Source organism: Salvelinus sp. IW2-2015, linkage group LG8 (assembly GCF_002910315.2).
Source record: "Salvelinus sp. IW2-2015 linkage group LG8, ASM291031v2, whole genome shotgun sequence".
NCBI classification, from domain to species: domain Eukaryota; kingdom Metazoa; phylum Chordata; class Actinopteri; order Salmoniformes; family Salmonidae; genus Salvelinus; species Salvelinus sp. IW2-2015.
Genome location: NC_036848.1, coordinates 53,489,085 through 53,559,368, shown reverse-complemented (window position 1 = coordinate 53,559,368; position 70,284 = coordinate 53,489,085). Strand labels below are relative to the sequence as shown.

The 70,284-nt window shown below is 44.1% G+C and overlaps 3 protein-coding genes, 1 non-coding gene and 1 pseudogene across 4 annotated transcripts; 3 read left to right on the top strand and 2 right to left on the bottom strand.

The window, feature by feature from the left end:
* Positions 1-2,271: 2,271 nt before the first annotated feature.
* On the top strand, positions 2,272-2,387 carry LOC111968290 (U5 spliceosomal RNA). Its single transcript, XR_002877852.1, has one exon. It is a non-coding gene; the product is annotated as a U5 spliceosomal RNA (small nuclear RNA).
* An 8,609-nt stretch (positions 2,388-10,996) lies between these two features.
* On the top strand, positions 10,997-31,138 carry LOC111968147 (E3 ubiquitin-protein ligase TRIM8). The gene is made up of 5 exons (XM_023993713.2): positions 10,997-13,805; positions 25,146-25,241; positions 28,090-28,355; positions 28,737-28,852; positions 28,974-31,138. Exons 1-5 carry the CDS (start codon positions 13,185-13,187, stop codon positions 29,645-29,647), a joined length of 1,773 nt encoding a protein of 590 aa, XP_023849481.1. The 5' UTR covers positions 10,997-13,184; the 3' UTR covers positions 29,648-31,138.
* Positions 31,139-35,310: 4,172 nt separating this feature from the next.
* Positions 35,311-41,869, bottom strand: LOC111968279 (ADP-ribosylation factor-like protein 3). The gene is given in 7 exon segments (XM_023993818.2): positions 35,311-36,063; positions 36,150-36,335; positions 36,438-36,488; positions 40,871-40,900; positions 40,902-40,991; positions 41,090-41,233; positions 41,767-41,869. Coding segments are annotated over 7 exon segments (552 nt in total). The 5' UTR covers positions 41,770-41,869; the 3' UTR covers positions 35,311-36,015.
* A 1,181-nt stretch (positions 41,870-43,050) lies between these two features.
* Positions 43,051-50,316, top strand: LOC111968160 (sideroflexin-2-like; annotated as a pseudogene).
* A 5,400-nt stretch (positions 50,317-55,716) lies between these two features.
* LOC111968154 (metalloproteinase inhibitor 2) lies at positions 55,717-59,670 on the bottom strand. The gene is made up of 5 exons (XM_023993726.2): positions 59,181-59,670; positions 57,098-57,198; positions 56,880-56,988; positions 56,173-56,297; positions 55,717-56,072 (listed from the first exon to the last, which is right to left on the bottom strand). The coding sequence occupies exons 1-5, from the start codon at positions 59,308-59,310 to the stop codon at positions 55,875-55,877; spliced, it is 663 nt and encodes a 220-aa protein (XP_023849494.1). The 5' UTR covers positions 59,311-59,670; the 3' UTR covers positions 55,717-55,874.
* Positions 59,671-70,284: the final 10,614 nt, after the last annotated feature.

The following is a 70,284-nucleotide window of genomic DNA, read 5'->3' as shown; positions in this document are numbered from 1 at the left end:
GTGCTACTATTGCACATGACGGCACAAACATGTCTGTAAAAAGTACATATGTTTTTGTTTGGTTAGCTTTTGGAAATTGTAGCAATAAAACAGTTCCAGCTAGGCAGGCTAACATTAGTTAGCTAATTCATTTGCTAGCTATCATACAGTAGGCGTATATTAATAATTATATATTTAATATAAGTAGACATGCACTCATAATTGACTGAAACGCATATAAAGCACCCACAAGCTACCGGTGGCTGAAAACACAATCATCGGGGGATGAATGAGTGATGAATTTCCGGCCAAGGGTTGTCCTTTTAAAAATCATTCCTTCCTCCCTCGCCCCTTGCCCTGCAAGTGTATACTCGTCAGACGTCATGATACGTCGTCAGAAGTGTCCACTTAATTTGAGGGCTGAGGGCATAGGGTGTGTCTTTTAAGCGTTTGGACCGAAAGTTAGATGACCGTTCAAAACAAATTTTCCAGTGAGATTTGTTCCGAGTTCCCAGTTGTCTTGAACACAGCATCAGTAATTGCCCGTGGACAGTTACACGCCCTGCGACAGCCTCGCTGTGCTAGCTTCTACTACCACTGTGTGTCGCAATGGTTATTTTTCTCCGTGAGCTATTGTTGGTAACTGTACTGTAGGATTTGGACAGGGCATGGATTAATGTCAAGCTTCTTTCTRCAGACTTTTCCAGTACACGAAAAACGGACTCTTGGCGGCAGTAAGAAATCCATCACCATCACCGCTCATTCAACATAGCCTCGATTTACGTTTTTTTTTTAATTACTTAAACAAAATCACTTTTTGGGGTTCTCATACACTTACACTGATGTTTTGATTCTTGCTTTTACAGTCGCTAAGAATATATTTGGTTGTGATCTTTGCAAAATAACTATTTTGGATGGATCAGTTGAACTAGAATGCTAATGCTCATTGCTATAGCTAATGCTAGCCACTGGTTTAAGTATACTTTTTTATACAGTTGAATTGCGATGATGATACGAACATTATATTAAGCAGGACATTCATATGTGCCTTAAAATTGAATTATATTCTAAAAGTAGTGTGAAATTAGGATTTGTTTTTGCTGGCGTTCTATAAGCACTCCCCCTGTTCTGTCACCAATTTGCGCGCATCACCCTCGTGCGGCAATGTTTMWGAAAGTCGATTTTTCTGCATGAGCGCTGTTTTCGCTTTCAGGTATTTTCATGCTTTTGCTTTAAAAATAGTATATCTTTATTATTATTTCTCTTTTCACAGGTTTTTTGGGGGGGTGGATAATAAAAAAATTGATTAATATCATGCATTGTACATTACATCACATTTACATTATTACTTTTTATTTTAGCCTACATGGTAAATATTTTCTTATTGAACTGCACTGTTGGTTAAGGGCTTGTATGTAAGCATTTCACAGTAAAGTCTACACTTGTATTCGGCGCATGTGGCAAAAAAAGTTGGATTTGAACCGCCCCCCCCCCCAAAAAAAAAAAAAATTGTTTGGAGAATCAAGTAAAGAACGTCCCATTGTTCACCCCTTCCACGTTTCGTTTATGCGGTTCTCCTTTTAAGTTCCGTTCTAATTTGTTTAATTTTTTTTCGCTGGGAACCAATATATTTTYAATTCCAGGTTTTCCATCATAGTACAAGCACATCCTGTACTGTCTTTGGTAGAAGTCTCTCGGAGCGACCAGGCTAAACTGCTGTTCTCATGCCCGTGTATGTTTCTTTCTACCTATTCCTAATAATAAGTAATACACCACCACCGTTTGAGCCATGATTGTGATATACCTGTCGGTATTGAAGTTGTCCATTCCTCTTTTGAAAAGTAATATTTAAAGTTTGGGAAGTGTTTTTGAGCTGTGGATGTATGTGGGTCTAAACTGCGCATGCCTATTTGCCAAATCGGTCTCTGTTTTTGTGAAATGCAGACTACTCTTATAAAGTAAAAAAAAATAAACATTTAATTTCGGTCAGCAGGTTTTTTTTATTTGTAAACTGTAAAGCGCCATTCCAGACGTCAATGCTGTAACAACCAGGAAGTAGTGTATGCTATATTACCCAGAGTCCCCTTCGCTTGTGTATATGGAAACGGTATTTGATTACTTGTCGTAATTCCACCCAAAACATTTACGTATAAAGTTACATGAACACGGTAGTGGACGCCTTATTTATGCGTCTATACCCACACGGTATTGTTGTGCGCAACAATATTAATCCGTTACCGGGACTGATAGTGCCGCGAATCTAGATGGTTTCACCCCCTTATTATCGGTAGTACACTCTGGTTTCTCTTCAGATCGCATAAATCTTTCGCCTTTTACTAAAGATTTCCGTGGAGAGGAACATTATGAGTATCAACTAATTTTTTGATGCCCGGCTTAACGGCTGGGCTTCCTACACTTGTTTAAATATAGTCGTGGTGCACCAGACTGTTAGGAAGTCCGTCATGCATGTAATTACAGGCTTTGGACACTACATGCAATACGTTGTGTTGGAGATGTGTTCAACGTGCAGTTTCATTCAGAGTTTATCTACCTAAAGAAATATGTGATTTGGAACACTTGATTAAGTAGCCAGAGCGCTAGAGACATATAGTTGTTGAAAGTTATGTCTTGCTACATTTATTGCTAAACCCACTATGAGCGTCTGTGTGCTGCCACTGTCTTGATTGGCACAGCGTTTTATTTGTTTTTATTATTATTGTTTTATTTATTTAATCTTTATTTAGCTAGGCAAGTGAGTTACGAACAAATTCTTATTTTACAATGACGGCCTATATCAACCATGTATATTGTTCTGTAACAGTAATACCAACGATGGTTTAGAAACTCTGTGGTAATACCACTGCATTGAGGAAAGCTGTCTTGCTGCTGTCCTCTGGATATCGTTTTTTACTAGTTACCATAGCCACAAAGGGAAATTGTCTGTATCATGAATGACAACCAAAATTATTTTGGGGGTCTTAATTTAAGGCTAGACCTCTGGGTCTATGGCTCGCATGTGTGTTTGCTTGCTCCTCCAGTTGTCCTTCCTCCCAGATCCCGACCCAGCACCTGCAGCAGCCCTAGTTCCCAGTTCTTGTTTTTTTCTCTGTTTTTTACTCTGGATACAGCACAGACCAACCACAACTGCCAATTCCTTTCAGCACTCGTTTCAGCACTAGTCCAGACCCCACCCATCCCCCAACACAAAGTCACAGACATTTTGTTGACTGAATGAATGGACTGACAGATTTATCTGATTATTTTTTGATCGATTGATTGCTTTTTTTGGGGGGGGGCTGGATGACCATTGGGTTTGCCTAATTTGAATTGATTACATACTGTTTGATTTGATTATTATTTGGAATTTTAAAATTAACGATGGGTTGAATTTTTTACTTGTTGAACGTTTTAAACTGGAATGAATTTGGATTTCTGTGGAGAGGAACATTATGAGTGTCAACAATTGTCTTTATGCCGGTCCGTTCGTCATTGTTTTTATGCACGGTCCCGTTCGTCTTTGTTTTTATGCCGGCCCCGTTCTGTCATTGGTTTTTATGCACGGTCCGCGTTCTGTCATTGTTTTATGCCGGTCCGTTGTCATTGTTTTTATGCACGGTCCCGTTCTGTCATTGTTTTTTATGCCGGTCCCGTTCTGTCATTGTTTTTATGCCGGTCCCGTTCTGTCATTGTTTTATGCGGTCCCGTTCTGTCATGTTTTTATGCACGGTCCTGTTCTGTCATTGTTTTTATGCCGGTGCCTTCTGTCATTGTGCCGGTGCCGTTCTGTCTCTGATGTCTTGAGATGTTGCTTCAATATATCACATAATTTCCTTTCCTCATGATGCCATCTATTTTGTGAAGTGCACCAGCCCCTCCTGCAGCTAAGCACCCCCACAACATGATGCTGCACCCGTTCTTCACGGTTGGGATGGTGTTCTTCAGCTTGCAAGCATCCTCCTTTTTCCTCCAAACATAATGATGGTCATTATGGCAAACAGTTCTATTTTTGTTTCATCAGACCAGCGGACGTTTCTCCAAAATGTACGATCTTTGTCCCCGTGTGCAGTTGCAAACCGTAGTCTGGCTTTTTTATGGTGGTTTTGGAGCAGTTGCTTCTTCCTTGCTGAGCGGCCTTTCAGGTTATGTCGATATAGGGCTCGTTTTACTGTGGATAAAGATACTTTTTGTACCTGTTTCCTCCAGCATCTTCACAAGGTCCTTTGCTGTTGTTCTGGGATTGACTTGCACTTTTCGCTCAAAGTACGTTCATCTCTAGGAGACAGAACGCGTTTCCTTCCTGAGCGGTATTTTATTACATTTTTAATTTACCTTTATTTATACAGGTTTTTTCTCATTGAGATAATATCTCTTTCCAAGAGAGACCTGGTTCAATAGCAGCAGTGGGAACAACGTTTCAGACAAACAACTTACACTAACACAACATTAAACAAAACTATAAACACACACATACAGTACAACAATTACATATTACATTAAAAACACAAACATCTTGACTAAAAACAATTACACTCTTCTATGATATATACACCGATCAAGTGTTTAAACTCACATTTTAAAATGTTCAGGAGAGAATTCCAAGTCCACGGTGCTAAGTAACTTAAACTATTTCTACCATGACCTGTTCTCATTTTTGGTACTGTTAGAATCAAATCAGAATGGGACCGTAATTGATATTTATTTACTGACCTGACTAAAAAAGAACAGAGATAAAATGTAATTTTACCCAATATGGTCTTATAAATCAGTGTATACCAGTGTTTAAGCCTATGCAAGGTCAATGACCACCAGCCAACAGCGCTGTAGAGATCACAATGATGTGTTAGACGTTTCTGATTTGTAATGAACCTGAGGTCTGCATGATACACTGAATCAAGTGCTCTCAGGGTAGTAGTGGCTGAGGCCTGCATATATATAACATCAATAAAATCTAAAACAGACAGTAATGTACATCGTACCAGCTCCTTCCTGGCCTCAAAAGAAAAACAAGCCTTATGCCGGTAATACAATCCTATTTGCAGCTTGAGCTTCCTTATCAAGTTCTCTACATGCACAGTGAAGCTCAGCTTATCATCAACCCACACACCCAAATATTTGTACACTAACTTTCTCTATAGTATGTCCAGCCAATGTAGCAATGACATGATTTGTAACATGCCTGGCATTTGAAAATACCATGCATTTTGTTTTACCCGAATTTAGAATCAGCTTTAAATCATACAGAGTCTGTTGTATGATGTTAAATGCTCTTTGGGCATTTTCAAAAGCTAAAGATAAACTACCACCACTTGAATAAAGAACCGTATCATCTGCATAAAAATGAACATCCGCTATTTCAATAAGATCCCCAATGTTGTTGATATACAAAATGAACAACAGTGGGCCCAAAATAGAACCTTGCGGAACACCTGAGCACACCTCTATGGACTCAGATTTACAACCATCCGCCATTACACATGGTGTATGATTTGATAGGTAATTTATAAACCAATCTAGAGCATGACCAGTAATTCCACAACATTTTAACCTTTGTACTAACACAGCATGGTCCACGGTGTCAAAAGCCTTCGACAAATCAATAAAAACACACACACAATGTAACTTCTTATCAAGAGCACACTGGATGTCATTTAAAACCTTCAATGTTGCTGAAACAGTGCTGTGGCCAGACCTAAAGCCTGCTTGCATTCCATTTAAGATGTTGTTTTCTTGGAAGTAGACCTTTAGCTGCCTACTAACTAAGGACTCCAGTACCTTTGACAGTACAGACAATTTTCATATGGGTCGATAGTTGTCAAATAGCGAGGGATCTCCACCTTTCAGGAGAGGCAGTACAAAAACAGATTTCCATAACTTGGGGATTTCCTTCACATCATGCGTAAGGTTAAAAATACATGTTAAGGAGGGAGAAATGATGTCTGCAGCTAGGTGTAGGAGGCGGGGGTCTAGTTCATCAGGGCCAGGTGATTTTTTTCCAACAATTATGATGGCTGCGTGGATCCATGGTGTTTATACTTGCGTACTATTGTTTGTACAGATGAACGTGGTACCTCCAGGCATTTGGAAATTTCTCACAAGGATAAACCAGACTGTCTACGATTTTTTTCTGGGGACTTGGCTGATTTCTTTTGATTTTCCCATGATGTCAAGCAAAGAGGCACTGAGTTTGAAGGTAGGCCTTGAAATACATCCACAGGTACACCTCCAATTGACTCAAATGATGTCAATTAGCCTATCAGAAGATTCTAAAGCCATGACATCATTTTCTGGAATTTTCCAAGCTGTTTAAAGGCACAGTCAATTTAGTGTATGTAAACTTCTGACCCACTGGAATTGTGATACAGTGAAATAATCTGTCTGTAAACAAGTGTTGGAAAAATTACTTGTGTCATGCACAAAGTAGATGTCCTAACCGACTTGCCAAAACTATAGTTTGTTCACAATAAATTTGTGGAGTGGTTGAAAAATGAGTTTTAATGACTCCAACCTAAGTGTATGTAAACTTCCGACTTCAACTGTATATTTTCTACATTGTTTGTAAACTCCTGAGTTGCACAGCGGTCTAAGGCACTGCATCTCAGCGCTGGAGGTGTCACTACAGACCCTGGTTCGATCACAGGCTGTATCAAACAGCCCCACCTGCCCTGAATGACAGGTCACCACTGGTTACTAAAGTGAGGATTCACCCTCTTCAGATAATTATTTTGTAACTTATCTGCAGAAAAACGTTTTGTGCCCATAAAGCCGTAGTTAGCCGTGTGCAAATTTGGGAGCCAAATAAACGKCACTTTCTCACGATGTGATTCGGTTCCTGATGTTAAATAAAAGATCTGTTCATTTGCAAACGACCCATCACTATTTATACATTGTAGCTGGTGTTGGAGGCAAGCAGCTGCATGAAGGCATTGGTAATTTCAAAGCAAACTGATCTTGATGTAATAAAAAAGTCATTGTAAAGTTGGAAATGTAGCTAACAACAAAATATTAAATTGKATTTAAACTTTTGATGCAAACCTTCTAGACTGTGGGACTCTTGTACCGGCTATAGTGTGACTGTGGACTGTGGCCGGGCCCGGTGGGTGGTTGTAGTGAGGTGTACCCCCATAGCCCTTCTCTGATTAGGCAGCAGAACATATTAACCTCTACTGAAACTCCTGGTTCTGCCAGTGCCAACAATCTGGTTTCTCTTCATATGGCATAAATCTTTCGCTTTTTACTTAAGATTTCCATGAACAGGAACCAGTGGGGGCTGGTGGAAGGCGCTATAGGAGGACGGAATTTCAAGGTTTTACTGCTAACCTACAAAGCATTACATGGGCTTGCTCCTACCTATCTTTCCGGTTTGGTCCTGCCGTACATACCTACACGTACGCTACGGTCACAAGACGCAGGCCTCCTTACTGTCCCGAGAATTTCTAAGCAAACAGCTGGAGGTAGGGCTTTCTCCTATAGAGCTCCATTTTTATGGCCTATCCATGTGAGAGACGCAGAGTCGGTCTCGACCTTTAAGTCTTTATTGAAGACTCGTCTCTTCAGTAGGTCCTATGATTGAGTGTAGTCTGGCCCAGGGGTGTGAAGGTGAACGGAAAGGCACTGGAGCGACGAACCGCCATTGCTGTCTCTGCCTGGCCGGTTCCCCTCTCTCCACTGGGATTCTCTGCCTCTATCCCTATTACAGGGGCTGAGTCATTGGCTTACTGGTGCTCTTCCATGCCGTCTCTAGGAGGGGTGCTTCACTTGAGTGGGTTGAGTCACTGACGTGATCTTCCTGTCTGAGTTGGTGCCCCACCTCAAGGTTCGTGCCTTGGGGGAGATCTTTGTGGGCTGTACTTGGCCTTGTCTCAGGGTAGTAAGTTGGTGGTTGAAGATATCCCTCTAGTGGTGTGTGGGCTGTGCTTTGGCAAAGTGGGTGGGGTTATATCCTGCCTGTTTGGCCCTGTCTGGGGGTATCGTAGGACAGGGCCACAATGTGTCCCGACCCCTCCTGTCTCAGCCTCCAGTATTTATGCTGCAATAGTTTGTGTCGGGCGGCTAGGGTCAGTCTGTTATATCTGCAGTATTTCTCATGTCTCATCCAGTGTCCTGTGTGAATTTAAGTATTGCTCCCTCTAATTCTCTTTTTCTCTCTTTCTCTCACGCTTTCTCTCTTTCCCTTTCTCTTTCTTTCTCTCTCTCTTTCCTTCGGAGGACCTGAGCCCTAGGACCATGCCTCAGGACTACCTGGCCTGATGACTCCTTGCTGTCCCCAGTCCACCTGGTCATGCTGCTGCTCCAGTTTCAACTGGTCCAGTGAACCCTGACCTGTTCACTGGATGTGCTACCTTGTGCCAGACCTGCTGTTTTGGACCCTCTCTCTACCGTACCTGCTGTCTCAAACTCTGAATGATCAGCTATGAAAAGCCAACTGATATTTACTCCTTAGGTGCTGACCTTTTGCACCCTCTACAACCACTGTGATTATCATTATCTGACCCTGCAGGTCATCTATGAACGTTTGAACATCTTGGCCATGTTCTGTTATAATCTCCACCCGGCACAGCCAGAAGACTGGCCACCCCTCAGAGCCTGGTTCCTCTCTAGGTTTCTTCCTAGGTTCCTGCCTTTCTAGGGAGTTTTTCCTAGCCACCGTGCTTCTACATTTGCATTGCTTGCTGTTTGGGGTTTTAGGCTGGGTTTCTGTACAGCACTTTGTGACATCGGCTGATGTAAAAAGGACTTTATAAATACATTTGATTGATTGATTGATTGATTGATGGGCTCAATGTAATGGCTGGAATGGAATCCATGAAACCGTATCAAACATATGGAAACCACGTTTGACCCCGTTCCACCTATTCCATTGCAGCCATTACAATGAGCCCGTCCTCCTATAGCTCATCCCACCAGCCTCCTCTGAGAGGAACATTATGAGTATCAGCCTCTTTTTCTTAATATTTATTTCAATATCAGTGGAAGCTCCTCAGAGGAGGAAGGCGAGGACCGTCCTCCTCAGTGAATTTCATAAAATAAAAAAACCTTTAACATTAAAAAAAAAGTTTTCCTTTTTAGATAAAACTATACTAAATACACTACATGACCAAAAGTATGTGGACAACTGCTCGTCGAACCTCTCATTCCAAAATCATGGGCATTAATATGGAGTTGGTCCCCCTTTGCTGCTATAACAGCCTCCACTCTTCTGGAAGGCTTTCCACTAGATGTTGGAACATTGCTGCAGGGACTTGCTTCCATTCAGTCACAAGAGCATTAGTGAGGTTGGGCACTGATGTTAGGCAATCAGGCCTGGCTCACAGTCGGCGTTCCAATTCATCCCAAAGGTGTTCGATGGGGTTGAAGTCAGGGCTCTGTGCAGACCAGTCAAGTTCTTTCGCACCAATTTCGACAAAGCATTTCTGCATGGACCTTGCTTTGTGCACGGGGGCATTGTCATGCTGAAACAGGAAAGGGCCTTCCCCAAACTGTTGCCACAAAGTTGAAGAACAAAATCGTCTAACATGTCATTGTTTGCTGTAGCGTTAAGATTTCCCTTCACTGGATCTATGGGGCCTAGCCCGAACCATGAAAAACAGCCCCAGACCATTATTCCTCCTCCACCGAACTTTACAGTTGGCACTATGCATTCGGGCAGGTAATGTTCTCTTGGCATCCGCCAAACCCAGATTCGTCCGTCGGACTTCCATATGGTGAAGTGTGATTTTTCACTCCAGAGAACGCGTTTCCAATGGTGGCGAGGTTTACACAAGTCCAGCCGATGCTTGGCATTGCGCACGGTAATCTTAGGCTTGTGACTGGCTGCTCGGCCATGGAAACCCATTACACGAAGCTCCCGTCGAACAGTTTTTATGCTGAAGTTGCTCACAGAGGCAGAAGTGAGTGTTGCAACCGAGGACAGACGATTATACGCGCTACGCGCTCCAGCACTCGGTGGCTCCTAGAAGTTTCCACTTCATAATAACAGCGCTTACAGTTGACAGGGGCAGCTCTAGCAGAGAAGAAATGTGAGGAACAGACTTGTTGGAAAGGTGGCATCCTATGACGGTGGTGTCACATTGAATGTCACTGATCTCGCCTGTAAGGCAACTCTACTGCTAATGTTTGTCTATGAAGATTGCATGGCTGTGTGCTCGATTTTATACACCTTTCAGCAACGGGTGTAGCTGAAATAGCCGAATCCACTAATTTGAAGGGTTGTCCATATACTTTTGTAAATATAGTGTATATTCCAAATAATTGATTAAAACACACTGTTTTGCAATGAAGGTCTACAGTAGTCTCAGGAGCACTAGGGTAGCTTCTATCCTCTTCAAGGTATATTGACTTCAATACAAAACCTAGGAGGCTCATGGTTCTCACCCCCTTCCATAGACTTATACAGTAATTATGACAACTTCCAGAGGTCATTCTCCAACCGATCAGAGCTCTTGCAGCATGAACTGACATGTTGTCCACCCAATCAAAGGATCAGAGAATGGATCTAGTACTGAAAGCATAAGCTACAGCTAGCACTGCAGTACATAAAATATGGTGAGTAGTTGACTCAAAGAGCAAGAAATACAATAGTTGAACAGTTTTGAACAAATTCAATTTCTTCATAAATTAAGGAGAAGCAAGTGAGAGAGAGCTTGCTATATTTTTTTACTTTCTCTTTCACTTAGCTAGCAAATACATGTACMTAGTTTAGCCTACTCAAACACCCGGCTCAAAAAAGTAGAGGGATGCTTGCTATGCCTATCCAACACTGGGACTTTTCCAAGTCAAGGTAAAGTTAAGCATTTGGTTTTATGAATTTATTGTAACTGCTAAACAGCTTTCTGACTGTACTGCATGATTGCGTGTCACACACACACAATGTATCAGGTTTGATGGACGTGAACAATGCACCAAATATTCAGCTTTTTAAAAGCCAGTCTCTCTCCCGCGCCCCTTTTCTSTTCTCCCCAACTCTTTCCGTTAACGTGACACACATCGGTTGTGTGACAGGTCACGTGATGGTGGAGGAGGAACGGGACCAGCCGGAAGGAGGGGGAGCCGATGTTTAGCCCGATTGAACGACTAGTCTAGCTAGCCAGCATTCCTCTTCTCCCCGACGCTCCCCTAGAAAGAAGGAGAGAGCGATTTAAAAACGAGGGTCACAAATTATAATTCAGATACAGATTGGATTTGTATGATCAAGACAATTTGCCGTGGACTCGGCTATAAACAACAACGCGACAGAAGGCCTCGAAAATGGCCACATATACACCGCTGGATCTGAAAGAACTGGCGAGGCGTGTTTGAACGCGACGGATTCTTTTTGTTTCGGTGTGATCAGCAAACCAAACGAGTTTTGTGAATAACCAAGGCCCTGTATGGATTCTTTCTTGCTTTTTTAAATGAGGAGTGCAAGATGGCTGATGACAGCTACATTTGAATAAGGCCAGAATAGCGACGTCCTCTTTAAGTTAAGATTAGAAGGGTGTTATATATATATTTTTTATATACATTAGATAGAATATTGGATGTAAATGTTAAATCTGTGGTAGTCGTAAATATTCTTGCGTAGCCTTATTTATGCGTTGTGCAGCGGCAGAACATAGTGATGTGACGTCTCAGACAATTGAAACGATTTAATTAAGCTTACGAAGTAAGCGGAGAGTTGTTTTTTTCGAAATGTGAGTTGATAATAGTCATGATCCGTCTCTGATTAAACCAAAGGAATGAAGCCAGGACATTTTGGGTCTGGAGACGTTTTGATGGTCTGTGTTAATGATCTGAATGCTCGCCACAGCAGCCAACATTCCAGTGTATTCTAAAAACCCTTTGTTTTGTGCGTATGAACTGGAGTCGGCTATTAAACCATAAACTATGCAGTACATAGCCATCTAACGAAGTATTTGTATGATATTTTTGATCAAGTCTTTAAAGGCCAACATAGCCGAGAGGAAAGAGTATTTGGTGAGAAACGTCGAGGCCTTGTGTGCAGATATGCGATCGTTGCCCGTGGAGGCTTCATAGCTGACGACATTACACATCAAACAAATAGGCTGTTATTTTGTCGCTATCTTGAGTATCAAAGTGCTACAATGTTTATTGAAGGACACTTGTCATATGTATCTGATTTGCAAATCCGAATAATATTTTTTTGTTAGATCCTACTTAGAAAAAGCTGTCACGAGCATAATCATATTAATTGTGAATGCACCTAAAATAGTCTGTGCATTTTTGGAGGAGGACAAAAGAACATAATTAATATTCTCTTTATTGGAACATCGGCGTTTTATTAACCTTGGGCAAGCTTGATCGATTTACAAATCGCTTTATTCAGGGTGTGGGTATAGGAATACATTCTGCAACGTAATATTTTCCTTATGTTCATTTCTGGACTTCAATCGATTGAGGAACAAACAAACATAAACCGACGAGGAAGTCGAGGCTAAGTCGTCAAGCTAAAGTAAGACCTACGCAGAAGGGGAGAGTAATGGGTGAGCGTTGAAGTCTTTCATCAGCTGTATAGAAATCAATTCAAGCTTGGCGGTGATGTAACCATCTAAACGGCCCTAATTTAGACCGATTCAGTGTAATGTCTGAACCGTATTGCTTGGTAGATCTCTGTGCCTTCATTGCTATCATACCGTAGCATATACGTGTAGCTAGCTGGAAATACGAACAATTGAGGTGCCAGAAATAGGCATATATTACGCACAAAGTCAGACGTTTCTTCCCTAACTCGTGTGATTTAAGATTAACGGGAAGGGCTTGCTACACCTTTACGGTAATATGCATAACGTCAGCCCGGACTGTGTGTTGTAATCACCGAGGTGTTGTCATCGCTGCCCGGAGGCCTTTTCTGACTGCGCCTGTCGCTGTGGAATCTGCCTACCTGCTCTGCCCTACAGGATGTGCACTGCTGCCTGGATTTAAAGCAATAGCAGAGAGCTGAGGACATTCACAAGACTCACTGACAGTGTCATCAGTCGGTTGGACTAAACTGGTTGACGGTGCTGGTGATTAAAAATAACCTTTCATTGCTACTTTTTTGGCGCTTGCACAATAGACAATTATCCCTCAAGGACTAACATATTGGACTAGAGCATTTCATTATACAGTCCTCAAGACATTTGCGCTATAGTCAAGGGGCTCAGTATATGGCTATAGAGCCATAGGATTGTTATTTTTTCATGTGAGAAGCTTGTCATTGTCGCGTGTCTATGTCCGCCACTCCCAACATGGCCTCCAACACGGCGACCTCCGACCTGTCCGAGACGTGGAGGAACTGTTTCGAAGAGGAGCTGATCTGCCCCATCTGCCTGCACGTCTTCTCCGAGCCCATCCAGCTTCCCTGCAAGCACAACTTCTGCCGGGGCTGCATCTCAGAGGCCTGGGCTAAAGACTCCTCACTGGTCCGCTGCCCCGAGTGCAACCAYGCCTACAGTCAGAAGCCYGCTCTGGAGAAGAACCACAAGCTGTCCAACATCGTGGACAAGTTCAACGCGCTGTCTGTAGAGAAGGCGGCCTCGCCGGTGCTGCAGTGTATTCTGTGCCGCCGTGGGCCACCGCTCCCGGCCGTCAAGGTGTGCCTACGATGTAGCGCCCCCTGTTGTCAGAGCCACGTCCAGACACACCTGCAGCAGCCCTGCTCCGCCCTGGGACACCTGCTGGTGGAGGCTGAGGCGGTCAAGGCCTGGACGTGTCCGCAGCACGACGAGTACAGACTTTACCACTGTGAGGCAGAACAGACTGCCGTGTGTCAGTACTGCTGCTTCACGCGATGTCATCCCAGTCACGGACACGGGGTCACCGACGTTGAACTACGACGCAACGATATACGGGTACGATTAAGATCTATTATGTCTCTTACACCCTTTCTTTTAGTTAAGGACAAAGCTGCTGAAATTGGGGAAAATATTGTGTGTGTGTGTCAGGGCTTCCGTTAGGAAAATGTGGCAGCTCACATTGGACCGGCAGCATTTCAATTTTCTGGACATTTTAAGAAATTTACCGGACCCATATGCATTGGCTAGGCTACTTTTGAAGCAAGGTAARACATGCCTCATAATATGTAGTAAAATGTTCAGGTTTCAGACAATTTAAATATTTGTTTTCAAAATGCATACTGCCCTGCAGCTCATTTCAAAGTGTTGTGTGACACGTTGAAGCTGCGTCGACTGGTATTTCAATCAATGAACAGGCTAAAATGCATTATTTCGCATTTTTCTCTTGTCCCGGACAATTGGCCGGCGGTAATTTATCGTTTTTTTTTTATTTTATCAGCCAAAAGCCGGCTATTACCGGCTAACGGGAAAACCTGGTCTGTTTGTGTGATGTGAGTCTATACTTGGGTGAATGCATTTTTCTATTTTGATCCATTCCAACCCCCACTCTCATCTGTTGAGAGTGACAAACAATGTGTTGGAGGGGTGGAACAATGAGGGGTTTCAGCCAGCCTTATCTCCTCAGCACAGGTGCATCCTCGCCTGGGTCCGCAGTCCGGGAGAAGGGGGTGGTATGGGGAGAGGTGGGGGGGGGGTGGTGAAGTGAGATTCTTCACTCCATTCTGTGGTAGAAAAGGATGACGAATGGTTGTTTATGGCTTCTTTTTTAGTTTTCTTGTGAATCTCTTTATTTCCTGGTTTCTAGTAAGGAAAGCTGTGGTTGGTTTAAAAACGACAAACTATCCCCAGATTTGGGATATCAGATAGGGGCTTGTCAGAGTCATACAGGCTTTTCTCCTGACTCATATTGGCGACTACTTCTGGTGTCTGACTCAATAGTATGTTAGTACTCTGTGTGTAGGTGGATGGGTGTGTGTTTGGGAACAGCCACATTGGAATGGTTAGGAGGACATTATGTTTTGCTTAACAACCTACAGTGTGAATTCCTATCCTCTGATTGTTGCTGTGACTACCATCTCCATATGTGATGAGTGACTTCGGGAACCCGGGGCGAATGCACTGATGCTTAAGTGTGTCTGGTGGAGGTGGTCGTGACGGGGGTAGAGATGCCCTGCAGCCTCCCCTACTGGGAGTCCTCGTGGAGAAGATGTTGAATGAGACGGAGACCTGTTCCAATTGGACGTGTGTATAGTCAGACCCATTCCGCAAAAAGGCCCATGGAAAAACAGACCTGGTTTTCCCTGGTCCCGAACCAAGAGGCCCGTTCAGATCCGGGAGTAGAAAGATCGAGCGAAGGAAACCAACTGGGCATTGCCAGCGCCATCAATAAACAAGCCATTATTGGCCAAATTATCCACAGTTAAGTGTCCTTAAACTGCCTAGAACAGATATATTTCTTTTAGATCTGTAGCATATTCAAAACTTTATAGCCTGTTTTATTCGTTTTTACTTTCCTAAACAATAATTGTCCACCTTTACGGTTCAGCTGTCAGAGATTTGAGCACAAAATGCATCAGGACATTTCATCGGCCTTTAGGCTTAGGGGTCCACTGTATGATATTAATATTACCTAAGTTATATAAAGAAAGAGAGGCTTAGGCTAGCCCTAAAGAGACAGAGAGAAAGATTTTCAATCAGAAAATTCATTATATTGTTAGATTATAGGAGTAACTCTGGTAGGCCTAAAACATTCTTCATGCCTTTATAGAGCTGCAGTAGCTAAACCTAATAATAGCCATACCAAACATTTTATTAGGGTAATATCAAAAGACATTGTTTATAGGGATAGTACGAACAGGTTATTATATTGTGGCATTAAGTTTAGCATCTCGCCCTCGTTGGTTTTTCCTTTTCATGGTTTGAGTGCGAGTAGCTATCGGTAATTCTATTATATTGCGGAAAACACAACATTACAGTTGGAACATAATCTGGTCAAAGAAAATTACTTAACAGAATTAAACAAAACACATGTTGCATATTTTTATGCACAGTCATTCTGAAAATTACTTTTTCCTCACATGGCTAACTTCCAGGAAGTTTGAGAAGACAGTCTTGTGGTCAGGGAGCTTATATCCATGAGCCTTGACTAACAGCTCGTTGAAACGCTTATGTCAAGCAACTTGGACGCGGTGTTGGAGTCAAATCATCTCAAGCAAATTTGGTGATCAACAAAGCAACTCAAAGAAGATTGAAATTGCATCAATTATATCTATATATTGTTATATACATCTCCCGTTTGTCATGTCTGTTGTGATGCGGTTCACAGCAGCACTGACGGATGTTTTGACTTGACAACTGCGTCAGTTTTGAACGATCCTTTTGTTCCATGCTCGCTGAAGACCTAGCTAGCCAGTAACTACCTAACACCAGACACAGATGAAAGGGGAAACGTATGTCTTTTCCATTGATAAATAGGGTAAACTTTTTATTATATTTGACACCCTACCGTCTAATTTAGGCACCAGTAGAGTAGCTATATAAACCACGCCCCTCTGCAAACACTCCTTCAATGTTGGTTATAAGCAGTGCACAAGCACTGAGCATATTTCAGGTCTGCTGAGCACAAATTTGAACGTTAAAGTGATGTGCAACTTCCAGTGGGCGTTTACTGTGAACACTGAGGCTGTACCCACTAAGTTAATTTTAACAGTGGGCATTTGATCATAATGTAGGTCTATCAGAGTGGCCTACCATCAAAAACAATGGAGAAAATACATCCCATAACATTTTAACATGGAAATAGCTGTTCTGTCATTCAGCATACAGTAGCAGCCAATGTGTGGTGTTCAATGTAGGTCTACATTCCATGAGACTTTTGGAAAAAATGTGCAGGGCTTTACATTAACCTGTTTAACCACTTGTCCTTCAGACAAGGAGGTGACTTTAATTGTTTCATGCAATAATAATTCAGAATAAATGCATTATTATTCCTGTACCATTTATTACAGAGAATCAAACAAATTATGTTACCCTCTGTCTATTGGCTACTTAGCTTATTCAAGCCTGTCTCAAAATATGATACTGCCCCTTTTAAGGCAAAATAAAGAAGCTCTTTACCTGACTCGCTTTTTCAAAAAGCTCTTGTAGGAAGAAATCACTCCCCTTGGGTAAGATGCGGAAGACACATTTAAGTTGAATGCGTTCAGTTGTACAACTGACTAGGTATTCCCATTTCCCTTTCCCTATTGCTGACTACAAAGTATCTATAACTGGGCTAATACCTCACTAACTAGCAAAGGATATGAACAAAATGTGGACACGTGGCTACATGCAGCTCTCGCTTTGATCTCAAAACAAGCTCATGCTGTAAGCACAGTCCAGTTCAAAGTACATGGCACAGAGCCATATATGACAATGGTCTATTTACATATAGGCCTCCTGCAGCTCTGCTTGTTTATGCCACGCAAGTCTTTGTAGAGTACGGGCTGAGTAGTGCGTGTCAATGCAATAGAATCCTACTCCAATGCATTCTGCCTAGGGTTGCAAAGGGTCTGTAACTTAACGGTAAATATCCGGAAATTTTCAGTGGGAAGTTAAGCCCGGGGATTTGGGGAATTTTGCTTAAATTCATTTTAAAAAGTTGGCTTATAACAGGGAACCTTTTTTTGTGGGATACACAACGCAATTCTAGGTCTTATGGCATATTTTGGTTAAACTACCCCCAATTCAATGGAATTGCAACCCTCTGCATGCACAGTGCACTCTTTCATCACATGTACATGATTCTCAACATCTTGCACACTGAGATGCTATTGAGCCCACACTACTACACTGTCTGAGCCAAGGACTACATGCTTTCTGGTAAATTTTGATTACAGTACTGGGTGGGGGAAATATATTTTATATGACATGCATGATTTTTTGTTAACAAGTAAATAGTAGTCTACTGCAATGTGTGTTTAAGTCATTTCTAACTTGTTAACAATTTCTGCTAGTTAGTTTTTGCAAATAGTTAATGCAAATAGTCCGGGTAACCATTTGGTTACCTGTTCAGGAGTCTTATGGCTTGGGGGTAAAAACTGTTGAGAAGCCTTTTTGTCCTAGACTTGGCACTCCGGCACCACTTGCCATGCGGTAGTAGAGAGAACAGTCTATGACCGGGGTGGCTGGGGTCTTTGACAATTCTTAGGTCCTTCCTCTGACAACGTCTGGTATAGAGGTCTTGGATGGCAGGCAGCTTGGCCCCAGTGATGTACTGGGCCGTACGCACTACCCTCTGTAGTGCCTTGCGGTCGGAGGCTGAGCAATTGCCGTACCAGGCAGTGATGCAACCGGTCAGGATGCTCTCGATGTTGCAGCTGTAGAACCTTTTGAGGATCTCAGGACCCATGCCAAATCTTTTCCGTTTCCTGAGGGGGAATAGGCTTTGTCGTGCCCTCTTCACGACTGTTTAGGTGTGTTTGGACCATTATAGTTTGTTGTTGATACAAAGTAACTTGAAGCTCTCAACCTGCTCCACTACAGCCCCATCGATGAGAATGGAGACGTGCTCCTTTTCCTGTAGTCCATAATCATCTTAGTCTTGGTTACGTTGAGGGATAGGTTGTTATTCTGGCACCACCCGGACAGGTCTCTGACCTCCCTATAGGCTGTCTCATCGTTGTCGGTGATCAGGCCTACTGTTGTGTCGTCTGCAAACTTAATGATGGCATTGGAGTCGTGCCTGGCCATGCAGTCGTGGGTGAACAATGTTGATGACAACGATGCAGTTGCCACTTTGCTTCTTAATATAAACCTACTAGCATTCTATATTTGCACTATTAGCTTGTGTTTCTTACATCTGCAAACAGCTAGTTTGTCTTTTCTTAGTAAGTTGTTCCTAAATCTTGTTAGCCGCTGATTGTTAGCCGCCAATCGCTAGCTAGCTAATAAATGTACTGAGTAAGAGCAAGCGTAATTAGCTACAAAGCCTGATAATACCAGTGATGGTGTTGACTTAAATCATCATGTTTGCGCAACAGTATCTTCTAAATTAGAGGTAAACGCAAAGTAAGAATGTTAGGAACATGAAGTAGCTAAGAGAACATACAATGTAGCCAAAGCTTATAGGGTCCCCTAGGAAACACCTATCAACACTTTAGTTCCTACCCTATCACAATAGCTCCTCGCTGGCATTTTCATCGTTGTCATGTCAAACAACACTGTATTCAAAGTGCCCACTATTATATTCTAACTAGAGGTCGACCGATTAATCGGAATGGCCGATTAATTAGGGCCGATTTCAAGTTTTCATAACAATCGGAAATCGGTATATATATATTTTTTTTACACCTTTATTTAACTAGGCAAGTCAGTTAAGAACACATTCTTATTTTCAATGACGGCCTAGGAACGGTGGGTTAACTGCCTTGTTCAGGGGCAGAACGACAGATTTTTACCTTGTCAGCTCGGGTATCAATCTTGCAACCTTACGGTTAACTAGTCCAACGCTCTAACCACCTGCCTTACATTGCACTCCACGAGGAGCCTGCCTGTTACGCGAATGCAGTAGGAAGCCAAGGTAAGTTGCTAGCTAGCATTAAACTTATCTTATAAAAAAAATCTATCAATCATAATCACTAGTTAACTACACATGGTTGATGATATTACTAGTTTATCTAGCGTGTCCTGCGTTGCATATAATCGATGCGGTGGCATTCGCGAAAAAGGACTGTCGTTGCTCCAACGTGTACCTAACCATAAACATCAATGCCTTTCTTAAAATAACAGTTTGGGCCGCCTGGCTCGTTGCGAACTAATTTGCCAGAATTTTACGTAATTATGACATAACATTGAAGGTTGTGTAATGTAACAGGAATATTTAGACTTATGGATGCCACCCGTTAGATAAAATACAGAACTGTTCCGTATTTCACTGAAAGAATAAACGTTTTGTTTTCGAGATGATAGTTTCCGGATTCGACCATATTAATGACCTAAGGCTCGTATTTCTGTGTGTTATTATGTTATAATTAAGTCTATGATTTGATAGAGCAGTCTGACTGAGCGATGGTAGGCACCAGCAGGCTCGTAAGCATTCATTCAAACAGGTTTTGCCAGCAGCTCGTCGCTGTGCTTCAAGCATTGAGCTGTTTTTGACTTCAAGCCTATCAACTCCCGAGATTAGGCTGTTGTAACCGATGTGAAATGGCTAGCTAGTTAGCGGGGTGTGCGCTAATAGCGTTTCAAACGTCACTCGCTCTGAGACTTGGAGTAGTTGTTCCCCTTGCTCTGCATTGGTATTGCTGCTTCGAGGGTGGCTGTTGTCGACGTGTTCCTGGTTCGAGCCCAGGTAGGAGCGAGGAGAGGGACGGAAGCTATACTGTTACACTGGCAATACTAAAGTGCCTATAAGAACATCCAATAGTCAAAGGTATATGAAATACAAATCGTATAGAGAGAAATAGTCCTATAATTCCAATAATAACTACAACCTAAAACTTCTTACCTGGGAATATTGAAGTCTCATGTTAAAAGGAACCACCAGCTTTCATATGTTCTCATGTTCTGAGCAAGGAACTTAAACATTAGCTTTCTTACATGGCACATATTGCACTTTTACCTTCTTCTCCAACACTTTGTTTTTGCATTATTTAAACCAAATTGAACATGTTTCATTATTTATTTGAGGCTAAATTGATTTTATTGATGTATTATATTAAGTTAAAATAAGAGTTCATTCAGTATTGTTGTAACTGTCATTATTACAAATACATTTTAAAAATCGTCCGATTAGTCGGTATCTGCTTTTTTTGGTCCTCCAATAATCGGTATCGGTATCGGCGTTAAAATCATAATCGGTCGACCTCTAATTCTAACTATATAATTAGAGTAGACTTTCTATTTCCATGATTCCAACAGTTAACACAAGTGTTTTGCTCTAAATCGCAAGTCAAATTGCAACATTTGGTTAAAAATAGGCCCAGATTGCTTGCCCATATTGTGCAGCCCTATGTGGCAGTGTAAAAATGATCTCAAATACAGAAATTGATGAAAATGATTTTTACATTGAACAGTATAAAACAATCAGAATGGAGAAAGACCCATTGAAATCACTTAGAATATGTGTTGCCACCCTAGGGTCACGCACTACACAAAGCAAATTTAGAACTTTTATTATTAAACATAAAATACCGTCATTTAAAAAAAATATATATATTTTTTTTCTTGTTTTTTTCTCTAATCTTTACAGGAAAATGCCACAGGCACTATCTGATGTGTGGAAACATTTCACTGCAGCTAATGTAGAAGGAAAATCTGTGTACATTTGCAAATACTGTGCCAAATCATTTGTGAAGAATCCAACAAAGATACAGAATTATCTGGCCAAGTGCATAAAGTTCCCTCAGAGCTCACAACAAGCAACCTCTGACAAAAGTCCCTTTACTTCTATTCAAGGTGAAAATGATGAATCAGACACCTTGAAAATTATGAATCAGGACCTGATTCCAGGTCCTCCTGGAATCAGAAGTGTTTGACTCAATGGAGGAACATAGTCAGAGAAATGCTGATGAATGTCTTGCTCGAGCGGTGTGTGCAACTGGTTCACCTCTGATGCTCACAGGCAATGTGTATTGGAAGAGATTTCTGAATGTTCTTCGCCCAGCATTCACCCCTCCAACCAGACATGCTTTATCTACTCATTTGCTGGATGCAGAGTTCAACAGAATTCAAGTGAAGGTCAAGCAAATCATAGAGAAAGCAGACTGTATTGCAATCATCTCTGATGGGTGGTCGAATTTTCTTGGGCAAGGAATAATTAACTACATCTCCACCCCTCAACCAGTATTCTACAAGAGCACAGACACAAGGGACAACAGACACACCGGTCTCTACACTGCAGATGAGCTGAAGGCAGTCATCAATGACCTTGGACCACAGAATGTATTTGAACTGGTGACAGACAATGCTGCGAACATGATGGCTGCTTGGTCGAAAGTGGAGGAGTCCTACCCTCACATCACACCCATTGGCTGTGCTGCTCATGCATTGAATCTGCTCCTCAAGGACGTCATGGCACTGAAAACAATGGATACACTCTACAAGAGAGCCAAGGAAATGGTTAGGTATGTGAAGGGTCATCAAGTTATAGCAGCCATCTACCTCACCAAGCAAAGTGAGAAGAATAAGAGCACCACATTGAAGCTGCCCAGCAACACCCGTTGGGGTGGTGTTGTCATCATGTTTGACAGTCTCCTGGAGAGGAAGGAGTCTCCAAGAAATGGTCATATCACAGTTTGCCAATATGGACAGCCCCATCAAGGGGATCCTCCTGGATGATGTATTTTGGGAGAGAGTAGTAAGCAGCCTTAAACTCCTGAAACCTATAGCAGTAGCCATTGCATGGATTGAGGGAGACAATGCCATCCTGTCTGATGTTCAGACTCTGCTTGCAGATGTAAAAGAGATCCGTACTGCCCTGCCCACTTCACTGTTGCTCCAAGCAGAGGAAACTGCAGTTCTGAAATATATCAAAAAGCATGAAGACTTCTGCCTAAAGCCCATACACGCCGCAGCATACATGTTGGACCCCAAGTATGCTGGCAAGAGCATCCTGTCTGTATGAGGGCAAGGTTCTTGGCAGTCTGGCGAAGTACACTTCCAAGCAAGGGCTTTGCGATGGAGATGCAATATGGCAGTCGTGCCAACATATCTCATCAGCCACCTGGTGGAAGGGACTTTGTGGATCTGAGGCTCTCTCCCCTGTTGCCTCCATCATCCTCCAAATCCCACCAACATCGGCCGCCTCAGAGCGCAACTGGTCCTTGTTTGGGAACACACACACCAAAGCACGCAACAGGCTAACCAATACAAGGGTTGAAAAATTGGTGGCCATCCGGGCAAATTTGAGGCTTTTTGAGCCTGACAAACAGCCATCTTCAACAAGGTTGGAAAGTGACCGTGAAGATGAGGCTTCAGAGTCTGATGTTCAAGAGGTGGACATTGAGGAGGTCCAGGGAGAAGACATGGAAGCCTGAGAGGAAGACAGTCTAGAAACTAAAGCTTTTGTCATTTTACAGATGTTTGTTGAAAATGTTTTTGGGAGATGTGATGGATCTTTGGGATCATTCAAAATTCCCTTTTGTTGTTCAGTGAAATCATCCCATGTGAAGAGTCAACTCATTTAGTTAAAGTTCAATTCGTAACTTTTTTTTTCATTTGGAAGGATTTAATCATTTGCAAATGTCTACTTAGAAACAAACCTTTTACCTTGTCATGTCTCCATATGATATGGTAAATATATCCAATTCAAAAAACATACATATTTAAATAGTATTCATATTAATTTGCATATATTCCCGTTAATTCCCACGGAACGTTTCCACCTCCTGAATATTCCCGATTAGTTTGTTTCGGTATGTTGCATTGAAAGTGGCAAATATTGCGTTGATTCGATCACAATTACCACAGTAAAGGGAAACAGTGATGGTGTTAACTAACCTTTTGAGTCAAAATGCAAGCTGAGATCTACCGCTCATATACCGACAACGGTATCATGAGTAGGCCTAATGTGTGTTTGTGGGGCTCAGAAAGAGTATTGAGGAAGAGGTGAGGAGCAGCAGGAGAAACGAAGAGTAGGAAAATCTCTCTCTGCCCCCCAGTTGCTCTCCACCCTAGGGATGGGCTCGGTTATTCAAATATCCAAGCTGACGTTAATATTCGAATACAACATTTTTAAAATAATTGGTCTATTTTAACAATGAAAAGGCTTTGTCTCAATTGAAATGATCTATGTGACATTGCCACACACGGATATACCATGACATTTGAAGTTCTTAATTCAATAAACCAACAAACTTTTGTATGTAGATTTATTGACGCGTTCCCCATATAAAGACTGTGTAGCCTACATAGGTTCATGCGTGTATCTTGTTGTTGGCACCAGTCGGAGGCTCCATGTGTAGCAACGTGACATGGGAGATCTCTAATCAGTGCAAAATATAATTAAAATTACGGAATTGAATTGGCTAAATGAGGATTAGGCTAAAACGAGTAACCGACAGGTAGTCTGTTTAATCCGAATGGAGTTGTATACAAGGACAGGGAGCGCAGCAAAATATCCTCAACTAGCCTAGCGAGCTAACGTCTGGCAATCTTAGCTTCTTTACATCAATTTGATACAGTAAAGACAGCCACTGCCATATTTTTTTAACCCTTATTTGAACAGGTAAGTTGACTGAACACGTTCTCTTTTACAACAACAAACTGGAGAATACTTACAGGGAAGCGGAGGGGGGAGGGTGAATGAGACAATTGGAAACTGGGGATGATTACATGGCTATGATGGTATGAGGGCCAGATTGGGAATTTAACCAGGACACCGGGGTCAACACCCCTACTCTTACAATAAGTGCCATGGGATCCACAGTCAGGACACCAATTTTAACGTTCCATCCGGAAGACAGCACCTTACACAGGGCAATGTCCCCAATCACTGCCTTGGGGCATTGACAGATTTTTTTTTAGACCAGAGAAATGTGCCTCCTACTGGCCCTCCAACACCACTTCTAGCAGCATCTGGTCTCCCATCCAGGGACCAACCCTACTTATCTTCAGAGGCAAGCCAGCAGTGGGATGCAGGGTGGTATACTGCTGGCAAATGGGATGATAGATAACCTATGGCATTTATAAGTTTGTTTAACTAGCGTGAGTCAGTGGCTACTTTTTCTCTCCCTCCCATGTCAACACACTCCCTGCCCATCCCCCGCCCTGCTGCAGTGCGCACCCTCTCTCCCGAGTCGTGCAGGCTGCGCAGCAAACAGGTGTCCAAGTTTAAACAAAGGGCTCCCGAGTGGCGCAGTGGTCTAAGACACTGCATCTCAGTGCAAGAGGCGTCACTGCAGTACCTGGTTCGAATCCAGGCTGCATCACATCCGGCTGTGATTGGGAGTCCCATAGGGCGGTGCACAATTGGCCCAGCGTCATCTGGGTTTGGCCGGGGTAGGCTGTCAATGTAAATAAGAATTTGTTCTTAACTGACTTTTTAAAATTTAATTTATCTGGCTATCCCCCCAGTTCATCCCTTCATACCTCACACACATGCAACCAGAAAATATCTATTGGTTGCCATGACAGCCCTTCTTCCCCTTAGATGGTGTGTTTGTTAGATGGAGCCTAAATTAGCTGGCTCAGCCTGCTGGAGGCTTGGTAGTGGGCTGGTTTTGTTTGTCTTCACTCATCATATTGATTTGTTCAGAGTTATGGAACCAAACTATGAACTTACCATTTCTCGTTCTCTCCCACTTTCGCTCTCTCTGTCTCGTCGCTCCCTCTCTCCCCCTTCTCCCCTTCCCACAGCAAAATCTATTGCGGCAGCAGGAGAGGGTGGAGGAGAGAGTTCAGGACATCGATGAGCAGCTCTGTAAACTGGACTCTGACAAGTGTGTGGTGGAGGTACGTCTGATTTCTCAAACTCTCTCTCTGTGTGTATGTATGTGTGTATATCTATGATATATCTGTCATCTATCCATACACATAGAGTACCAGTCAAAAGTTTTGGACACACCTACTCATTCCAGGGTTTTTCTTTATTTTTCCTATTTTCTACATTGTGGAATAATAGTGAAGACATCAAAACTATGAAATAACACGTATGGAATCTTGTAGTAACCAAAAAAGTATTCAACGAATCAAGATATATTTGAGATTCTTTAAAGTAGTCACCCTTTGCCTTGATAACAGCTTGGCATGATCTCAACCAGCTCCATGAGATAGTCACCTGGAATGCATTTCAATTAACAGGTGTGCCTTTGTTAAAAGTTAATTTGTGGAATTTCTTTCCTTAATGCATTTGAGCCAATCAGTTGTTGTGACACGGTAGGGGTGGTATACAGAAGATAGCCCTATTTGGTAAAAGACCAAGTACATATTATAACAAGAACAGCTCAAATAAGCAAAGAGAAATGACAGTCCATTTCTTTAAGACATGAATGTCAGTCAATCTGGAAAATTGCAAGAACTTTGAAAGTTTCTTCAAGTGCAGTCGCAAAAACCTTCAAGCGCTATGATGAAACTGGCTCTCATGAGGACCGCCACAGGAAAGGAAGATCCAGAGTTACCTCTGCTGCAGAGGATAAGTTCATTAGAGTTACCAGCCTCAGAAATTGCAGCCCAAATAAATGTTTCACAGAGATCAAGTAACAGACACATCTCAACATCAACTGTTCAGAGGAGACTGTGTGTATCAGGCCTTCATGGTCGAATTGCTGCAAGGAAACCATTATTAACGGCCACCAATAAGAGGAGACTTGCTTGGGCCAAGAAACACGAGCAATGGACATTAGACTGGTGGAAATCTGTCCTTTGGTCTGACTCCAAATTTGAGATTTTTGGTTCTAACTGCTGTCTTTGTGAGACGCAGAGTAGGTGAACGGATGATCTCCGCATGTGTGGTTCCCACCGTGAAGCATGGAGGAGGTTTGATGATGTGGGGGTGCTTTGCTGGTGACGCTGTGGTTTATTTAGAATTCAAGGCACATTTAACCAGCATGGCTACCACAGCATTCTGCAGCGATACGCCATCCCATCTGGTTTGCGCTTAGTGGGGCTATTTGTTTTTCAACAGGACAATGACCCAACACACCTCCAGGCTGTGTAAGGGCTATTTGACCAAGAAGGAGAGTGATGGAGTGCTGCATCAGATGACCTGGCCTCCACAATCACCCGACCTCAACCCAATTGAGATGGTTTGGGATGAGTTGGACCGCAGAGTGAAGAAAAAGTAGCCAACAAGTGCTCAGCGTATATGTGAGCACTCTTCAAGAAGACTGTTGGAAAAGCATTCATCATGAAGCTGGTTGAGAGAATGCCAGGAGTGTGCAAAGCTGACATTGAGGCAAAGGGTGGTTACTTTGAAGAATTTCAAATATAAAATATATTTTGATTTGTTTAACACTTTTTTGGTTACTACATGATTCCATATGTGTTATTTCCTAGTTTTGATGTCTTCACTATTATTCTACAATGTAGAAAATAGTAAAAATAAAAACTCTTGAATGAGTAGGTGTTCTGAAACTTTTGACTGGTAGTGTATGTATGTATGTACACTACCGTTCAAAAGTTTGGGGTCACTTAGAAATGTCCTTGTTGTTGAATGAAAATAACATTTTATTTTTTTGTCCATTTTTAAAATAACATCAAATTGATCATAAATACAGTGTAGACATTGATGTTGTACGTGACTATTGTAGCTGGAAACTGCAGATTTTTTAATGGAATATCAACATAGGCATACAGAGGCCCATTATCAGCAACCATCACTCCTGTTTTCCAATGGCACGTTGTTAGCTAATCCACGTTTATCATTTTAAAAGGCTAATTAGACAACCCTATTGCAATTATGTTAGCACAGCTGAAAACTGTTGGTCTGATTTAAAGAAGCAATAAAACGGGCCTTCTTTAGACTAGAATATCTGGAGCATCAGCATTTGAGGGATCGATTACAGGCTCAAAATGGCTAGAATCAAAGAACTTTCTTCTGAAACTTGTCGGTCTATTCTTATTCTGAGAAATAATGGCTATTCCATGCGAGAAATTGCCAAGAAACTGAAGATCTCGTACAACGCTGTGTACTACTCCCTTCACAGAAAACAGTGCAAACTGGCTCTAACCAGTATAAAAAGAGTGGGAGGCCCCGGTGCACAACTGAGCAAGAAGACAAGTACATTTAGTGTCTAGTTTGAGAAACAAGATGCCTCAAGTCCTCGACTGGCAGCTTCTTCACCTGCGGAGGTCCTGGGCTGGCGTAGTTTCACGTGGTTTGCGGTTGTGAGGCCGTTTGGACGTACTGCCAAACTCTGTCAAATGATTGAGGCGGCTTATGGTAGATAAATTAACATTCAATTCTCTGGCAACAGCTCTGGTGGATATTCCTGCAGTCAGCATGCCAATTGCACACTCCCTCAACTTGAGAAATATGTGGCCTTTTATTGTCCCCAGCACAAGGTGCACTTGTGTAATGATCATGCCGTTTAATCAGCTTCTTGGTATGCCACACCTGTCAGGTGGATGGATTATCTTGGCATGGGAGAAATGTTCACTAACAGGGATGTAAACAAATTTGTGCACATTTTTGAAAAATAAGCTTTAAGTGTGTATGGAAAATTTCTGCAATCTTTTATTTAAGCTCTTGAAACATGGGACCAACACTTGACATGTTGCATTTTATATTTTAGTTCAGTATATAACCATAGAGATCCTATTAAACTAAGATAATGATGTGTGTATGTGTTCACTCCTACAGGACCGAGTGTGTGAGCTGAAAGAGGAGGTGCGTGTGCAGTATCTGCGGATGCAGCACTTCTTGGAAGAAGACTTGTCCCGTACGCTGGAGGTTCTAGAGCGGGCCCGTTCTAGGTTCTGCCAGGAGAACGCGGGCCAGGTTCTAGCTTTGGGAGAACAGAGACACGAGGCCCAGAAGCTGCTCAGCTCAGTCCACACGGCCTTTGGCAAATCTGAGGAGCTGGGCTTCATGAAGAACACCAAGCCTGTCAAGATCCTCATGGAGCGGTGAGAGACAGGACCATTACAAACATGTTATTACAGATACAAAAAGGAGATTACACAAGGCTTATTATGCACATTACCACTGTAATCATGTTATAATGGTCATGCTTGTTACACGCATTGCAACTATAGGTACAGTATGTTTGTGGGAGGCGGGTGAAGTTCCAGACTCCTTGTATGTTTTTATTACAGGATATGAGCCGTAGCAGCAGAAATGCGTAGGGCTCATTCAGGGATTGAACTGGGATCCTCGCTACAGGGGGAATCGTATGGTTCCGGAGGCAAGAGTGTTAACCACTCATCTAGACTCCGGTCCCGCAACTATACTTTTAATAGAGCGCTAAGATACGAGGCTTGTTACATACATATTTGCGTGTGTTGCAGGTCTCAAGCGTGCGTGGGCAGTGCACTCCCTCCCTACAAGGTGGGAAGTCTCAACTCTAAGCTGTTCCTGTCAGAACTCTCCAAGAGAGAGAAGAGCCTACGGAAAACAATGGAAGGTAGGATTGAGAGTATTATCTTTACAGAACCATCACAGCCTTATCTGGTTTGTCTTAGTGGATCAAGGTAATTCTGATCCCCTCTTCTCTTTCCTCCTCTACCTCTCTCACCCCCCTCCAGCCCCCCTAAACCCTCCCTCCTCATTCCTCCAGTCCGTCCCTGCGTCTCCCAGCGGCCTCGGCTCGGGGGTGGAGAAACGCAAACACTCCTCGGCGTTCCCAGAAGGCAACGGGAGCGCCGGGAAAAACACTGCTTCCGGGTTCAAGGACTCTTCATCTTCCTCCTCTAAGCAGTCCTACCAGGGCCCAAACTCTGCCCCCGGAGAGGGCCAATCCTCGAATCAGCAGCCTCTGGGCCCCTGTGGCCCCTCCCACATGAGCGAAGGTGGCGGAACAGGAAGTGGAAGCGGTTCTCTGACCAATCACCATTCAGGGTCTGTGTTCGGTCCCTCCCACTTCCCCCCTGCCGGCAGTAGCTCCTCCCATTCTTCCCAGCAGGCTGTGCTCCCCCAGTATGGCGGGCGTAAGATTCTGGTGTGTACCATGGATAACTGCTACTGCTCCGGGGTACCCTCCGTGTCGGGGCACCGCGGCCACCCGCCCTACCCACGTTCAGGCTCCTTTCCCTGGGTAAGCGCCCAGGACTATCCCCATCCCCCCGGCCTAGCCTCTGGAGCTCCAGCCATGCAAGGGCTTGCTGTCAGAGACTGGATAGATGCACAGCAGACGCACCGACACACAGACTTCTATGGGCTGTATGGGCAGCCCTCCACCAAGCACTATGTCACCAGTTAACACACACATTTCTACAAGCAAATAGGTCTCCGGTTAGCACTGCGCTACTATTTAACACACACACACACACAATTAGATGCACTTACAGACATACACACATTCGGAACATGTATACCGCTACACACACAGAAGTACACTTCTACAGGTTATACGGACAATCCTCTGCTCAAACGCATTTCCGCACACACCACACTCGGGGGCAGGGTTGATGTATTAGTTTTCTATGTTTTCTTCGTCAGACAGACAGTGTTATTACTGTATGATGATTATATGTGTTTGTGCAGCAACTGTTGACGCTGAAGCAGTTCGGCTCAACTAAAATGTTTTAGCGACATCTCCCTCCCTGTCGTAGTGAGATCGATTAGCCTTATAATATTGTTATAATTATTATTTTCTGTCTGTTGGACATGGGGTATCTGATGGATGTGTGAAGAGAAGGATGGTTTATTACTGTTAAAGCTCTGGTTTTGTTGCAGCACTTTTGTCTCCTCTCCTTGCTGAGTTCAGGAATGTACTGTACAGCTTGAACACACACACTCATGCTTCCAGGTTCTCTTCTCTGTGTGTGTGTGTGGGACTCCCTCCATGCACTTTGGGGGTGTTGGGATTTCGCTCTGTGTAGAATTTGCCTCGATCGTAGACACAGGTCTACAATCAGTTTATCCGCGCCCCCCCCTCCCCTCCCCAATCCTAACCTTAAACATCATAGGGTCAAATGGCAGAGACTGACCCTAGTTCAGGATGTAGGGGTAAGCCTCCTCCATTTTAGATCTTCTCTGTTCCTGTTCTCTATGCCCATCTCACTGGAAAGTGGATCCAAACCCCTTCCCTCCTGCTGTCAGGCTTCCCCTCGGATTAAATTCTTCCGTCTGAAAGACTAAGAGACTGACTCCTTTTATTTTCTAGTTATTAATATACGAATCATGACACGTGAGTTATTGCCATATGACATATGAGTAATAACCCCATATGAGCAGGTTTCATGTTTGTCTTAAAGCCAGTTGGCCTGGTAGACACGACTGAGGCTCTCCGAGCCACAATATGGGCTGGGCTGGACTGGACAGACAAAACAAATCAGCTCAAGCATCCAGGGGTGTGACTGTGACAATACGTTAATGATGTACTTCCTGCAGGGTGATGTCACGTCCTTTCAACAAGCACACAAGCTCTCTGCTTCAAGTTTGCGGCTGTAAGCATGCGGGGAAGAGTTTTATAAAGCACTCTGGAATATAAAATAATCGGTAACCGTTTTAAAAAGGATGAGCGAAAGTACTGGTTGAGGGTTTTTTCATGGACTTTTTCTAAAGAGAAACTGGACTGCCTGACGTAACCATTGGTCAAAAACGCCTGAAAGGAACCATTGTTACAAGAACAGTCGACCAATATAAAAATTTAAAAAAGGAAAACTATCTTTTTTGTAAATATTTTGTGAAATGAAAAATTAAGGACATGTCATTTGGAGGAGGGTTCCAAATAAATCAAAGAATTTAATTCAGTTTTCCATTTCTTGTCATCATAGCCCAAGAGGCTTCTTACTTTTCTCTCCCATTCAGCCTTTGTATTCATATCTGTCAACTGTTTTAAGTTAMTAATACACAACTGAACTAAATGTCGTCATGTAGTGGGTTGAAGGGAGACTCCCATAAGAATACAACCAACACCCATATGGGAAAACATCCAACTAAGCCTCTTATTTACTGGGTGTTAGTCTGAGAGTAAGATCCTGTGGTGAGGGGTGGGAGAAAGACACAGTCAAAGTTGTCCTGCTCTTTCTCTGGTGAAGAGTCGGGGGTGGGAGCCTCCCTCCCACTCATTCACTCACTCACACTCTGGAGAAAGTCCTTCTGCTCTGTCTCTGTGGAGTCTGGGTTGGGGATGTTGGTAAGACCTTGAGGAGAGAGCTGAGCTCCACTTAACAAACTCCCCATCTGAGAAGTCAGCTGATCTCTGAGGCGAGGTTGGTCTGTGGGGGGCCGGGTGGCTGAATCTGGGTCAGTCTTACCTTCGCTGTCCGCCCCCTCAACCCTACAGCTCACACACAGTCATCTGTTAACTCGAGAAATGAGTCAGAGAAACTGAGATCCTCCTCCCACCAACAGAACTACATACTAACATCAGCAGTGTAATATCCCTAGGTTTTTATTGCAGTGGAAACTTAATGTGTAGTGGCAGCACATCAGAGAGAGGAAGATGTCTAACGGGGTGGGTTTGTTGGTGTTGGTTTTTGTGTGTGTGAAAGAGTATTACAATACTATCGCCTCGTTGTCGACAAGGTTTAGCTTGACTTAAACGTTTCTTTAAACCCATAGTCCTAGCTAGGCCATGTGCAGGTTCACTAATCTCTCCATCAGCACCTTGACACCTAGCTCTGGTCCAGGGTGTTGTTACGGTTTGCTAACACTGAGCTCAGTTTTAGCAAGCCCCACTTAATGCCCTGGACCAGAGCTAGTTGATGGCGATGGGTTTGGATGGTGAGGTGATTTGTAGATCAGATCATCTGCAGCGAGGAGCTCAGGCTGTCCCCGGCCAACAAGCAGTATCACGAGTCTGATATGTGCTGAAGTAGAGGCAGTCAAAAGGACTGGTTTTCAAACATTTATTTAATTAAGGCATGGTTTCACAAGTTCACCTTTTCAGGGTGGCCTCTGGCCTGGTAACATTCACAACCATGCAATTTAAAACATACCAAAAACACAAAGGAAGCAAAAAGCCCAGGAGGTGGTATAGCCCAGGAGACGGGTGTCCATTTCCTTTCCCACATCTTCACTCACAAGACTCCATTACCCCCAAGACTGTATTACCACTAAACAATGAGTGTATGGTTTGATTTATCTTAACACACTTTAAAGTGATGCACATTCTTATGTATTCACCTTCTGTGCAACACCCACCTCTTTCCTATCTGTTGGTGGGATATGAAATCTGTTTCCTGTCTCATCTGTCATCGTAGTAACTCAGCCATGATGAGTTGAAGAGAAAGGGGCCAGTGTGAAGCGTGGTGGTTAGGGACTTGACTGGTTGGTTTCTCTGCCTCTCAAACACACACAGCTGTAGAACAGCTGTCTGATTCACAAGGAGAAAAAGGCAGCAATCCTGTCGCCTCAAAGATAGGCATCACACTCCCCCGTCTGGCTCCTCACGTCGCCCACACACGACTTCTATGCACAGATAAAACAACCACAGAACTTTGTGTTCTCTCATTCAGAGCTTTCAAATAGACTTGTGTAGAAGATAACAGGCCTTAAAGAGATTTAGCCCCGCCTCTGCGCAAATGGCACTCTATTCCCTTTGTAGTGCACTACTTTTGACCAGGACCCATAGGGAATAGGATGCACTACTTTTGACCAGGACCCATAGGGAATAGGATGCACTACTTTTGACCAGGACCCGTAGGGTTGGACATCGGGTGCCATTTGGGACGTAGCCTCTCTGTGCCCAGAGATTTAAAGACCACAACACGTTGATTAACGTCTCTAAGCAAACAAAGATCTCATTTATCAGACACTTTGACGGAAAGTCACATACAGTTAGCAGCATTTGTAATCACACAGTGCCTGGGGCCCATGTAGGAATCGAGAGGAGAGGCGAGAGAAAGAAGAGTTTCACAATGAGTCTTTGTAAGAGCAGAGACATTTTATAGTCCCACAGCCACAGGCCCTCAGGATGCATTTCTCGCTCACACACAGCTGGAAGTCAGTGTTTTATGGCCAGTGCTCTCTCCCCTGTAGCAGATGTGTCACACCCACAACTATGTGCAGCAGGCCTAAACCAACCAAAAAACAGCTATGGTCTGACTTTAGTACTTAGGCCTGTAGGAGTCAAATGTGGTAGAGTGGTTAGGCTAACTGTAAAGGCTGCAAGCCACGACACACACAGAGAGAGCAGGCCCATTCAGGGGCCCGACCAGCTGGGCCCTGTAAATGTCAAAATCAGCTGACCCCACCTGCCGTGTGTGTGGCACTAGTGTTTTGGAGAGGACTCTGGTGTGGGGTCTCCAGGGACTGGCAATGACATGGGTCTGGGCAGGTGGCGGAGTCCTCCACAGGACATCTCACACAACTGTGTGTTTTGGCTGGGGCCTCTTTATACTACCACTCTACAGCCAGGACAGAAAACAATGCTCTCTTTTTTCCCCCCTCACATTTTATTCACGTACCTTCAATCCTTGGACAGATCACATTCAAAAAGAAAAAGCCTTTTGTGTAAATGCCCTCTAAAACCAAAGACAATGCATCACACTGAAAAATACATTGTCATACACCCTGTTAAAATCAATCAACACCTATGACATATGCAGATATGCTAGATTACATAGTACAGGTCTAATACGCACTCTACTATATGCACATAACATATGAATAGGGGTTATATACAATTATAAACTGGGTGGTTTGAGCCCTGAATGCTGGCAGCCATGGTATATCAGACTGTATATGGTATGGCAAAACATTTATTTTTACTGCTCTAATTAAGCTGGTAACCAGTTTATAATAGCAGTAAGTCACCTCGGGGGKTTGTGATATATGACCAATATACCATGGCTAMGGGCTGTGTCCAGGCACTCTGCAATGCGTCGTGCGGAAGAACAGCCCTAAGCAGTGGTATATTGTCCATATACCACACCCCCTCGTGCCCTAGTGCCTAATTTATTATCAAAAAATGTGTATTTTTTCCCATTTGATTGAATAGGCTTTGTCCGAAATGGCACACCATTCGCTTTGTAGAGCTCTACTCAAATGGGCTGCGGCCAAAACTAGTTCATTATTCAGGTACCGGGGTGCCATTTCAGATTAGCCCTAAAGTGTATTTATTTGTCTTGTTATATATATATATWTWTTTTTTTACATATTAACACGCATGACCGTTTTCACAGGGGAGTAAAGCACAGTATTCAATGTTTCCCTGTCATCCTAGTAACCACACACTGTTTCTGTTGTTTGCGAGCATCTCACAGTACGCTATTACCCTCTACTATTACCCTCTACTTCACCATAAATAAAGAATTACAAAAATATACCTCACTTCAAACAGAACTGCAGCAAGAAAGGAGCTTGTCATGGAATTAAAAACAATTGAACGAAGGAGAATATGAGGGAGAGAGTGATGAGAGAAAGAATGAGAGTCTGGATAACAGTCTCTTTGGCTATCAATCCACTCCTGGCATGCTTTGCAATATGACACAGAGTACAAGGAGTGGAATGTAAGCTAAAGAGACTGGCACCCAAGCTAGGAGAGAGAAGAGAGAGCTGGGTTTCCAGGACAACCTGTAAAGAGTGAGTGAATAGGCTGATATTGTGGTGAAGGACAGTATAAAGATCTGGCATGTCTTGAAGGAGTGGAGGTGGGATGGGTAGGCTGGGGTGGAGTGTCTTGAAGGAGTGGAGGTGGGATGGGTAGGCTGGGGTGGAGTGTCTTAAGGAGTGGAGGTGGGATGGGTAGGCTGGGGTGGAATGTCTTGAAGGAGTGGAGGTGGGATGGGTAGGCTGGGGTGGAGTGTCTTGAAGGAGTGGAGGTGGAATGGTATAGTGAGGCTGGGGTGGTGTCTTGAAGGAGTGGGGTGGATGTCTTGAGGAGTGGAGGTGGGATGGTTAGGCTGGGGTGGAATGTCTTGAAGGACTGGAGGTGGATGGTTAGGCTGGGGTGGAATGTCTTGAAGGAGTGGAGTGGGATGGGTAGGCTGGGGTGGAATGTCTTGAAGGAGTGGAGGTGGGATGGGTAGGCTGGGGTGGAGTGTCTTGAAGGAGTGGAGGTGGATGGTTAGGACGGGCTGGAGGTGGGATGGTTAGGCTGGGGTGGAGTGTCTTGAAGGAGTGGAGGTGGGATGGTAGGCTGGGGTGGAATGTCTTGAAGGAGTGGAGGTGGGATGGGTAGGCTGGGGTGGAGTGTCTTGAAGGAGTGGAGGTGGGATGTCTTGAAGGAGTGGAGGTGGGATGGGTAGGCTGGGTGGAATGTCTTGAAGGAGTGGAGGTGGGATGGGTAGGCTGGGGTGGAGTGTCTTGAAGGAGTGGAGGTGGATGGTTAAGGCTGGGGTGGAATGTCTTGAAGGAGTGGAGGTGGGATGGGTAGGCTGGGGTGGAATGTCTTGAAGGAGTGGAGGTGGAATGGTTAGGACGGGTTGGAGGTGGGATGGTTAGGCTGGGGAGGGGGGTCTCTGGTCTCCTGGGATGAGTTCCCTTTGTACCCCCACTCCATTTTGAAGAGCAACATGGAAGTTGTAGTTCTAGCGAGAGTTGTAGTTTAGTAAACAATGTGTAGAGGCCAGCCAGGCGGTTAAAAACTCTTCAAGTCCATGTTGATTTAGTGTGTACATTCACAGGTACACCCCGTCCTCCCAAAGGCTCAGGGGTGTGTGAAAACAGACATCTGTGCTACTTCTTCTTAGCATTGACACTCTTGCAGAGCCAGTTCATTCCGTCCTGAAAACAGATGGGAGGAAAATTACATAACAATCAACTTCCTGAATTGAAAACACAAATTGCCCCTAAACCCTGTTGCATCTCACCTGTACCCCCTCCCCGGTGAGGGCAGAGCAGGACTGGATCTGCCAGACGCGGTCCCGGATGGTGTGCAGGTTAAGTCCCTCAGCGATCTCAGAGGCTGGGGCTGCCGTCAGCAGGTCCTGCTTGTTGGCAAATATCAGCACTGGAACCCCACTCAGCTTCTCCTCATCCAACAGCTCAGCCAGCTCCTAGAACACACACACGTCAGCATGGGATCCCAATATAAACCTGTGTGTATGTAGAATATGCACGTTACACAACACACAAACATCACTTGAGACAAGACTCACCTGCCCCGTCTCCTCAAATCTTTTTCTGTCTGCACTGTCTATGACGTAAATCTGAAACGCAGTAATGTTTCCATTCAAAAGTATTAGTAGCACACTTCTGGTGGTGTGTAAGTGTGTGTGTGTGTACATACAGTACCAGTCAAAAGTTTGGACACACCAACTCCTTCAAGGGTTTTTCTTTATTTGTACTATTTTCCATAATATAGAATAATAGTGAAGACATCAAAACTATGAAATAACACATATGGAATCATGTAGTAACCCAAAACAGTGTTAAACAAATCTAAATATATTTTAGATTATTCAAAGTAGCCACCCTTTGCCTTGATGACAGCTTTGCACACTTGGCATTCTCTCAACCAGCTTCATGAGGTAGTCACCTGGAATGCATTTCAATAAAAGGTGTGCCTTATTAAAAGTTAATTTTTTGGAAATCGCTTTCCTTCTTAATGCATTCGAGCCAATCAGTTGTTTTGAGACAAGGTAGGGGTGGTATACAGAAGATAGCTCTTTGGTAAAAGACCACGTCCAAATTATGTGAAGAACAGGTCTAATAAGCAAAGAAAACAACAGTCCATCATTACTTGAAGACATAAAGGTCAGTCAGTCCGGAAAATTGCAAGAACTTTGAAAGTTTCTTCGAGTGCAGTTGCAAAAACCATCAAGCGCTATGATGAAACTGGATCTCATGCTGCAGAGGATACGTTCATTAGAGTTACCAGCCTCAGAAATTGCAGCCCAAATAAATGCTCCACAGAGTTCAAGTAACAGACATCTCAACATCAACTGTTCAGAGGAGACTGCATGAATCAGGCCTTCATGGTCGAATTGCTGCAAAGAAACCACTACTGAAGGACACCAATAAGAAGAAACTTACTTGGGCCAAGAAACACGAGCAATGGACATTAGATGGGTGGAAATAAGTCCTTTGGTCTGATGAGTCCAAATTGGAGATTTATCTTTGTGAGACGCAGTGTGGGTGAACGGATGATCTCTGCATTTGTGGTTCCCACCGTGAAGCACGGAGGAGGAGGTTTGATGGTGTTTTGCTGGTAACACTATCAGTGAGCTATTTATTATTCAAGGCAGACTTAACCGGCATGACTACCACAGCATTCTGCAGTGATATGCCATGTGTTATTTCATAGTTTTGATGTCTTCACTATTATTCTACAATGTAGAAAATAGTACAAATAAAGAAAAACCCTTGAATGAGTAGGTGTGACTGGTACTATTTATATATATATATATATATATATATACATACATACATACACACACACAGTTGAAGTTTACAAACACCTTAGCCAAATACATTTAAACTCCTTTTTTCACAATTCCTGACATTTAATCCGTGTAAAAATTCCCTGTCTTAGGTCAGTTAGGATCACCACTTTATTTTAAGAATGTGAAATGTCAGAATAATAGTATAGAGAATGATTTATTTCAGCTTTTATTTCTTTCATCACATTCCCAGTGGGTCAGAAGTTTACATTACATCATAGATTGGTGGTAGCATTGCCTTTAAATTGTTTAACTTGGGTCAAACGTGTCGGGTAGCCTTCCACAAGCTTCCACAATAAGTTGGTGAATTTTGTCCCATTCCTCCTGACAGAGCTGATGTAACTGAGTCAGGTTTGTAGCCTCCTTGCTCGCACAGCTTTTTCAGTTCTGCCCACAAATTTTCTATGGGATTGAGGTCAGGGCTTTGTGATGGCCACTCCAATACCTTGACTTTGTTGTCCTTAAGCCATTTTGCCACAACTTTGGAAGTATGCTTGGGTCATTGTCCATTTTGAAGACCATTTTGTGACCAATTTAACTTCCTGACTGATGTCTTGAGATGTTGCTTCAATAATCGACATAATTTTCCTTCTCATGATGCCATCTATTTTGTAGTGCACAGTCCCTCCTGCAGCTAAGCACCACCGCAACATGATGCTGCCACCCCCGTTCTTCACGGTTGGGATGGTGTTCTTTGGCTTGCAAGCCTCCCCCTTTTTCCTCCAAACATAACGATGGGCATTATGCCAAACAGTTCTATTTTTGTTTGACCAGAGGATATTTCTCCAAAAAGTACAATCTTTGTCCCTGTGTGCAGTTGCAAACCGTAGTCTGGATTTTTTATGGCGGTTTTGGAGCAGTGGTTGAGCGGCCTTTCAGGTTATGTTGATATAGGACTCGTTTTACTGTGGATAAGATACTTTTGTTCCTGTTTCCTACGATTTCACAAGGTCCTTTGCTGTTGTTCTGGGATTGATTTGCACTTTTCGCACCAAAGTACGTTCATTCTAGGAGACAGAGAGCTTCCTTCCTGAGCGGACGGCTGCGTGGTCCCATGGTGTTTATACTTGCGGACTATTGTTTGTACAGATGAACGTAGTACCTTCAGGCATTTGGAAATTGCTCCCAAGGATGAACCAGACTTTCTGAGGTCTCAGCTGATTTCTTTTGATTTTCCCATGATTTCAAGCAAAAAGGCATTGAGTTTGAAGGTAGGCGTTGAAATACATTCACAGGTACACCTCCAATTGACTCAAATGATGTCAATTAGTATATCAGATATCTAAAGCCATGACATCATTTTCTGGAATTTTCCAAGCTGTTTAAAAGGCACAGTCAACATAGTGTATGTAAACTTCTGACCCACTGGAATTGTGATATAGTGAATTATAAGTGAAATATCTGTCTGTACAATTGTTGGAAAAATTACTTGTGTCATGCACAAGTAGATGTCCTAACCGACTTGCCAAAACTATAGTTTGTTAACAAGAAATTTGTGGAGTGGTTAAAAACGAGTTTTGATCCAACCTAAGTGTATGTACTAATCAACTGATATATACACTGCTCAAAAAAAAAAAGGGAACACTTAAACAACACAATGTAACCCAAGTCAATCACACTTCTGTGAAATCAAACTGTCCACTTACAAAGCAACACTGATTGACAATAAATTTCACATGCTGTTGTGCAAATGGAATAGACAACAGGTGGAAATTATAGGCAATTAGCAAGACACCCCCAATAAAGGAGTGGTTCTGCAGGTGGTGACCACAGACCACTTCTCAGTTCCTATGCTTCCTGGCTGATTGTTTTGGTATTTGAATGCTGGGCTGCTTTCACTCTAGTGGTAGCATGAGAGCGAGTCTACAACCACACAAGGCTCAGGTAGTGCAGCTCATCCAGGATGGCACATCAATGCGAGCTGTGGCAAGAAGGTTTGCTGTGTCTGTCAGCGTAGTGTCCAGTGCATGGAGGCGCTACCAGGAGACAGGCCAGTACATCAGGAGATGTGGAGGAGGCCGTAGGAGGGCAACAACACAGCAGGACGCTACCTCCGCCTTTGTGCAAGGAGGAGGCAGGAGGAGCACTGCCCGAGCCCTGACAATGACCTCCAGCAGCGCCACAATGTGCATGTGTCTGCTCAAACGGTCAGAAACAGACTCCATGAGGGTGGTATGAGGGGACGTCCACAGGTGGTTGCTTACAGCCAACCCGTGCAGGACGTTTGGCATTTGCCAAGCAAGAAACCAGATTGGCAAGATGCACTGGCGCCCTGTGCTCTTCACAGATGAAACAGGTTCACTGAGCACATGTGACAGAGTCTGGAGACGCCGTGGAGAACGTTCTGCTGCCTGCAACATCCTCCAGCATGACCGGTTTGCAGTGGGTCAGTCGTGGGGTGGCATTTCTTTGGGGGCCGCACAGCCCTCCATGTGCTCGCAGAGGTAGCCTGACTGCCATTAGGTACCGATATGAGATCCTCAGACCCCTTGTGAGACCATATGCTGGTGCGGTTGGCCCTGGGTTCCTCCTAATGCAAGACAATGCTAGACCTCATGTGGCTGGAGTGTGTCAGCAGTTCCTGCAAGAGGAAGGCATTGATGCTATGGACTGGCCCGCCCGTTCCCCAGACCTGAATCCAATTGAGCACATCTGGGACATCATGTCTCGCTCCATCTACCAACGCCACGTTGCACCAGACTGTCCAGGGTTGGCGGATCTTTAGTCCAGGTCTGGGAGGAGTCCCTCAGGAGACCATCCGCCACGACTATCAGGAGCATGCCCAGGCGTTGTAGGGAGGTCATACAGGCACGTGGAGGCCACACACACTACTGAGCCTCATTTTGACTTGTTTTAAGGACATTACATCAAATGTGGATCAGCCTGTAGTGTGGTTTTCCACTTTAATTTTGAGTGTGACTCCAAATCCAGACCTCCATGGGTGATAAATTTGATTTCCATTGATAATTTGTGTGTGATTTTTGTTGTCAGCACATTCAACTATGTAAGAAAAAAGTATTTAATAAGAATATTTCATTCATTCAGATTAGGATGTGTTATTTTAGTTCTTTATTTTTTTGAGCAGTGTATATAAATATATATATAAATAAAGTCGTTCCCCCATGAAGGAAGCTATGTAAGCCACTCACCAGCACATCATGTTTCTCAAAGTAACGTAATTCTCCAGTAGGGTCTGATCTTCCTCTGTCCCCCGATGTCCCACACATTCAACTTAAAACCCTGAGACTGAACACTCTTTATGTTGAAGCCCTGGAGAGAGAGAGAGGGTTTATAAGTGATAGTCTAGCACAAATAACACCCCCCAAACCCCTAGTGATGTGCGTATGTGTTCCCTAGTAGTACTGTACCTGTGTGGGGGTGATGTGACTGATGTCCTCGGAAGCCAGTTGTTTCAGCAGAGTGGTCTTTCCCCCGTTGTCCAAACCCAGCAACAAGATCCGAACCTCCTGATCTGGTGTGCTCTTTAGCTTCCGAAGGATTGACAGCAAACCCTGCAACATATCAAAACCCGATCCGTTATCCCGACTCGTGACATGAGCAATGGAGCAGCAACAGRAGCCTAGCTGCTTTCTAAATTAGCTAACTACAGTAACTAGCTATCTGGCTACTCGCATCCCTCCACAACAGGCTGGTCAATTGCCTGCGACTCGAGCCTCAAGGATGCGCAGAGAGAACACAGAAAATAGAAGATGATTCTCGAACTAATTATTCTCTCCCTCTCTAGGAATTCACCGTGGTTACAAATATGGAAAGCGTTCTGAAGCGACTGAGCTAGCTAACTAATTATGTAGCTAGCAACAGTTTCAAAGGGTTTAGCTATGCTAGGCTGCTAATCTCATGATAAACCAACAGAGCAACAAGACCGCTGCAGTCAGCTTTTCCCCAAAAATCTACATTTTTCACCAATTTATGAATGTCTTAAAAGGTACAGTGGCAACATTTTGAACAATCGTATTGTTAATTATGCCTTTATTTGATTCGATCTACATTATAATAGCTATTTATCGCAATAAATTCAACTCACCATCTTGTTGCTTTATCTCCCCAATACGCTACCGATGTTACTAGGGCCCCTAGTAGGGGGTGATGACGTTGTACACAAGTTCACGCGAGAGCACAACAAGTGTGGGCGTAAACTAGGGCACGCCACTTAGCATTATAATTAGCTACTTTAGCTATTAACAAAAGCTCTGTCAACTAACAATTCCCAACGTAAATTGGTCCCACGATTGAAATACATTGTGTACTAGTGGAGGCATAAATAACAACAAGCTATCTTATTTATTTATCATTGTGTCGTTTTAGCTGGATATAAATTAGTAACGTTAGCTAGCTAACAAGCATTGTTGTCATGTTCTTATTTGCAATGTATTTTGTGTTTGATTTAGAAAGAGAAAAGTCAAGATCTTTTGCGTSCATATTTTAAAGGGTGAGATGACTGAAAGTTCATATAATAATGTATTCCTTAAGTTATTTTTCTAGAGAGAGTGAGCTGCCCCGGTCTGCAGAGGAGGCGGTGCCAGTGCCAAGTGCACCCTTCCCTACTACGCAAACAACTACAATCCCCAGTTGAAACAATTAGCAATAGCAAGTTGTAACATTTTTGCAGTTCAGCTCTGAAAGGTAACGTATGTGTTACGTTGTTTTGTTTGTATTTATTGATACAGTTACAGTACGATTGTTTCGCTCTATGTTTTGCACCGTTTCGTATTTCTGGACGTGCTTGTTGGACACAGCTGCTATTGTCCATGCTTTGCAAAATGCGGCTAACTTGACAGGCAAGTTGTATCGGGCTGTTGAATGACAGCTTTACGGTGATTCCAAGAATGTCCCCACAATATGTGATGGTCCAATTCATATGTGAGTGCAGCTGTTCTAGACATGAAATCGCAGATGCACTTGGCAAAGGATCGATGTCAACAATTATTCTCGACTGTCTTGTAAGATTGCATCGCATGTAAGTTAGCTAGGTACTTGTTTCCTGCTACAGTTTAAGTTAATTGCCTTTTTATGGTAGTTTCTCTATCTCTCATGGTTGAACTGTTAGGACCCATTAGTAACCAGTACCTTAATGTCCTAGTCTGCTTTCCCTCATGTGCTACAGTTCTGCAGAACAGGTTTCACACCCTGTGTTTTTAGATCAGTGCAGATGAAGGAAGAGACAAGGAAAGGGTTTTTTGAGATGCAGAGGTAGATGATTGACATCCAGTCTAACTAGACTGCCCTGTGGAAAATGAATACCTGTGGTTGATCATAGCCTTGCCTCAGACAAGTCCCAACCTCATCACATCACATGCTTTAAGGCNAGTCCCAACCTCATCACATCACATGCTTTAAGGCTTCTCTTCAACTCTCTCACCCCCTCTTATTCATTAACATCTTCCTCCCTGCACCTTTCTCTCCCTCTGCCCTTACTCTCTAATTCTCTTCACACCACCAATACCAAACGTTTGCTAATTAATTAATTTGTTCATATATTTATTTGTTTGTTCATATGTTGCTGTACTGAGATGCTAGATGCTATTCTGCTCAGTCAGTGTGCAGCTGCAGCAGAGAGAGTACACACCATGACCCTGCTGTTCAAACAAACAACTCTGGTTCCAGCCTGCTTCTAGCTTTCCCAGGGCCTGTGTGCATCTCAAAAGTCTTGACTGGCCTCCTCTCCTCCTCCCCCCCCCCCCCGCCTGATATCCTATCTCTGGCTGTTTGAAATAGGCAGGAAATGCTCCTTTGAATAACTTTGGAAGGGTGGATGATTAATTGATTGATTATAAATGAAATCATTGGTCAGTTCACTTTGTTGCGTGAGAGATAGAAACACACTGCAGGAACCGCAGGGAGGTCAAATCAAAGTTTATCTGTCACGTGCGCCGAATACAACAGGTGTAGACCTTACAGTGAAATGCTTACTTACAGGCTCTAACCAATAGTGAGAAAGGTGTGTGTAAGTAAAGAAATAAAACAACAGTAAAAATACATTTTAAATTAAGAGTAGCAAGGCTATATACAGACACCGGTTAGTCAGGCTTATTGAGGTAGTATGTACATGTAGATATGGTTAAAGTGACTATGCATATATGATGAACAGAGAGTAGCAGTAGCGTAAAAGGAGGGGTTGGTGGGAGGTGGGACACAATGCAGATAGCCCAGTTAGCCAATGTGCGGGAGCACTGGTTGGTCGGGCCAATTGAGGTAGTATGTACACATATGTATGGTTAAAGTGACTATGCATATAAGATAAACAGAGAGTAGCAGCAGCGTAAAAGAGGGGTTGGGGGGGGGGGGCACACAATGTAAATAGTCCGGGTAACCATTGTTTACCTGTTCAGAAGTCTTATGGCATTGGGGTAAAAACTATTGAAGCCTTTTTGTCCTAGACTTGGCACTCCGGTACCGCTTGCCATGCGGTAGTAGAGAGAACAGTCTATGACTGGGGTGGCTGCTGTCTTTGACAATTTTTAGGTCCTTCCTCTGACAACGCCTGGTGTAGAGCTCCTGGATGGCAGGCAGCTTTGCCTCAGTGATGTACTGGGCCGTACGCACTACCCTCTGTAGTGCCTTGCGGTCTGAGGCTGAGCAATTGCCGTACCAGGCAGTGATGCAACCGGTCAGGATGCTCTCGATGTTGCAGCTGTAGAACCTTTTGAGGATCTCAGGACCCATGACAAATCTTTTTAGTTTCCTGAAGGGGAAAGGCTTTGTCGTGCCCTCTTCACGACTGTCTTGCGGTGTTTGGACCATTCTAGTTTGTTGTTGATGTGGACACCAAGGAATTTGAAGCTCTCAACCTGCTCCACTACAGCCCCATCGATGAGAATGGGGGCGTGCTCGGTGCTCCTTTTCCTGTAGTCCACAATTATCTCCTTAGTCTTGGTTACGTTGAGGGATAGGTTGTTATTCTGGCACCACCYGGCCAGGTCTCTGACCTCCTCCCTATAGGCTGTCTCGTCGTTGTCGGTGATCAGGCCTACCACTGTTGTGTCGTCTGCAAACTTAATGATGGGGTTGGACTCGTGCCTGGCCATGCAGTCGTGGGTGAACAGGGAGTACAGGAGGGAACTGAGCATGCACCCCTGGGGAGCGCCAGTGTTGAGGATCAGTGTGGCAGATGTGTCGTTATCTACCCTTCCTGACGGGGGGGGGCCGTCAGGAAGTCCAGGATCCAGTTGCAGAGGGAGGTGTTTAGTCCCAGGTTCCTTAGCTTAGTGATGAGCTTTGAGGGTACTATGGTATTTGAACTCTGAGCTGTAGTCAATGAATAGCATTCTCACATAGGTGTTCCTTTTGTCCAGGTGGGAAAGGGCAGTGTGGAGTGCAATAGAGATTGCATCATCTGTGGATCTATTTGGGCGGTATGCAAATTGGAGTTGGTCTAGGGTTTCTGGGATAATGGTGTTGATGTGAGTCATTACCAGCCTTTCAAAGCACTTCATGGCTACAGACGTGAGTGATACGGGTCTGTAGTCATTTATACAGGTTGCCTTTGTGTTCTTGGGCACAGGGACTATGATGGTCTGCTTGAAGCTTGTTGGTATTACAGACTCAATCAGGGACATGTTGAAAATGTCAGTGAAGACACCTGCCAGTTGGTCAGCACATGCCCGGAGCACACGTCCTGGTAATCCGTCTGGCCCCGCAGCCTTGTGTATGTTGACCTGTTTAAAGGTCTTACTCACGTCGGCTCCCAGGTCTGCCCCAGGGTTGGGTTCAAAGGTTATGGCTAACTGGTCAGAGCAGGTTTGATTGGTTAGAAAGTAGGTTACCCACTGAACCCTGGGAGGGGAGATTTGTTTTTACAAAGGAAAATGTGAATGATATGATACTGTAATAACATAGGTTGTCTCAAGATTAGACCTATGCTTTATTAGGTCTACTAAAGTGGGCAATTCTCACAACTGAAAACAGGAAAAAGAATCAACATGTCTTTCTGTTCTTGCAGGGGCAGGCCGGAGGGGCTGATTGGACCACGTTGATGTTGGTACAGGACCAAGGAGCTAAACGGTGACTGCAGACTCAACTCAGTTTGGGACGGCCGAGGTGGTTTGGAGACCTTGTTTGTGACTTTAGACCTAGGTGGTGAGGCGGAGGGTTACGATGGCTGTGAGCAGGTTTGACATAGATGCGCCGCGGTGGGATCAGTCCACGTTTATTGTCAGACTGAAGCACTTTGTCAACATCACAGACTGGAGCACAGCACTACTGCCAGACTCACGACTGGACGAGTCTAAAGCACTGGTGGAGAGCTGCAGGTAACGCACACACACCACTGTGAAGTACACGCACACACAGATACCTCGAGGTTAGAGCGGTGGGCCAGTAACCGTAAGGTCGCTGGTTCGAATTCCTTGAGCAAGGCCCTATTTGCTCCAKGGACGCTGGTAAAATAGTGGACCCTGGCTCTGACCCCAGCTCTCTGCATGTGTCTCTGAGTTGGGATATGCTAGAAACACATTTCAAATACACACTTGTACACTAAATGCTGTTTGGCTGACAGCTGTGGTATATCAGCATACCACCCTGCATACCACTTCAGGCATGCCTCTGAARCTAAGCAGGGTTGGTCCTGGTCAGTCCCTGGATGGGAGACCAGATACTGCTGGAAGTGGTGTTGGAGGGCCAGTAGGAGGCACTCTTTCATCTGGTCTAAAAAATATCCCATTGCCCCAGGGCAGTGATTGGGGAAATTGCCCTGTGTAGGGTGCTGTCTTTCAGATGGGATGTTAAATGGGTGTCCTGACTCTCTGTGGTTATTAAAGATCCCATGGCACTTGTCRTAAGAGTAGGRGTGTTAACMCCGGTGTCCTGGCTACATTCCCAATCTGGCCCTCAAACCATCACGGTCACCTAATAATCCCCAGTTTACGATTGGCTCATTCATCCCCCTCTCCCCTGTAACTATTCCCCAGGTCGTTGCTGTAAATGAGAACGTGTTCTCAGTCAACTTACCTGGTAAAATAACGGATAAATAAAATAAACAAAAAAATCAGACCGTGTACCACGGGTATGACAAAACATGTATTTTTACTGCTCTAATCACATTGGTAACCAGTTTATAATAGCAATAAGGCACCTCGGGGGTTTGTGGTATATTTTATTTTTAGTTATTTTTTATCTTTATTTAACTAGGCAAGTCAGTTAAGAACAAATTCTTATTTTCAATGACGGCCTAGGAACAGTGGGTTAACTGCCTTGTTCAGGGGYAGAACGACAGATTTTGTACCTTGTCAGCTCGGGGATTCGATCTTGCAACCTTTCGGTTACTAGTCCAACGCTCTAACCTGGGTAGATATAACCTGGGTAGATATATGGCCATATAACACGGCTAAGGGCTGTATCCAGGCACTCCGCATTGCGTCATGCATAAGAACAGCACTTAGCCGTAGTATATTGGCCGTATACCACACCGCCTTGTACCTTATTGCTTAATTATACCACTGTGAAGTAGTMATTTCTCTGCAGTGTTATATCTACAGTGGTTGTTCCTCATGATGAGAACCTGGTTTATGTGTGGTTMTCCTGTTCTAGAGCATCTTCCCTTCCCCCTGGCACCACAGAGGAACAGCTGCATTACGCCAAGAAGCTCTATGACTCCGCCTTTCACCCAGACACCGGCGATCGCATGAACCTGATTGGTCGAATGTCCTTCCAAGTGCCCGGAGGGATGGCCATAACAGGCGGTATGCTACAGTTCTACGGGTACGTACACACATATATATATATATATATATATATTTCTGACAAAATTATCGATCTATAGATGAACCAAAGATAGGTGAGTTTGGTGCAATGATTTCTAGTGATGTATTTCAAACCTTTCTCTCTCTCGGACAGTCCCTACTGTAGTGTTCTGGCAGTGAGTGAATAAGTCGTTCAACGTTCTAGTCAACTACACCAACGGAAACGCTGCTTCCCCCATCACCTCCAAGTAAGACCATGCAGACCACACACACACAGCTACGCTGAATGTAATGCACATGGAGAATATCAAGCGCTATTTAAATGTCTTACACTATCTCTGCTCTCCCTCCTCAGTCAGATAGGAGTAGCCTATTTAACTGCAACTAGCACTGCTCTAGCTACTGCTGTGGGACTCAACCTCTACACAAAGGTACAGTTTGATGCACAGACACACACACACACACACACACACACACACACACACACTGGTTTGATTGATTACATGTTCCACTTCCCCTTCCTGTCTTGTCTCTGCCCCTTCCTGTAGAAAGCTCCTCCCCTGGTGGCGCCCTGGGTTCCATTTGCGTCAGCTAACTGTCAATATCCCAATGAGGYAACAGTGAGTTCATCTGTGCTCCTAGTGTATTAGCATCCCCATGAAGACACAACAGTGAGTTCATCTGTGCTCCTAGTGTATTAGCATCCCCATGAAGACACAACAGTGAGTTCATCTGTGCTCCTAGTGTATTAGCATCCCCATGAAGACACAACAGTGAGTTGTTGACCATCTCCTTCTCTCCTCTCAGAGAGCTCCTGAATGGCATCGCTGTAACAGATGAGAATGGAAACAAACTGGGTCATTTCAAGGTAATGTTTGAATAATTAAATATTCTACTAAATATCGTATTTCTGACTGTTATACAAGAGCAGAAAAATGAACATTTTCCTCTTACACTCGACAGAAAGCAGCTGTGGAGGGCATCACCCAGGTGGTAATTTCCCGGGTTACCATGGCAGCACCGGGCATGAGTACGTGTCAAAGGTTTAAGAGGGAGGGCTGTAGAATTTGAGATCAGTCCTCGCTCCATAGACAATGGAAAGTGGAGCGTGATCCTGTTACTCCCTACAATGACTCATTCCTCTCCTTCTTTTTCCACCTGCCCTCCTTTATCTACTTTCTCTTCTCCTGTGCCCCCTCTCTTCTCCTAGTCATTCTCCCCATCATCATGCAGAGACTGGAGGATAACAGGTTTATGCAGGTGGGCCTTTAATCAAAACAACAAATTCTGCTACTAGACATGCATAGGCTARCTAGCTACAATGTTATTGAATAAACATTGAGTTACAGTTCTGTTGACTAAATATCCAGTTACGCTGTTCTTGACTAAGTGTGCTTAGAGTGCAGATTGAGGTGCTGTTTGGTGAGCTAACCAGCTAACCAGCTAACCAGCCCTGTCTTTCTGTTAACAGAGGATCACCTTCGTCCACGGACCTTTACAAGTGATAGTGGTGGTAGCGTTGTAAGTAGGACTGTTTAGGAGGTTTCACCATGAAGATTGTTGTTTGGTACTACATTTCTCAGGGTGTGCCAAATGGCACCCTATTCCCTATATAGTGCACTACTTTTAACTAGAGCYCTATGGGGCCCTAGCCAAAAGTAGTGCACCATGTAGTAGGGAATAGGTTACCATTTGGGACACAAACGTACTTGTCTCTGTCTTAGTGGGCACACAGTCACCTAACCCTCCATGTCTGTTTTGCAGCCTGGTCTTCATGGTGCCGGTAGCCTGCTCCCTGTTCTCTCAGCAATGGTAAGTAGCTTGTCGACTGGGCAGCGTTTAGTAGGGCCCCTCCATGATGTAGTAGCTGTTTTAGCATCTCATCTTTACGATCAGCAAAGGCATGTTGTAGGTGTTGTGGAAATTCTTACACAGGGACACTCGAAGTCAATCTTAAATGAATCATTGTTTATTGTCAGCGCGCTGGAGGGGTTCCAACAAACTTGATGAACCATAATGAACGTCTGGCAGAAGCTCTAACGGGGCAGTCCCCTTAGTTCTCTTACATACTGCAGGGCAAGTCATATTTACATGATTTAGCTTATTTTTAATTAATTAATCATTAACGTTTGCTTCATTCATGTGACTGACCAATACCTCACGAGGCTTCTTCTCTCTAAGCTGAGACCTTGAAACTGAAATATCTTTCATTCTCAAAACAAGGTCTGGGTGTACTGCTAAATTGCAGATATTAATAAGTGAGGATTTGTTCAGTCAGTCACTTGCATGAACACAGAAATTAGTTATTAGAAAAGCACAAGTATAACATTTCCATCACATAGGATAGTGCTCAAGATCACACCTACAGTAACATATTAGACTTGGTTTGGATCTYACTCTGTCTTCCTCTCACTTTCTTTCAGCTCCATGGGCAGTGTACAATACGTCTACTTCAACAAGGGCCTCTGAACACACACACACCTGCCTTATTAATCATCAGCCAAACAGGGAGAGCATCTGATTTTTTTTTAACAAAATGAGCCAATCAGCATCCTCGGCAATGTCCAATAGGAACGCTTGTAGGAGAAATAGCTTTCTCCTGGTTTGTCTTTGTTTATTTTCAACAAATCTTTGTGACTGAAGTGGAGATGTTCTCCAGAAGACACTGGAAAAAGGTCAAATTTGAAGTACAGTGGCACATCCCATCCCTGCATTGAGGTGCGTTTTCGACCCATATCTCATGACGGGTCCACGTGTCTTAATGTAGCCATGACTGTATTCTGACCCCAGTGCAGCTCGGTTTAAACAAGTGTAACGGTAGGGTCAGTCTCTTCTTGCAATTAAAAGAGTTAAAGTGTGTGTAATTAATAAATATATATATATATTCTCTTTTTATACTTCTGTCCATAATGTTAATTTCATACAGTGTATGATTCAAGTGACGCTACTAACCATGTACACTTTGTGCTGTCTGAAAATCTTCAATCACACATTTCAGCCTCTTTAGAAAACTGTCTGGAATGACAATGACCCTTTGGACATTGTGTGTGTCCCAAATATCATTTGCGTCTCAAATGGCACTCTATTTCCTACATAGTGCACTTCTTTTGACCAGAGCCCTTTGGGTGCMATTTCAGAAGCAGCCTGTGTTAGTGACTCTTGACCTAAGATTAAACTATGACCAACTGTGTGTGTGTACACATATCAGTGTTGGGTGCAAATGAACTGTAGTGTATTGCCCAAACAATGTGATGCCATATCAGGAATGGACGTTTACTAAAGCCATCATGCAAGGTGTTCTATAGAATGTTCTGTGGTTTTGCCCTAAGATCTATGCATCAGTGTTCTGAGTCTATGGTTCCACAGTTTAGTGTTCTAGAATGCTTGTGTTCACATACGCTGAAGTGAAGCGAGCCTAGCCAATGTACATTTGGCTGAGTGGTGAAGAAGTCATTGATTCCACCAGATTTCTATTGACAAGTATAATTTATTCTCATTGACTAAACTGTCTTGGTGCATTTTGTTTCAGAATTCTAGTTCCACCCTCTCTGTACTACAGTCAGTCAAGAACTGAAAGACTGGGATATACATGGGTATTATACACTGATTCTTCTCTAATGGAGTTAGCCTCTGCCAAGTCCTCAACAACCGGATGTTCCAGTTTTCAGGGGAAATGTAAAGAGAGCTTGTGACGCGACTTCCGTTTTTGGACGTTAACAAGGCGACACTCCACTTAACTCCTTAACATTTACTGTATTGGTTGCAGTGGAGAAGAGAACCTCTCCCGTCATGTTTTTTGTTCAAAACAACTGGGAACTCGTAAATCTCCGACATCCTGCTCGGAATTCCAAGTTGGAAATTCTGGCATCTTTCTACAGCTCTGACCTGAAGATCACCGACGTCATGATTTGACCACGGTTATTTCCGTGTTCCCAGTTGTTTCTAAAGCACCATAAATCGGTGATCACTGGCGCGTTCGAAACAATTGGAAACTGGGGGGGAGGGGGAAACTAGGTAAAATCATGACTTCAGTGATCTTCAGGTCGGGAAGTCGGAGCTGTAGAAAGGTGCCGGAGTTTCCGATCTTGAATTCCGAGTTGGATGACAGTTCAAAAATGATTTTTGTCAGTTGGAGCTAATTTTTTCCCCTAAATAATTCAGTTGTCCTGAACGTGCGAAGTGCGAATTCCCTGAAGTGCGAATTCCCAGGTGTTTTTGGACGCAGCCCTAGTTTTAAGGCTTTTCTTTTACGCATGCTGTTAGGTTATATCCTTACTGATGTAGAAGTTGTGGTAATACAAACGTACCACCAGGGGGCAATGTCTTCTTGACAGAGAAACTGAAACGCCCGCTTTCCAGATGCAGCCCTATTCCCTATATTAAAAAGGAATTTATTTAACTAGGCAAGTCAGTTAAGATCAAATTCTTATTTACAATGACAGCCTACCCCGGGCCAAATGTGCACCGCCCTATGGGACTCCCAATCACAGCCAGGATTCAAACCAGGGAGTGTAGTAATGCCTCTTGCACTGAGATGCAGTGCCTTAGACCGCTGCCCAACTCAACTCTGGACCTTGAAGCCTGTGCCCCTTCTTTTTTTCCCATTGCTTCCCACTAATTAGGCTTTGATTTAGACCTGGGACACCAGGTGTGTGCAATTACCAGGTAGAACAGAAAACCAGCAGGCTCTGGACTTCATAGGCTGAGTTCAATACTCTAGTGTTCTGCTATTGACCAGAGCCCTATATAGCCCGCTCGCGTTGTACAACTGATGTATATGCATTTGGCGATTGTAATAAAACAGTTTTCTGAACAAAAATATCTTTGAGGTAGTATTTGAACCAGGCTAGGACCTGAGGGGTATACTACAAAGGTTCAAATAGTTAACCTGCTAACATGCCTATATATTCTGAAATACACAGGTTGGTGGCACCTTAATTGGGGAGGACGGGCTCGTGGAAATGTGGAATAAGGTTTCCATGTGTTTGATGCCATTCCATTTACCCCTTTTCAGACATTATGGGGTGGCAGTGGTTAGAGAGGTTAGAGCATTGGGCCAGTAACCGACAGGTTGCTAGATCAAATCCCCGAGCTGATGAGGTAAAAATCTGTTCTGCCTCTTAACAAGGGCGTTAACCCACTGTTCCTAGGCTGTCATTGTACATTTTTTCTTCACTGACTTGCCTAGTTAAATAAAGGTTAATATGAGGCAGCCTCCACTGCTGAAATAACTTGGTTCATTTGAAAGATAAGGCAGACCATGCCCATTTAAAGCTTAACTCAACCAAGAACACCTACATTTAGCTTTGTTTATGAACCAGAAAATCAAAGTTTACTTCAGCCTGTTTTAACAAAGTTATCGGACTAACTCATTTAACCTACTTTGTAGTATACCCCTCTGGRCCAGTGAGACCAATGAGCAGCTCTAGCCTTTCCATTCATTGGCGAACATTTCCATATTATTTTGGAAGATAAAACATTGATCACTTTCAACATTTCCAGACTGTAGCTATTGAGTCACAATGTCAATTCCCTGAGCAGAAAATTATTTTAAAAGGTTTTAATCGTTGTTAACATTTTCATTGTGATGCATTTCCAATAAGCAGTAATCTTCAACAATGCCACATTGTTATCCCTGCAGTGGTCAACAATCAGCCCCAAAACCATTTTAAGATCTAAAATGTGGTATCCTTTATTCTCAACATCAAACATACTCCAGTCCAAATTTCACTCCCTGTACTTGAAAGTTCATTCAACAGGCAAAGTACTTCAAGTACTCCGTGCAATATGGGAAGCGGGCTGTTTCTCTTCAGTCAGGTAACCACAGGAGGTTGGTGGCAACTTAATTAGGGAGGACAGGCTCGTGGTAATGGCATCAACTGTTTGATGCCATTCACTCCTTTCCAGACATTATGAGCCATCCTCCCTTCAGCAGCCTCCACTGGGTGCAACATGTGAAACACTTCATTTAATCAAGGATTATAACTACCAGCAGCACAGACACAGAGAAAGTTATTTCAAAAGGTTTGGTTTTATTTGGTAATACTGTTGTATATTTTTGTCAATCAACTGAACGTCCACAAAGGATTAAACATGCATAGTCTGGATGTATTCAAACTCAACCCCTTTATCTCACTCAATCTCCCCCTCCATACCATGTGTACATCAGAAAGCATTGGATAAGGTAGAAGAAATATGGTATTACCAAGGCATTGCCTATGTTTATATCTAGCCAAGCTTATTTAGATCTATGCAAGTGCCTTCCTTGCAAGTGGGTGGCTAGGAGTAAGATTCTCACGTGCTCCCAGCGAAAGACATACACCACGTCATCATATATTTTTTTAAGAGACTTGATAGGGAGAAACAATCTATATGTAAAATGTAATCAAAATGGAAAACAGCCCACTCTTAAATTAAGGCTTCTGATACTTTAAATCCAAATTAATATATAGCATTATTTTGAGATGTTAGGAGTATGTGCCGAAGACACTAGATCCTATTGACGTGGTTTCCTGAGAAGTTCACACTTCTCTGGGCATTGGGGATTTGATCTTGCAACCTTTCGGTTACTAGTCCAACGCTCTAACCACTAGGCTACCTGCCGCAATGTAAGATCTGAACATTTGCACAGCGCAACGGACTGCAGTTAAGACTGCCTGGAACGCGGCTATGTCCCGTAAGGCACCCTATTTCCTTTGTAGTGTGCTACTTTTGACCAAGGCCCATATAGTGCACTATATAATGGAGTAGGGAGCCATTTGGGATACACATCTTCCTGTCTGGGGTACTATATTAAGATCACTAGAGAATCACAGTTATACCTCTACTGGAATTCCTCTTCAAAAAGTATAAAATTTAGTTCTGACAGAAATAATTATAAAAATACAAAAGTATATGCGTAACTCCTCCCACCAGCCTCCAATGAGGCATAGGTACCATACAGCAGTGGAGGCTGGTGGGAGCAGCTATAGGAGAAAAGGCTCATTGTAATGACTGGAATAGTCAAACATATGGAAACCACATTTAACTCAGTTCCATTCATTCCAGTCCAGCCATTACAATGAGCCTATAGCGTCTACCACCAGCCTCCACTGCTGTATAGCTATCGAGAGAGAAGGGGTAGTGGGTGGAGACAGAGGGGGGTGTTGAGTCTAGAAGGACCGTCGAGGGGAGGGCGGCATAGGGGTGAAGGTTATGGAGTGTGGGGAAGGGGGAAGGGCAGGGGTAAAATGTGATACCATCAACTGGGCTGGTGAGACACGCATTCTAGAAGGTCGTTTTAAATGTTATTCACAGATCTGTCTGACTGGGATGCTTAGAGTTCAGACAAAACGAACGCAACCACTTATAAAAACTAAACTACTTTCTTTCCAAATGTCGATTAGAATAATCTGGGAAGTCCCGCCTCACCATCAATCTGATTGTGATAACATGGGCATGAGAAGCAACATCAAATAGCATTTAACTAAAGAAAAAACTTGAATCAAACAGAATGAGGAAACATTGTCTAGCCATCATTGAATAGATATGGGGTTGTTCTAACCTGGGTAGTTTGAGAGAGGTAGGAGTTCAGGGGCAAAGAGTTGCACTTGATTTAGATCCCCCCCCCCCCCCGGCCCGACAGTTAAGCAGAGTTCTCCCTTTTGCAACCATTCCATACAGTAGGTCAAAAGGTGAGTTCTCTGCCCAGGAGGTGCACAAAAGGAGTTAAATCAAGTGCACCTTTCTCTTTAAGGGTTCTGTCCAAAATGGCATCCTATTCCCTATAAAGTGCACTACTTGGGCACTGGTAAAAAATTTWAAAAAAGAAGTTGTGCACTATAGGGAATAGGGTGCCATTTGAGACACCCATAGTTTAAAGAATCAGTCCTGACGCCAGCCTCAGGGGGATGTGAAAATCACTCGACCAGTCTCATGACCCTAAATCGCTACAAACACCCTGAGCCAGTCTAGCTCCTTCCCCTAGCCTCTAACCCTTCTGTTTGTTGACCTGAAGGAACCAAGTATGTGTAAGCAATTTGACAAAATGAACATTCAGGGAGCTATGTGGATCGATTTCCCAGGAGGATGCAGAGGGGAGGACAGCTCATGTCTGGGAGTCAATGAAATGGTATCATTTATTCCGTTCCAGCCATTACAACGAGCCAGTCCTCCCCAATTATGGTGCCACCAACCTCCTGTGAATGCCATCACCATACTATGAATACATCAGGTCCCTTTAGATCTGCAGACAGAAGGGAGAAGTAGCAAGGTATTTTTGAACCAGTAAACAATTTCACCGATCTCACGCAAATCAATCAGCTTTGCCTCATTATATTTTATTTGTATCATATTCATCTTGCCCTTTCACACAGAACTTATTTTCTCCTAATATTTCACTCAATTGTTTAGATTTATTTTTCTTAAAAATCAGGCTTTGCAGTGGGCAGCTGGAAGGGGTGGTGGCAGGAAGTGACTAGGGGTCCTCGATGTCCATGAACTCTTTCTTGGGCGGAGCATTACCGCGGTACCAGGAACAGGAGCCGTCGGCCCTCTTAACGCAGGCATAGTGGTTGGCTTGGCGACCGTGCACCTGCTTCTCCATCATCAGGTCTGTCCACAGACACTCCTCTGGAGCAGAGATGGCACAGGGCAGGGAGGGGCAGCGCACAATCTACACAGAGACACACACCAGGTTAAGACAAGTCACAGGAGATGTTTCCCTACCAATCTACCTCCTCCAAATCCCCACCCTGCTCCCACCACCTCCCTACCTTGCAGTCACAGCCCATCTGATAGCGCTGAGTCAGACTCGTCTTCTGAGTGGGGCTCATGGACTCCCAGGGAGTGATGTAGTCACACAGGGTCACATGCATCTTCCCACCTGCCTCCACCTTGCCTGCAGAAGAAAAGATAAGGCAGGGAAGAGATCCTCTTTAAAAAAACAGCAACAGAAATGTGGTTCTGAAACACTAAATCAGACATGGTTTTCTTTCCTCCCCCTTCCTTAGATGGGGACAGACAGCGGTTAGAAAAGGGAGAGGGTGTGAGGAGTAGAATGAGGAGAGGGGTGAGTCATTGAAAGGCTAGTCTTACAGAAAATGGTTTTCACCATGCCGAGGTCCATTGGGAATCCTAAAGGAGGAAACACTAGCCTCAGCAGTCCCTGGCCTGGTGTTCCCTGTAATTAGGCTGTGTGAGAGAACGAGTAGGGAAACCAAAGCACGCATGATCTAATGCCCCTCTGTGTCTCGCTTTACGTCTAGCCCATGTCTGCTCTAGTTGTGCTCACTCGGCACCTTCTGGCACAGCCTGATCCCAGATCTGTTTGTGCCGTCTTGCCAACTCCTTATAACACTAATAACTGTAAGACTAGGCAAGGCAGCACAAACAGCTCTGGGATCAGGCTACTTTTAGCACATAGCGGAGGGAGATTAACTATGCCATCAGTGTGTGGTAAGGTCCAACAGACTATCCTCACCTGAGATCAGGTACTCCTTCTTGCCACTGGTATCGAAGGTAACGCCACACACAGCGGAGACTGGAGCAGTGAAGATCTCCTCAATGTCCTGGTCAGGACCCTTATACATCTACAACTCAACAGGTCAGGGTTAGATGAACACAGGTCTCATATCTTACACAACCACAGGTGACGTGTTAGAAGTCAGAGGGGGTTAGAGGTTGTGGATGTAGTCTCACCTTGAGCTGTTTGACGTCATACTGTATCCTGGTGATGGGGTTACCATAGATATCATTCCCAGCATCTACCTCCTTCTCCCCCACCACCTTTGCGCGGATCACTGCAGGGAAACAGGATCAGAGGACATAACACACACACGAGTCCCGAAAACAAAGCTTCTGTTTGAATTCCTTCTCCCACCACATCTAGTTAACCACCTGCAGATGGTGCCCAGGCAGCCTGAACAGCCTTGACTGCAGCCTGGCATTCCTACAGCACAGTAATAAACCAACAACCCACAATACAGGGAGTCAAAACAGCCTTTGTTGTTTTGACTGTTTCAGGATGTGAACAAGCTGCCAGTAACATTCCAGATGTTCATGCCCCAAATCACATCACCATTTGTTAGCACATATGGATAGGGAGAGATGTTTCAGGCAGTGAGACCACAAGGCTGTGATTTAGGCACATTATCGAGAGACAGACAAAATGTAGTGACACTGAAGGATAGAGGACAGACCTACTAGTATGATAAAGTATAAGCTGTAGTTCCTGTGTGTTAAAAGCCTCACAAACGACGTCATGCTTTAGCTATGGGAAGGGAATGGAAAATATGAGCAATAGGCAAGAACGTAAAAATCACAGGAGAAAAAATAATTTAAAAAACACTCCACAGGGGTGACTGCCATTGCCCTGTCCCCTCAGGTTCCCTTTCTGGCGTGACACAGAAGCAAACATGGGAGGGGTTCACTGCAGAGTAAACGTCTGACTCCATCTCTCCCCTGGTCCAGGTCGCATGCTTATCTGCACATGTAACCACTTCCCAAGTTCATAGAGGGAGCTCACGGAGGGTGATGCAAACACACCGAGTGCCAGCAGTATACCTGGCTGGCTCAGTCTCCTGCATTCTGTGGAGTTTTTCCTCTTGTTTCCTGACCTCCTTCAGACCCAGAAGCTAATGAGCACTAAGGACTCTGGGAATAGAACAGTGTAGACAGCACGCTCAGCTCAGGGAAACAGTGATTTGGGACTGCTGCCTGTTTAATGGCTTTTTCAGAATCATGTTGTTTTCACTAGTCAGAATGACCAGGAAGCAGATGACTTCTGAGGAGTGAACACTGTTGACAAAGTCAGGGGATCCCACCCTGTAAGTCAACTCTGTGTGTGTGTGTCCCTATTCTCATGGATACCGTGTATATTTGAGAGAGGTCCTTAACTTTTATAGCTTTTTCCTTTTGAGTTCCCAGAACTGACAGCCAGATGTCATACGCTGCCAGATGGACGCATTCGTATGTGACTGAGAGAAGGCTATACATCAGTGGTGTGTACTGTACGTCTGTGCAGTCTTGTGTGTTGCACCTGAGTCTTTGAAGTGGTGTGTGTGTTGCTATCCTGCTACATTAGGTCAGTGCAGAGCAGGAAAACCCCAGAAACATTCCTGTCATTCCTCACAGCTACACCCCTCAGAGGAAGTAGAGGAGAGTGAAACTGGTATGACAGACTTGTTCAGAGGGATTCGAGCATAATTTATACAACCCTGCTTATTCCATCCTAGTTTCCCCTGCTCTCTCCCCCTCTTTATGTCTTCATTTTCTATTTGCTGTGCCACGTCCACAAGCCAGACTGCACTCCTAGCCCCACAGCAGATACCAAAGCACTAAACTCATAGGGGACTGTGTGTGTCCTCTGTTTTACTGTACATGGCTGCAGCATAGTCAGGTGGAGACAAGCCTTCAGATCTCAGGCAAAGTAACTACTCATGCGAGCCAACCACCTCAGTTACACATTTCCTGTTGTATCATGCAACAGGAAACAGCCAGTGTAACTGAATAAGTAAAGAACACTGTTTGCGTCCCAAATAACACCATATCACCTACATGAACAAATTACAAACTACAATGTGAACGTACAAACTGACACGTCCATCATACGTATAGGCCTAAGCGACTGCATAAGTGACCAACTAACTTATCCCACCGCTGCCACCAGTGTAGCGACAGAGCTGGAAAGCACACTACTACCTGCCATGAAGGACCAGACCTCTTGACAGAGGCTGTAGCAGAGAAACAACAAGGTGCACGTGAGGGCGTAGCCGTTGCTCACCTACGTCCGCGTTGCAGAACGCCTGTTGTGGGTGCACGGGGGCACAGCTGCACCCTTCAACGAGCTCCTCCGCCTGCCACAGAAGCAGCACCGTCAGAGTGCAGAGTACGCCGTTAATTGATAACTGCATTTTCTCCAGAGGTGTCTCCGTTGTTTACCGTCCTTTGAAATGCGGGGGAAAAAATGCCCGTATAGAGAGTGAAATTCGCCGAGTGGGCTGTAGGCTATGTGTCAACAGCTACAAAGACCGTTAACCAAAACCAAATAACATAAGAAAACAGCAGGTCCTGAGCCCCTAGTAGTCCCTCGCAGGGAAAAAACAAATGTGTGACCTTCACTTTGAGTCGTTGCGCGTTTCTATCTTTTGGGTGTGTTTTAATTTCTCCGTGATTAGGCTGCTTTTAAGGCTGCTGCAGGATGGACTCCTCCCCTCTCGGTGACGATTCGTCCAGCGGTAAGCGCTCGAGCCCTGGGATGAACGTTTTCCTATTCTCTTTGCCTGCCTGCCTGCCTAAACTCCTTACTCCGGCCGAACGCCACGCCACGCCTACGGACGTAGTTTTTTTCTCCACATTGAGGGGGTTCGATTAATCTCGCCCGGGCGCCCGGTAGGCGTGTTTTGCACCGACAGAAAGTTGATTGCATTCGATAGATAGATAGATGTATTTGATAATTTAAAACACAATACAATCACACATGCTGATAATGCATTTCAAATCATCAAGGATGAAACAAAAATAATTGTAATTGTGGTCCTCTTAAATAAATGACGAAAATGTTTTACAAACATAACATAGTAGGCCTAGGCTAGACAGTAGACCTAACCTACTAGGCATAATTGGGTTACAGATACAGTATAATAATAAATAATACAAATTTACTAGAAAACTCAAACATTTAATTTGTGGAAAAGAGATGTATGTTTCTGGACAATGCAACATGCTGCCTTGTTGAGAAAATGACAGAATGGCGCAAATAACTGTTTGATTTGAGATCTGAGTTTCTTCTCAATCTGAGTACCTTCTCATGGATCTGAGTACCTTCTCAAGGAGTTCTAGAATGGAAATCCATTCTAGACTATCTGATTGGTCCCAGGAACCGATGGATTAGGCCAGAGGCAGAATACAGGTGGTAAAGCAGTGTTTGAAAATGCATCATTGGCTTTGATACTCTGATTGGTTAAAGATGATCCAATCACTGATGACTTTGTTTTGTACTGGAGGCGAAAGAAACGCACACCTGTTTAGGCGAGGTGCTGGCTAGCAGAGTAGAACACTTGAAAAATAAATGAGAGCCGCACACTCTAGGAGCTCAGATGCAATCATTTAATAACCTAATAACGAAGTGCTAATAGACAAGCTGTCTTCATCAGACTATAATGACAAACACTGCAGGTCACTATTTATATAGTGTCAAAGGACACACACAGGTGTCTGTAATTATGGCCGGGTGTGGCTTGATATCATTGGTTTATTTACAGATATAAATAGAACTTATAAAAAACATAAATAGATAGCATACGATCATAGGTACAATTTGGCTACATAGGCCTACAAACATTTACAATGAATAGCAAAATCACAATAATCACAAGAATGGCTTCAGATCAAAGTCTACGTTGAGACCGATGGGAGCAAGGGTCTTTAAATTAAAKATTCAGGCAGCCTCTGGTTTTAACAATAAATTGTCTAGGTCACCCCCTCTCCTAGGGAGGGTGACATGTTCGATGCCAATATAACGTAGAGACGAAATCGAGTGGTTTGCTTCCAAAAAGTGGGCCGCAACTGGGTACGTTGAGTTTTTGCAGCTAATGGTGCTACGATGCTCAGAGATTTGTACTTTTAACGCTTTGTTTTGTACAACACACCTCATTTTGACCTCGACACAAACGCCTTCAATAATGGCAGTCTCAGACTGAAGTATGTAGCGAACAATAAAGCAGAGGAATAGTTCAGTTTGAGTCGTCAGGCAACTATTCTCTTCTCCTCTCCTCTGTTTTGAATCGCATTCTCTTCTCTGTCCAGTAGAGCTGCTGACCTTATTTGCATGTTGAGAGAGAGAAGGAGAACGAGAGAATGAGGACTTGATAGAGAGAGGAGGGAGAGAGAGAGACCTTGCCCTCTGAAAGGTCAGAATAGTAGGGGTTTTGTTTTGACCCCACTGTGCGAGGTCAAGAGGTCAGGATGATTTATATCAGGCTTTTTATGCTGTGACTGCTGGTCACCAGAGTTGGGATTTTACGACTGACAGTTGACCTTTAAAAAATAATATGTTGAAGTACATCTATGACAACAGTTGCATGTATGGGGGCAACCTCTGAAAGTGACACACAAGATATAGACAGTATGACAGATAGTTCAGAAGTACAAACGTGTGTCACTGTCACCATGGAAACCCCAAAAGTGGTCAGTCAACCCAATCCGGACAAATAACCTTATAACCTTACAGAATTTGTCCATCCCTTTTGCAAACACTCACACAAACATTTCCGTGCTTGTGTTTATAAGTGTTCTATAACAATGCACTACCAACTGAATGTCTCTGTTGGTGCAGTCGAGGTTGTACATTTCAGGGGTAAATATGTATGACATTGGATTTGTGCATATAATACTGATATGGGATTTTCAATTGATTATGTATTTCTTTGTTTACTTTTGTTTCCATAAAAGCCCATTTGGACGGTTGTTGAAAATTAGCGCAAGCTAGAAACAATATAGTGCAATGCATCAGACGATTGTTTGTTCAATGTTTCAATGTGTTTGTACTTGTCCCTATCCGAAAATATGTGCAGGGTGTGTGTGTTTGTGAGAGAGAGAGACAGGGAGAGACAGGGAGAGACAGAGAGAGAGAGAGAGAGGGACGGACGGACAACTGTAGTTTAATGGATGTGGTGACCAACACAACTGGGAAACCATGTAGAGAATGTGCAGCGTGTGCCCAGATCTGGTGGTTTAGTCATCTCTATGCTCTCCTCTATCTCGCTATGAAATTAGCCCAAAACAAGTCATCTCTGTGCTCTCCTCTATCTCGCTTTGAAATGACCCCAGAACAAGACGGCTGCTCTGTAGTCAATCATCATAGACCATCAGTAAAGATCAGCACTATCATCGTCAGCACAGGCACTTAACCATCATGATGATAATGTAGATGTGTGTGATAAAGTATACCAACCGGTGTGGAGGCAAAAGCAGACATTCTAATGTATTGTGTCAGGCTAGGCTTATCATCGTATGAGGCTGTGACTTTGCACACTTCCTCTGTCACTTCTGCTTTCTGGCAGGTTGTTACGGGGTGAGGATGTTACACAGAAGTTGTTCCCAGAAGAACAACGTGTAGCAATGGCCAGGGCTGAGAATTGTGAAAGTGACAGCTAAGTTGGTAAACACTCATACATGTATGCATTTGCTCACGTTCGTTGTAATGAGGAGACCAAGGTGCAGCGTGATATGCATACATTCTTCTTTTAATGAAGACAGAACCGTGACACTATATAAAGTGAGTGCTGACAGGCAACTACACATAGACAAGAACCCACCAAACCAAAAGGGAAAATGGCAACCTAAATAGGATCCCCAATCAGAGACAACGATAAACAGCTGCCTCTGATTGGGAACCAATTCAGGTCACCATAGACCTACAATTACCTAGACTTACACAAACCCTAGATCTACAAAAACCCTAGACAAGCCAAACAAGCATACCCACCCTCGTCACACCCTGACCTGACCAAAATAATACAGAAAACATAGATAACTAAGGTCAGGGTGTGACACACATACACAGCTTCTCACACACATACAGGTAATCACACACATACACAAACTGTATGATGGTCATTCCATGAAACCGGTACGATTTGAATCCCTCTGACCTATATTTTAAATATTGGGCCACCAAAATCGAATTTAAAAAATAAATGTCTCCTGTAATGAAGTTTAAGAAAATCTTTAATATCAGAAAATATCTTGTTTTCAACTGACACCAAGCGTGGCCTTCATTGAATTTGTACTTAGGATATAATAAAATGTGCAAATAATCCATACATTTTGCCTGTCACGCCCTGGCCTTAGTATTATTTGTTTTCTTTATTATTTTAGTTAGGTCAGGGTGTGACATGGGGTATGTGTGTGTTTTGGGTGATTATATGGTATAGGGGGTGTTGGTTGTAGTGTATGGGTTTGTGTTGAGTGTATGTGTCTAGGTATGTCTATGGTTGAGTGTAGGTGTTTAGGAAAGTCTATGGTTGCCTGATTTGGTTCTCAATCAGAGACAGCTGGTTATTGTTGTCTCTGATTGGGAGCCATATTTAAGGTAGCCATAGGCTTTAGGTGTTTGTGGGTAATTGTCTATGTTGGACGTTTGTTGCTTTTTGTGTGCACTAACGTTTATAGGCTTCACGGTCCGGTTGTTGTTTTGTTTTGTGTAGTGTTCGGTTTTCGTGTTTTTCCTCTTCTAATAAAAGAAGAAATGTTCTTTTTTCACGTGCTGCGCTTGGGTCGCGTCTCTCCTCCACACGATCGTGAACAGAATTACCCACCAAACAGGGATCAAGCAGCGTGATCAGTGGGCAACAGGAGCAAGGAACAAAGGATCATGGACATGGGAGGAGATTTTGGATGGAAGGGACTTGGGCACAACCGGGAGAAATATCGCCTCCCTCGTGAGAGCTGGAGGCAGCGAAAGCTGAGAGGAGCGATATGAGGAGGCAAGCACGGGGGCAAGGCTGGAAGCCCGCAAGTAACACCCAAAAATGTATTGGGGGGGGCCTTTAGAGGTAGTGGGCCGAGGGCAGGTTAGGAGACTGCGCCCATTCCCAGGCTAACGTGGAGAGCGGGAGTAACGGCGGACACCGTGTTACGCAGTAGAGCGCACGGTGTCTCCTGTACGTGTTCATAGCCAGTGCGGGTTAATTCCACCTCCCCGCATGGTAGGCCTAGATTGGGCATGAGCCAGGTGCCATGAAGCCGGCTTCAACGCGTTCCTGGTCTCAGTGCGTCGTCCCTCGGGCCGGCTTAACATGGCACCAGCGTGGTCTCCAGCCGGTACCACCAGTTCGGCACCACGCACCAGGCCTACAGTGCGCCTCATCCTGCCAGAGCCATCCGTCTCCCCAGCGCCGTCTGAGCCATCCGTCTCCCAGCGCCGTCTGAGCCTCCGTCTCCCCAGCGCCGTCTGAAGCCATCCGTCCTGCCCAGCGCCGTCTGAGCCATCGTCTTGCCCAGCGCCGTCTGAGCCGTCCGTCAGTCAGGAGCTTGCTAGAGCCGTTCGTCAGACAGGATCTGCCAGAAGCCGCCAACCAGACAGGATCTGCAGAGCCGCCAACCCCAGACAGGATCTGCCAGAGCCGCCAACACAGACAGGATCTGCCAGAGCCGCCACCAGACAGGATCTGCCAGAGCCGCCAGCCAGCCATGAGCGGTCCAGAGCCGTCAGCCAGCCATGAGCGTCCAGAGCCGTCAGCCAGCCATGAGCGTCCAGGCCTCAGCCACTGAGCGTAGACGTCAGCCCAGCATGAGCGTCCAGAGCCGTCAGCCAGCCATGAGCGTCCAGAAGCCGTCAGCCAGCCATGAGCGTCCAGAGCCGTCAGCCAGCCATGAGCGTCCAGAGCCGTCAGCCTGCCATGAGCGTCCAGAGCCGTCAGCCTGCCATGAGCGTCCAAGAGCCGTCAGCCTGCCATGAGCGTCCAGAGCTGTCAGCCTGAAGAAGAAGAAACAGGGAGGTGGAGACCAGCTCCAGAACCAAGTGGAGAACATGTCTGTCAACGATTCTTAAGACACCATCATCATTCTTATCCTTAAGCGTCTGGCCAGCCATGGGCAGCCAGAGTCGCCCGCCAGCATGGGCAGCCAGAGTCGCCCGCAGCCATGGGCAGCCAGAGTCGCCCGCCAGCCATGGGCAGCCAGAGTCGCCCGCCAGCCATGGGCAGCCAGAGTCGCCGCCAGCCATGGGCAGCCAGAGTCGCCCGCCAGCCATGGGCAGCCAGAGTCGCCGCCAGCCATGGGCAGCCAGAGTCGCCCGCCAGCCATGGGCAGCCAGAGTCGCCAGTCAGCCGGGATCGGCTGAATCCGCCAGTCAGTCAGGATCTACCAGAGACACCGAAGCGGATATTGACAATGCTGGAGTGGGGCCACGTCCCGCACCCGAGCCCCGCCATATTAGGGCCCACCCCGGACCCTCCCTTTATATGTCAGGTTTTGCGGCCGGAGTCCGCACCTTTTGGGGGGGGTACTGTCACGCCCTGGCCTTAGTATTATTTGTTTTCTTTATTATTTTAGTTAGGTCAGGGTGTACATGGGGTATGTGTGTGTTTTGGGTGATTATATGGTATACGGGGTGTTGGTTGTGTGTATGGGTTTGTGTTGAGTGTATGTGTCTAGGTATGTCTATGGTTGAGTGTAGGTGTTTAGGAAAGTCTATGGTTGCCTGATTTGGTTCTCAATCAGAGACAGCTGGTTATTGTTGTCTCTGATTGGGAGCCATAGGCTTTAGGTGTTTGTGGGTAATTGTCTATGTTGGACGTTTGTTGCTTTTTGTGTGCACTAACGTTTATAGCTTCACGGTCGTTTGTTGTTTTGTTTTGTGTAGTTTGTGTTTTTCCTCTTCTAATAAAATATGTTCTTTTCACGTGCTGCGCCTTGGTCCGTCTCTCCTCACACGATCGTGACATTGCCATTGATGTAAACATCTATTTGTGCTCTTTTGCTGAGAATGTATTTTTCCAAATAAATCCATGATTATTGATTAAAATCACAATATTTAGTTGCATATCCTCAACCCTGCTACGCCAACCAATCTCCCCCCATAAAAGTACTGAACTTATCCTTATGTGCAATCATCAACTGGAAGTGACATCATACAAGCCTTCTGATCTGTCACACCCTGACCTGTTTCACCTGTCTTGTGCTTGTCTCCACCCCCCTCCAGATGTTGCGCATTTTCCCTATTATCCCCTGTGCGTTTATACCTGTGTTTTATGTTTGTCTGTTGCCAGTGTAACCAATGTGAAATGGCTAGCTAGTTAGCGGTGGTGCGCGCTAATAGCGTTTCAATCGGCGACGTCACTCGCTCTGAGACCTTGAAGTAGTTGTTCCCCTTGCTCTGCAAGGGCCGCGGCTTTTGTGGAGCGATGGGTAACCATGCTTCGAGGGTGACTGTTGTCTGTGTGCAGAGGGTTCCTGGGTTCAAGCCCAGGTAGGGGCGAGGAGAGGGACGGAAGCGATACTGTTACACCAGTTCGTCTTGTCTCGTCAAGCCTATAGCATGGTTTTTCCTGTACTCCTATTCGCTCTAGTTCTTCGGGTTTTGACCATTCTGCCTGCCCTGGCGTTCTGTACCTTTCTGACTCTGCCCTGGATTACTGACCTCTGCCTGCCTTGACCTGCCGTTTGCCGGCCCCCTTGTTTTGTCAATAAACATCTGTGATTCGAACTGTCAGCATCTGGGTTTTAGCCTGAGTCCTGATATGAATAACATGGTGCAAAGACAGGAAAGTTATCACATTCTTTTACATCTATATWTAGTTGATTTTTATTGTTAGATTGGGGCCGTCGAGCTCTGTTACATGAAATAAAAATATTATTTATAGAATAAATATATGCAGTTTATKAATTCAATACCTGACATGTGGTCTCCTGTTCTTCAACATATGAGGAGCAATGGTCATTTTGACCCAAAAAACTCAACCYTGTCATACTCTAAAAGCCATCAAACAGGCAAAGTGTCAGTACAGGATTAAGATTGAATCCGACTACACCGGCTCTGACGTTCGTTGGATGTGGCAGGGCTTGCAAACTATCACTCATTACAAAGGGAAACCCAGCCGCGAGCTGTCCAGTGAAGCGAGCATACCAGACGAGTTCAATGCGTTCTATGCACACTTCTAGGCAAGCAACACTGAACCATGCATGAGAGCGCCATCTGTTCCGGATGACACGCTCTCCATAGCCGATGTGGATAAGACCTTTAAACAGGTGTCGTGGAAATTCTTACACAGGGACACTCAAAGTCAATCTTAAATGAATCATCCTTTATTTGTCAGCGCGGGGTTTCAACCAACTCAATGCACCATAGTACACATGTCAATCAGGAGCTCTGCCTGGGTAGTCCCAGCAGTTGTCTTATATACGGCTATACACAGACAAGTTATATTTGCATGATTTAGCATAATGAATTAATCATTACCATTTTGTTTCATTCATGTGACTGACCAATACTGGTTCATAAGATGTGACAGACCAATACCTCACGAGTCTTCTTCTCTCTAAGCTGAGACCTTGAAACTRAGTTATCTTTCATTCGTTCTCAAAACAAGGTCTGGGAGAACTGCCAAATTTCAGCTACTGATAGTGAGGATTTGTTCAGTTAGCCCCTTGCATGWACACAGAAATTTGTTTATAGAACAGCACATAAATAGAACACAGAAATAAGTTATAAAAGCACAAACATTAAAATTCCATTACACAGGTTAACATTCACAGGGCCAGACAGATTACCAGGACGTGTAGCTGGCAAGTGTCTTCAATTACATTTTTAACCTCTCCCTGACCCGGTCTGTAATACCTACATGTTTCAAGCAGATCACCGTATCGCCCCGTAGCACTCACATCTGTAGCCCTGGCTCACATCAACACCATGCTCCCAGACAGTGGTGGAAAAAGTACCCAATTGTCATACTTGAGTAAAAGTAAAGATACCTTAATAGAAAATGACTCAAGTAAAAGTGAAAGTCACCCAGTAAAATATTACTTGAGTAAAAGTCTAAAAGTATTTGGTTTTAAATATACTTAAGTATCAAAAGTAAATGTAATTGCTAAAAATATACTTAATTAAGTATCAAAAGTAAAAGTATACATCTTTTCAAATTCCTTATATAAAGCAAACCAGGCTGTACCATTTTCTTGTTTTTGACATTTACAGATAGCCAGGGGCATGATCAGAGATCATTTACAAACAAAGCATGTGTTTCGTGAGTCCGCCAGATCAGAGCCAGTAGGGTTGTTCTCTTGATATGTGTGTGAATTGGACCATATTCCTGTCTTGCTAAGCATTCAAAATGACTACTTTTGGGTGTCAGGGAAAAAGTATGGAGTAAAAAGTACAATATTTTCATTAGGAATGTAGTGAAGTAAAAGTAGTCAAAAATATAAATAGTAAAGTACAGATACTCCAAAAAAACACTTAAGTAGTACTTTCAAGTATTTTTTACTTAAGTCCTTTACACAACTGATCCCAGACACCCTGGACCCACTCCAATTCGGATACCGCCSCAACAGATCCACAGATGATGCAATCTCTATTGCCCTCCACACTGCCCTTTCCAATTTGTACAAAAGGAACACCTACGTGAGAATGCTGTTCATTGACTACAGCTCAGCGTTCAACACCAGAGTGCTCTCAAAGCTCATCACTAAGCTAAGGTCCCTGAGACTGAACACCTCCCTCTGCAACTGGATCACCCCCAGGTGATGAGGGTAGGCAACAAGACATCTGCACACTGACCCTCAACACGGGGTCGTGCATAGTCTCCTGTTTTTTTGTCAGTTAAGAACCAATTCTTATTTACAATGACGGCCTACCAAAAGGCAAAAGGCCTCCTGCGCTGGTAAGCCTGATCACCGACGACAATGAGGCAGCCTATAGGGAGGAGGTCAGAGACCTGGCAGTGTGGTGCCAGGACAACAACCTCTCCCGCAACGTTAGTCAGACAAAGGAACTGATGGTGGACTACAGGAAATGGAGGGCCGAGCGCGCCCCTACTAATATCAACAGGGCTGTAGTGGAGCGGGTCGAGAGCTTCGAGTTCCTCGGTGTCCACATCACTAAGGATCTATCATCCAAACACACCAACACAGTCGTGAAGATGGCACGACAACACCTCATCCCCCTCAGGACGCTGAAAAGATTAGGCATGGGCCCTCAGATCCTCAAAAAGTTCTACAGCTGCACCATTGAGAGCATCTTGACTGGCTGCATCCCCGCTTGGTATGGCAATTGCTTGGCATCTGACGGCCCKGTACAACACTGGGGCCGAGCTCCCTGCCATCCAGGACCTCAATACCAGGCGGTGTCAGAGGAAGGTCCCAAAAATGGTCAAAGACTCTCTGCTACTGCACGGCACGCCGTACCGATGCACCAAGTCTGGAACCAACAGGACACTGAACCGCTTCTACCCCTAAGCCATAAGACTTCTAAACAAGACGGCTAAATAAACTCAGAAAAAAAATGTCCTGTGTAAATATTTGTATGAAGAGAAGTAGAGGAGTAAATCAAGGTTGTCCACTATCGGTATATCTATTTATTATTGCCATCGAAATGTTAGCTGTTAAAATTAGATCCAACAATAATATTAAGGGATTAGAAATCCGTGGCTTAAAAACGAAGGCGTCATTGTACGCTGATGATTAATGTTTTCTTTTAAAACCACAATTAGAGTCTCTCCACGGCCTCATAGAGRATCTAGATACTTTTGCTATCCTCTCTGGATTAAAACCAAATTATGATATTACGTATTGGATCACTAAAAAATGCTAATTTTACATTACCGTGTAGTTTACCAATGAAATGGTCTGACKGAGATGTGGACATACTCGGTATACAAATCCCAAAAGAAAGAATTGATCTCACTCCAATACATTTTTATAGAAAGTTAGCAAAAATAGATAAGATCTTGCTACCATGGAAAGGAAAATACCTGTCTATTTATGGAACAATCACCCTGATTAATTCTTTAGTCATATGACAGTTTACCTATTTGCTTATGGTTTTGCCTACACCTAGTGACCTGCTTTATAAATTATATGAACAAAAAATATAACATTTTATTTGTAAGGGCAAGCCAGACAAAATTAAAAGGGCCTATTTATATAACGAATATGAATTCGAAGGGCAGAAATTATTAAATATTAAATCATTAGACCTCTCACTAAAGGCATCAGTCATACAAAAGTTATACTTAAATCCAAACTGGTTCTCTAGTAAATTGGTAGGAATGTCTCATCCTATGTTCAAGAATGGCCTTTTTCCCTTTATTCAGATCACACCTGCTCACTTTCAGTTGTTTGAAAAGGAAATAATCTCCAAAATATCGTTATTTTTTAAACAAGCC

Bases quoted from the DNA above. Each gene is read 5' to 3' on its own strand.
- LOC111968154 (XM_023993726.2), bottom strand. From the start codon at position 59,310: ATGCAGTTATCAATTAACGGCGTACTCTGCACTCTGACGGTGCTGCTT. The intron at 56,989-57,097 runs GTGAGACTACAT...GTTGAGTTGTAG, and splicing joins ATGACGTCAAACAGCTCAAG to ATGTATAAGGGTCCTGACCA. The intron at 56,298-56,879 runs GTGAGGATAGTC...TTTCTTCTGCAG, and splicing joins GAAGGAGTACCTGATCTCAG to GCAAGGTGGAGGCAGGTGGG.